The 72,089-nt window shown below is 40.1% G+C and overlaps 2 protein-coding genes across 2 annotated transcripts; both read left to right on the forward strand.

The window, feature by feature from the left end:
• The first annotated feature begins 2,177 nt into the window (after positions 1–2,177).
• Positions 2,178–42,432, forward strand: FBXW10B (F-box and WD repeat domain containing 10B). Its single transcript, XM_033089135.1, has 14 exons — positions 2,178–2,868; positions 4,670–4,843; positions 5,804–6,004; positions 6,093–6,220; positions 7,008–7,130; positions 10,165–10,274; positions 12,439–12,639; positions 23,865–23,986; positions 27,761–27,909; positions 28,861–29,003; positions 36,229–36,387; positions 38,038–38,306; positions 39,212–39,307; positions 41,599–42,432. The coding sequence occupies exons 1-14, from the start codon at positions 2,367–2,369 to the stop codon at positions 42,423–42,425; spliced, it is 3,204 nt and encodes a 1,067-aa protein (XP_032945026.1). The 5' UTR covers positions 2,178–2,366; the 3' UTR covers positions 42,426–42,432.
• Positions 42,433–45,088: 2,656 nt separating this feature from the next.
• Positions 45,089–66,527, forward strand: TVP23C (trans-golgi network vesicle protein 23 homolog C). Its single transcript, XM_033090941.1, has 7 exons — positions 45,089–45,362; positions 50,479–50,561; positions 52,670–52,814; positions 57,970–58,059; positions 59,192–59,323; positions 64,684–64,812; positions 66,117–66,527. The coding sequence occupies exons 1-7, from the start codon at positions 45,351–45,353 to the stop codon at positions 66,141–66,143; spliced, it is 618 nt and encodes a 205-aa protein (XP_032946832.1). The 5' UTR covers positions 45,089–45,350; the 3' UTR covers positions 66,144–66,527.
• The last annotated feature ends 5,562 nt before the right edge of the window (positions 66,528–72,089 follow it).

Consider the following 72,089-nt stretch of genomic DNA (forward strand, 5'->3'; position numbering starts at 1 on the left):
CCAACCCTGACCCTTGTACGAGACTGCCATTACAAACCACCCCTGGCAATGATTTCCAATGCCTTTCTGTAGTGACGCCAGGTCTCCAGATGTGGGCACTGGAAATGCTCGTAGTATTGCAAATCTTTCGGTTTAATTTGGGGTAATAACAACAATAACGACAACAATAGCAGTAACACCGGTCTCACACATTTGGTCTAATCCTAGACGGTAGCTATAATTTTTATTACCTGCCTTCAACTCTGCCACCCTCATCAATAAGGTGAAGAAACTGAGGCTTGGAGAGGCCTAGCTTACTCAGATCATATAGTTGCTAAGTACCAGAATCAGTGTTTAAACCTAGTCTTGTCTGAAGTGCAATGGTGTCCGTGTGCCTTTGAAACTCTCTTCTGGGCCGCCCAGCATTTTCAAAGGCTGCAGCGATGAGCTGGGCGGCTACTGTTAGGCTGGGAGTCTGTTACAGTAACTTTTTCCGACTTAGCAGAGTATCTTTATTAGTTATTCGGAAAAATGTCAAACCTGTAAAAAGCTGAAAGGCTAGAACAATGAGCTCATATACTCCTCACCCACATTCACCAATTATTAGCATTTTGTAGCACTTACTCTTTCTCTCTGTGTGTGTATATACATACACACATAAACACACCAGTATATGTGTGGTTTTTTTTGTGTGTGTTTATATGTTTTTAGTGGAACCTTTTGAGAATTATTTGCAGACACTCATCCTGGCTATGTCAGCCTTTATAGTGATTTTCAAACTGTTCTGTAGACTCTAGGTTCCCTGGAGAAGCTGCTAATCTAAATGTTGTGGATTTGGAAGCTGATCTAAGACAGTATTTGTCATCTTTAACTTCAGGTTGAAAGGTTTTGTCTTCATCAGAATAGCCCCATTGTTCTCAATAATTGCCTTGCTAGCAAGTGACCTTTTGAACTTAATGACAAATTTGTACTAACATAATATCACTTTTTTTAATGTTACATATTAAAGTTTTACAGAAGATATACTTTACAAACAGGACTTCACTATTAAAAATGTTTGAAAAGTCCGGAGCCCTTGGTCTGTTTCTGGGTCCTCACTGACAGCAGAAGCTTTCTATGGGGGAGCCCCTAGTGGCCACATGACCCATAGGTTGGCTCTAATGGCCTAAATCATTACTCCTGAATGGATCATACGCCAGGACTAACAGGTAAAAATCTCAGGAAGTAGGTAAGTCATTTTCATGTCACTTTTTTAAAAAAACTACACACATACACACTGATTATTTCTTTACGTGCATCTCAATGTGTGGACATTGACTGTTTTGCTGCCCAGAACAGTGATCTCAATGACAGATGACAATGGGACAACAGCATTTGTCCCATTGAGACAGAGGGGTCTCAATGTGATGACAATGGGACAACAGCATTTATTGAGGGCTAAACCCATACCAGGCAATCTTTTTAGTGCTTTGCATATAGTAGCTCATTTAATCCTCACAAAGACTCTACTAAGTAGGAACTATTGTTGTCTCAATTTTACAGATGAGGAAACTGAAGCAGAGCGGATTAAGTAATCTACCTGTGTGCACAGAGCTACCGTAGTAAGCAGCTGGGCTGGGGTTCAAACCCAGGGGTCTGGCACAGACCCCACACTCTTCACTGCTAAGCTGTACTGGCTCCCAGACCCATGGGTGTGTGTGTGTGATTGAGGTTGAAAATCCCCAAATACATTTTTAAGCCCAGTGAAAATTCTTCCCCTAAGGAGTGCTTCCTTGAAGAGTGCTTCCTTGGCATTCTGAAGCAGTTAAATAACTTATATTTGTATTAAACATTTTTGTTTTTACTTTGATGATGAGTTAAGAAAATGAATGTAAACATATTCAGGATCATTGGCATAACCACCTTATAACCAAACCAAACAGTTATAAACATGAGAAGTTACATCTAATTTTATATTCACAAATATTTCAAAGTCATTAATAATAACAACAATTGAAGCTCAACACCAGGCTTTACAATGCTTTTTTTCCTTTAGAAGTGGTCTATATATTACTTAAATTTATCTAATACTATTTTTATTGTTCTAGAAATGAGATGACCAGCTCTTTCAGAATATACACCAACTGCCTCCACACAGGCAGTGCCAGGTTTAGGAGATTTACGGTAAAGCCATGTTTCCTAGGAGGTCAGTACAAAAAGCCAGACTTCTACCGGCAGTTTCTGGGAGAGATAAGGTTTCCATCCGTCCCAGTGGTATCTTTTTTTTTCTGGGAGATGTTTGTAATAGAAAAGGCTCAATTAGGATATTTATCAGCTTCTCCTGCTCTTCTGGTGTTTGGTGGAGTTGACCACGGGCAAGGATAAAATGAACTGGTCGTCTCAGGATCATGGAAAACCTGGAATCAAGGCTGAAGAATGCCCCCTATTTTTGTTGTGAGAAGGGAAACGATTCTGCCTCTGTGTGCCAGAGGTGTGAAACATGTATCTTGGCTTGGAATATCTTTTCTACCAAAGAGTGGTTCCGAAGGATCAACGAAATATCGCAGAGGAGGTTTCTAGTTAGCATCCTAGAGCAGTTAGATAGCTTATATTTGTTACACTATTTTCAGAATATCCTTCAGACCACACAGGGGAAGGATTTCGTCTATGAAAGGTCCCGGATCAACCTCAGCAAGGAGGAGAAAATTGTGAAGTCTTCCTTTAATCAGATGTGGGATAAAACAGTGGAACAGAAGATGAGGGAGATGTTGTACTGGTTTGGGAATAGCACCCACCGAACTAAGGTAAATTACACGCTCCTGCTGCTGCAGATGTGCAACCCCAAGTTACTGCTCACTGCTGCCGATGTCATCAGAGCCCTGTTTCAGAGAGAGTGGAACAAAATTTCAGGTAAACAAGGCCACAGGTAGAGATCAGAGGGCCCCAAAGACCAGGAAGCTAGGCTTCAGGAGCCTGTAAAGGAACCAGAGCTATGGAGAAGCTTAGGTAGATGGGGATTTTCCAGAAGGCAAGATAGAGTTCTTTGTCCTAACGCCTGATCCTGTTTACTGAAGGAGAAATTGCGGAATGTGACTTCCTTCTAGCAAACTGTCAAATGACAAATGCAGAAGTGTGTACAGAACTTTGAACTGTCAAGCATTTAAAGTGGATTTTTGTACCCCTTTGGCCTAGAAATGGCTGGTCTGTGTCTCTGTTACTTAAGGCTGATGTGGTTCCTGCATCAGTGGCCTAGGAGATGGACTGGGCTTGACAGGATGGAAGGTGGAAACTAGTGAACTGTTTTGTGCTTCACCTTGCACTGCACAGAAACCAGAGCAACAGGTCAAAACTTAAGGCTTTTTTTTTTTTTTCTCATTCACTCTACTATATTTCTTGCTTGTGTATAAAATCCAGCCTTGAAGTGGAGTTTATCCAAAGCTGGAGATAAGACCAGTGTAGTAGTTTTCAAATTTTAGCTTGTATCAGAATTCCCAGTAGGGCTTATACACACACACACACACACACACACACACACACACACACACACACACGGCTGGGCTCCCTCAGAGCTCCTGACTCAGCAGGTCTGACAAGTTGCATTTCTAACAAGTTCCCCCCATGCTGCTGGTCTGTGGACCTCACTTTGAGAGCCATTGATCTAGGGGGTTGGTGAGAAGATCTTGGAAATGTTTGGCTAGCTCAATCAGGGAAGCAAAAACAAAACAATACAAAACAAAACCAGGAATGAGGCAAGAGATAGAAGATTCCAGAGGGGTCTGGAAGTGGAAGGTCCAGCATGGGAAAGTACAGGTTTAGTTGGGGTGGAAGAAGGCTGAGAGGGAACGGTCAGATGGAGGAGTTTCAGAGTTTGAGCTCTTTAAGACTAGGAATGTCCAATGTTTATGAAGACCTGATTGGTACTTATAGTTGTTGACTAATGGAATCCAATTAAAGCTAGATGACCTAGAGGGCAATTAGATTTCGACATACGCCACTTGACTTCTTTGGTGTATCAGGGAAGTAAGAGTGATAATCTGGAATGAAGAGTGGTGAAAAAAATCCAGTCTAGCTCCTTAATCTTATAGGTAAGGAAGCCAAAGTTCAGGGAATCTCAGTGACTTGGCCTCTGTCACCCAGCAAGGGGGTTGAAAACCGAGACCCCCTTCTGAGCATCACCCACTGTGTAATGCTACCCCCACCACAAGGGAGGGCAGACTACAGCAAGTCTGGCATGTACATGCATTATTTTGTGGTTCTTTCTCAAAGGCTTTCATCACTCTCTATAGGAATCAGCTATTTATATTGGAGTCAAATCCAGTTACATGTTGTGCAACTTTCCCCTTTTTCCAGGGGAGTTTATCTCTTAAAAACATAAATTTTCTATTTTGACTCAAGGGCTGTTATTCATATCATTGAAGAATTAAGCCAGAGCTTCAGAAAAGCAGTCCCTCTTCCAGCTCCTGCCCACAGCTCTCTCGCGCTCTCTCCTGGTATACAGAACTCTGATCAATTTTGCATTGTAGGTGAGCTGGCAAAATCTAATAAAGGCCTCTCCATGATTTTTGCATAGACACTCAGGGGCCCCAAATAAAAACAGACATAACTGGCCTGTCTATTTTGTGTAGATTTAAAAGGAGCAAGTAGAAACGATACCATTTCTTTCCACACACCTGCTTAAAGAGCAACCTTATCCTTCTTGTTTGTCTATCAGGTCCCGATGAAGACTCCAATCATGTGTTCTTCTTCCCTGAGAAAGACTATGGCCCCCAATCTGAGACCTCACATCTCTACTGGGCAGCCAGAACCAAAGTTACATCCTTCCCTTTGTCCAAAGATTCCGGAGAAGAAAGCTTGCTTGAAAATGTGGAGACAGCATCTAATATTGGTGAGTCAGGTCGTAATGAGGAAGCCAATAGATACGAGATTGGGAAGTCCCAGTGGAGTTGGAGGGGCAGAGAGGGCAATAGCATCTCGGGGATGACAGACTTGGGGAATTAACATTCATCCTTTGCCTATGGTTTGTTGGGCCCTCTGGTATTTATTCCCTCATTTAATCCCACATCCGGGATGGGGAGAAGCAAGGATTAAAATCAATCAGGATGATTCTAAAGTCCATGTTTTCATCCCTTCAGCATGGTGCCCCTGAGAGAAATCTGAAACTAGAGATCAGAAGGAAACTCTCAGAGCTTCTTTGGAAGTCTCTCTCCGACAAAGGCCACAGCCCCTCGTTGAGCCCCTGACCTTGGGCATGGTGGGCACCTCTAGAATTCAACCCACTCTTTTTGAAAAATTCAGTGGCTAATTTTGCATCATGGGATTTAGTTTTGAGGAGGAAATAAAAGCAGTGGGGAATTTGGGCCCTGACCTCAAGGCCCGCCTAAGTGGTTTTTCAAAGCAGATACATGAAACAATTATAGGACATACAACATAGATTTTAAAACTTTTTGTATGGAAAATTTCAAATTTTCAAAGTAGATAAAATAGTATAAAAACCACTCACATAACCATCACCCAGCTTCAATAATGATCAATATCTTACCAATCTTATTTCATCCATTGCCTTTCTAAAAAAATAGTTTATAATGCTTTCTAGTGTGATTGAAAGAAAATTCCAGAAACCATGCCATTTCACCCAAGCAGGGCAAGCTTTGAGACTATAGACAGCTCCTTGAGCAGGGAAGGCTGAAAAGGACTTGTATGTTTGATTGGGCAGAGAAGCGGGTTCTACTTTCAGTTTTGCAGAAGAAAAGACACAAATCCAGTAGCCTGTGGGCGGACCCTGATGAGTTCTACTGGGGTTGCCTGAGACAACCCAATCATGAACCTTTCTTTGGCTTCGTTCTAGAGGGACAATGGAAGCCTCCACTCCAGTGTGTTCCTGAGATGAATAGGCCGTTTTCTGGAAAAGCAGACGGGCCCAAAGCAGGCAGCGCCTCCTCCGATCTGTTGGTTGACCTGGATACTGTCAGAGACCTGTCTTCTGGGCACAGCAAATACCGGGACTTCATCCGTCACTTGCCCATCCACCTCTCCAAGTATATTCTAAGTATGCTGGGTGTCTGGGGGGATTTCTCAAGAGACCACTCATTGCAATCCCATTTGAAGGTTCCCAGGTCTATCTTTTATGTCTTCAGGTATGCTGGATAAAAACACCCTGAACAGATGTGTCTCTGTGAGCCAGCACTGGGCCACATTGGCACAGCAAGTCAAGATAGACCTGTCAAGGCACACATTTATTCAGAGCCATGTTGCCTTATTGCAGGTACTTCCTGTCTGGGAGGGAACGATCTAGAGACTGGCCTCATTTCCCTGTGGAGGCTGGCTGACTGTGAGCCTTTCAGTCTACTTGGTAGAACCTTAGCTGGCCTCCTGCTCCACAGCTGTGGCTTCATAGGCTGCAGCAGTCACTTCCTTTTTGTGTGTGGACTCCCTGTTAATCACCATTTACTGTCCCATTGTCAGTGCATCTAGCAGGGGCGATATGTATAGAAACCTCTCAGGAAGAGAGAGGCAGAGCCTTTCTGAAACCTCACAAAGCAGGAAGTTTTTCCCCCTGAAAGCTGTATTATGGTTTATGCAGTGAGAAAGCCATGAGTTTGTTTCTGGGTCAGCCTCATAAGGTTCACGGATGTTTATAAGGCCACAAGTTTATTCTTAAGTTAGAAGGCAATTTCCCCCTATTGTAACCATCTCTGGCATTTTTACTTCTGTTTCTTGCCTGAAGTCCCACCCTAAATCATGGATTCTTGGTAGCTTGAGTTTTTCCCAGCAGAAATAGATGAGAGAAGATGAGAAGCAGCAACCTTGGGAGGCAGGGCATACTCTGGGGATTTGGGAACTGCTGACCATCTCTTGCTGGTCTCCTACTGACCTTTGGTATCAGTATCCTCCTTCAGCCAGTCTGCACACACTCCGGGACTAACTGGCCAGGCCTGAAACTTCCTTAGCCAGGGCTTACCCATCTTTCAGATATTGCCAAGCACTCATTTTCCCCCTCCTCTTGGAGAGTAGGAACGAAGAGTAGCCCTTTTCTGTTTTTTTCCCCCCAGGGGTCCTACACATGGGGAATAGATCCTAATTATGCCAGAAAGCTTTTTATTCCAGTTCCTAAAATGACAGATGATGGAAAGCACGTGCATGTGAAAAATCAGAAATGGAAACTGAGAATGAAGGTGGGTTCTGATGGCATTGGGGGGTCAGTAACAGCATGTTACGTTCTTATTGGCCATTAAAGCCTGAAGTGCAGACTCAGGCCTCACATAAGGATATAGGAAATGGGAGGATATAGGATATAGCATATGGATATATGATATGGGCGCCAATATTCCCTAAGGGAGACCAGAGTTCTGTGCTATGTGTCCTTAAGCAAGTCATTTCCTTTCTTTAAGCCTTAAATTCCTCATCTGTTAAATGAGTGGATTGATTTGCTTATCCTGTCAGGGTTCTTCTTTACTTCAAATCTCATGGCACCAAGTCATCTGGTGGAAAGCTCAGAACCAAGGGCAATGTCAGTGATAGCTGGGATTTTCCTCAATACCTATCAGTCCATTCACCTGGAGGTTGCAAGAGTTTGTGGCTCTGGAATGAGAAGGAAATGAAGGAGGGCCCGGGCCAGTCCAGAATGTCCAGGGTCCAAAATGAATTAAGCTTTCTCACCTTTCACTTCCAGGTTCATTCTGATTCTGGGATGGAAGGAGAGAGTTACTTAACAATGGACCTCCTTACCAAATCTTGGGCAATAATGAAGAAGAGTAGATGGAAGATTCTGGGCTCTATCTTCTGCCTATCCAGGCATGGTTCATTCCTAAAACCATTAGATTCCTACTCTCTCCTCTGCTCAAGGGCCCTCTATTTTGAAACATATTCCACGGGCCCCAAAAGAATACTTAATGAGAGGTGGTCGGAATGTAGCTTTCCATAAGGAAACTGTGTAGTATAAATTATAATTTGAGAAATAGAAGCATCTGGAGAGATCATCTAGTTCATGTTTCTGTAGAGGCCAGACAAGTCCCACAAATGAGGGAGGTGGGTGGTGTGAACAGCAAAGGACGGCGGGACCGTGATGAACTAGACCATGATGAACTTCCCACCTGAAGGGGCCAGTTGTTCTTCAGCTGCAGCTAGTTGTTGCCATGGCAGACTGTGGACCTCAACCTCCCAGGCCATCTCTGCTCTCAAGAGAAGTTAGAAATCTGAATCATTATGTGACATCTCTTTGCTTTTCATAAATGCTGGCAGACAATTAAATGTATTAAAAAAATATATGGGCCTAGGAAAAGGCATTTATTTACCTCACTTGACCTGCAATTTTTTTAAATCTTCGAGTTGGCCCATTCACTCATTTTATAGGTGAAGAAACTGAGGCACAGAGAGTTTCAGGTCTCTTAGCCAGCCGAGTGACAGAGATGCAAGTTAAATGCTGACCTGTTCTTTCCAAGTCTGTTGCTCTGTTGAGTATGACAAAACTAACACCCTTCTTCTTTAGGAGATATAACTAGTAATTGCCTGACAAAAAAGGACTACCTAGACAGTGTTTAATATTTTAGAAATGTATAATTTAAGAGAGAGAAACAGATAAAATAATATGGAGACCAGAAGAGAACACGTGAAGTAGCAAGACTAAGCAATTAAGGGGTCTGCTAGGAAAAGGAGGAGGTAAGTTTTTCTGAAGGGTGCTGATTGCAATGGGTACTGAGCTCAGTGCTCCAAGTACAGTGCCAAGGCTTTGTATACATCATGTACTTGGTCTTCACCATAGGTCGGGTAGATAGTATTGCTCTCCATTTATGGATGTGGAAATGAAGGCCGTGATGCTAGAAAACTTGCCCAAGTTCTCATAGCTGGTCAGTGGCAAAACTGGGATTTGAATCCAAGTCTTTTTCCTTCCAGACTCTACCATGTAGCTCCTCAGGCTCTCAAAACTTAATAGATGAGCAAGAGCCAAGGAATTCCAGCCTGGGCTGAGAAACCCTGGAAGCCTCCTTTAATTCCAGGCAGGATATTAGACCTGCTTGGACACTGGAGGGGAGGCAGTTTGACAGATTCTTCTGGGGAGAGACTTCAAGGTAGATATCATTACTGGTTAGAGATTAAGAAGGAGAGTGAGCTGAGGAAAGTGGGCACCTTGGAGAAGAGTCTACAGGCATGGAGAAGGCTAAGGTTTAGAGGGAGACTTTGGAAGTTCCCAGGAGGACTCCCAGATGCAAACATGATGGTGTGGTCTTCTTTGCTTTCATGATAAACTCACCCTGTTTTTTCATTTTCTGGTAGTGTGATTATTATTTTCTGCTGTTTGAGGGTGAAAAGTATGGCTGGGAAGAAGAGTGGAACTGGGAGTCCAGTTGAGTCATCTATGCCAGAAGCTAGCATGCCTGGCATGCCATAGCTGCTCAGAAAGTGTGTGATGAAGGAAGGAAGGAAGGAAGGAAGGAAGGAAGGAAGGAAGGAAGGAAGGAAGGAAGGAAGGAAGGAAGGAAAGAAAGAAAGAAGGAAGGAAAGAAGATAGGAAGGAAGGTAATAAAGAAGGAAGGACAGAAGATAGGAAGGAAGGAAGGAAGGAAGGAAGGAAGGAAGGAAGGAAGGAAGGAAGGAAGGAAGGAAGGATTGACAAGGGAAGGCAAGCACCACTGCTAAGCCTTGATAAAACTTATTTCTCTTGTCTGAGGCTCAGATACTCTGTCTGTAAAATGATGAGACTACTTTGTGGGGCAGCTTTAAGGAGAAATTAAGGTTGCAGATGTATGACAACTTTGAAGCACAAATGCACAGAGTGTGTGGCAGTAATTTCACGTATGGCTTGAGTTCCCACGAGTATGCTTTGTAACTGTCAGGTATATACAATACAAATGTGAAATCCTCACTTCCATGAAATGGTCGGTCAAAGGGCACCTGTGACTCTATTTGCGAGCATACCCTTTGTGAGCTCGTTTTTTAGAAAAGTTGTGCTATCAGCAACATTGAAAGTTCATGGAATCAGAATACATAGAAAAAACAAAGAGGTGGAAGAATAATTAGGGCCCTGGACTCAACATTTTCTAACTCACGGATTACTTTAATACCTGCTGATTGGCCCCACCCGGTCACCACATGGCGGCAGCCACAGCCTGAAGGAGAATCCATGGGCCCTTGCGCCCTGGCCAGGGAGACTCTCGGGCTTGCATGGGTCAAGTTGCTGATGTACTTTGACTCCAGGTGTTCTCTTGTTAGAATGACTACAACCTGTGGACTGCATACTCGAACCAGGAAACCCAGCAGGTCCTGATGGAGGAGAGAAATGTCTTCTGTGGGTCTTACAACATCCGCATTCTCTCTGACACGTAGGTACTGGGGTCCAAGTCCAGGTCTTCAGGGACCCTTGAATTGCCCACTCTGGCATCTTAGGATTCCCATGACCCTTGTTCACTTGGAAAGGCAATCTTTCCTCACCTCACACTCTAACTCCACACTAACATGAGATCCCATTTGGAGAATAGGTGCTTGATTTTTGCACCATTCTCAGCAGTGTGGGGAGGAGACTTTCCCCTCATAAATTTTGGGTATAGTGACCAACAGCTTTTTGCACAATTTATATGCATGAAATCTTTCTTTTTTGAAATACCTTTATTGTTTTATTCTAATTTTAGAAGTAATATATGCTTAGTGGAAAAAAATGCACCAAATGCCAGAAAATGAACAGAGAAAAGCAAAGATCTCCTATAATCTTGTCACCTAGAGATAACCAGTGTTAATGTAGATGTCAGTCCTAGAATTTTTTTCTTTGCATGCATAAATAGATATTTCAAATAGAAATAGGGTTATGACATATGTATTTCTGTAACCCCTTTCAGCAAGATACTGTGGATATCTTTCCATGTTAAATATAAAAATGGTATTTATGATAACTGCATAGTGTGATGACATCATTTGGATATACTATAAGAAGACCCTTTAATAATCAACTTTCTGCCATAGTTTAGGCCTAGGACTTCTGTGGGGACAGAGCCAGGAGTACAGTTACCAGGCTTTCGCCCTCACATGGAAAGGTGCTCATTTGGGTAGTAAATGGCCATCAACTGTGATCAGCTGTGGCTAGTTGGCCGTCAGCAGTAACCAGTGAGCCATTGGCCATTAATATAACTGCCATGGCTACGCTAGCAGAAAATGGGGGCTAGCAAGAGGATGGTGGCTGAGCTAGCAAGCAGCAGAGTGTGGATTGCGGATTGCAGAGAGGCAGATTGCAGTAAGCACGTGAGGTTGGTTGGCAGAGAAGTGGACGGCAGGTTGCAAACAGTGTGGCTACTGCCTCCTGTGTCTCCAACCCAGCCGCCAGTGAGACTATAGTGGTATGACTCCCCTATCTATGGCTCCATGGGTGTTCCTTTTTGGCCTCACTGTTTCCTGTGTTCTTATGTGGGGAGCGGGACCAGAGACCCCGCATAGCACCCTGCATGACAACTTCACTCTTCATTTGTAAGGTTTTGTGAAAGCCATTGCTATTTTATTTTTGGCTGTGAGTAGTACTGACAAATTTCATCTTGACCAATCAGTAAGGAGAAGAGAGAACACATAGGGGAAAGGCAGAGTTGAGGTTTTTTTAATTGCAAATAATTTTTTTTAATTAGTTTCAGGTGAGTAAAGTTGAGTTTTTATGAATAGTATGGTGATAAGTGCTCTTGAGAAGAGACGATGACTGGTTGAACTCAACATATAACAAATAGAATGAGGACAAAATTGCTCCTTGTGTTTAGAGTGACTGTACATCCCTGTTTACTGAAACAATCCCACTTCACTCTGTGGTCTTGGAGTAATCAATAATAGTGTCCTCTTTCACAATTAAAAACTGTTTAGACAATAAATAATTTGGCCATCCTGCTCATATTTTATCTGTTTGCTAATAATTTTATGACTGGAAAATTAATTCAACTCATCCTGTTTTGTTTTATTTGACTACAAGCCCATCGAGGGCAAGGTCCATATCTTACTTATCTTTGTAGTTCTTATGGTTCTTATTAGCACAGGACTTTGAACCTCTATGTGCTCATTGGATATTGGTTAAGGAAACCAACAACAACAACAACAAAACGGTGGGACATGCAGTGGATATAGGGCTTCCTAACTGTGTTCCTCGAGGTTTTCCATGAAAAAAGTTTTCTGTGGTCAAATAATTTGGGAAGTGTTGCATACTCTGTTCTCTGTCTTGGGGATTTATCATACATTAGCATATATATAAATACACACACACACACACACACACACACACACACACACACACACACACACATTAGTTTTGACTTTTGTCTTTAGGTTTGAAATTTACCTGAAATGTATGAGGTAGGGAACCATGAGGGCCCTTTAATACTAGGCTTTGCCTTCTGCTATTTCCCCTGTGGGAAGGCTCTGAATTTTCCATTATACCTGCAGGTGAAAGCCACCATGCTAAGTGAGTTCCAGGCAAGGCACTAACTCTTCTTTAATGGATCATCCTTTTTCCCTACAACTCAGGTGGGACGGAAATAGAGTCATACACTATTCTGGGGGAGATTTGGTAGCTGTGTCATCCAATCAGAAGATCCAGCTTTTGGACATTGTACAAGTACGTGAGGTACCTATCAAGTTCCAAGGCCTTGCTGGGAGTGTCCGCGCCCTTTTCCTGTGTGAGGACAAAAACTTTCTCCTGAGCGGGAGTTATGACCTGAGTATCAGGTGAGTGGTCCAAGGAAGTTGTGGTCCCCACTGCACTCAGGGCCTAAAGTCAGCTTGTGGAAGAAGTACACGTGCTTTTTCCTTTTTATATTTATTGAAAAGTTATTCTAAATGATATTGACTTCTAGAATAAGCTACAACATTTTTCTTTTTTGGCAAGGTAAAAACCAAGAATTTGTATGTTTAAACTTTGAATGAAAGAGACTTATAACAATTACTAGATCTATTTTCACGGTCGAAGACCGTGAATCAGAAAGTATCTTTTTTTTTTTTTTTTTTAGCAATATTAGCTGAAGGCAAAATTTATATTTCTTTTTATAGATTCCTTCAGGGGAAAATAGTTTTTGTGGCTATGACATATGGTATAGAAGCAAAATAGTGTTTAAACTGTATATGTACATATATTTTTTAACAATATAATAAAAACCCACGTACTCATTACTCAGGCCAAGAAATAGAACACTATCATTCTCTAAATCCCTCCATGTTCCTTTCCCTTATTGCTTCTTTCTTCCTCCCAACCAGAGGTAACGTTATCCTAATTTTTAGTAATTATTCCTTTGTATTTTTAAATAGATTTCTTTATAGTTTTGCTACCTATGTATCTCCAAATATATTTATTACTTTCCTCCATTTTTGAACTTAACATAAATGGAATTGTGTTTTAAAAATTAATTTGTACCTGATTCTTGCATCGAAATATGATTTTGAGATTCATCCATATGATACAGATAGCAGTAATGACTTTATTTTCACAGAGATATAGTATTTTAGTGAACAAATATATCATAATTCATTTATTTATTCTTCTGTTAATGGATATAAAGATTGTTTCCAGTTGTTTTTTTTTATTATTATTATTATTTCAGTGAGTGCTCCTATAGATGCTCTTGAATTTGTCTCTTGGTGCCTATGTACATGAGATAAAAAAAACTTTTTTTTCTTTATTTTTTACTGAGACACAATTGACATTTAAGGTTTTAGTTTTACTAGGTGTACAAAATAATGATTTGATGTATATATTGCAAAATGATTACCACAATAAGTTTAGTTATATCCATCATGACACCTAGTTACATTTTTTTTGTGTGTGATGAGAACTTTAAATCTACTTTCTTAGCAACTTTCAAATATATGACACAGTATGTTAACTGTAGCACATGGGTTTTTTTTTGTTTGTTTGTTTTTGTTTTAAAGTATATTCTTAGTAGTGGAATTTCTAGGTAGGAGTACTAAATTGTTTTCCAAAGTGGTTGTATTTACTTACACTCCCATTGGCAGGGTATGTGAAGATCCCTTTTTATGAATCCTCACCAACACTTAGTATTGCCAGTGTTGAACATTTTGTCAACCTGATGGGTATTAAATAAATCCTCATTGTAGTTTCAGTTTTAACATCCTTGATTACTAATGAGATTAAGCATCTTTTTTTATGTGTAATGGGTTCTTCAGAGAAATAGAACCAGTAGGATATATATTGGGGGTACCAAAAAAATGCATGCACATTTTAAGAGATATTATCTATATATTAGTTTTTGAAGTTGAATTGAATTATGATGGCAATGTGTAGTATGATGTTCGCTCAAAAGATGGCATTAATCAAATGAATGCTAGCGTCACCATGCAACAGGCAGGACAGTGAAAGAAAATGGCAGAAGCACAGTTGTCATTTGAGGAGCGCAAGACCATTTTGAAGTGTTTTTTGAAATTTGAGAATGTGAAAGTACAATGATGGAGGCATGAGTATGCAACAGAATCTCCAACATGCCTAACAATGGCACGCATTCATGATAAGTTTGAGGTGCATGGCATTGTGTGTGATGCGTGTAAGGGAAGATCCAGGAGGCCCAGCACAGCAACAAGTCCTGCTTCTTCTGCTGTGGTGTTGGAACAGTTTACACGCTCGCCACAGAAGTCTACCAAACAATGTTCGCTATAATCAGAAGTGTCTGGACGCTGATGATAACCATTCTGAGCACCTCTTGTAATTGCAGAAGTCAAAAGTGACTTGTGTTCATCTTTCATTACCAGTATATATTGAGTATAACAATTTTAATACAGTTTTGTCCTTTGTTAAAATGTGTATACATTTTTTGGCACTCTCTGTATACATATAGTATTATATATAATACTATCATATATTATATTATATATAATACTATATGTATAATATTATATATATAGTATATATTATGTAATATTATATATGCGAGGTGTGATCACAAAATACAGTGAATGTTTAAATTAAAAAAATGTATTACAGTAAAAGACACATTGCCATTAATCCCTCTCAAAATACTCCCCCTCGCTTTTAACACACTTAGTTCTTGTCAGTTTCTGACATTTCTGGAAGTCCTCTTTCAGGAGTGTCTTTACTTCATCCTCCATCATGACAACACTCCATGTCACACATCGTTTCTAGTACAGCAATTTCTGTCAAGTAAAAACATTACAGTGTGTCCTCATCAACCTTATTCACTGGATCTGGCACCGTGTGACTTCAGGCTCTTCCCCAAAGTCAAAATGACCATGAAAGGAAAATGTTTTGAATCGATTCAGGACATCAAGGCAGCCATGACAGCACAACTAAAGACACTAATGAAAAAGGACTTCCAGAATTGCTTCAGAAAGTGGCAAGAATGATGGGATAAGTGTGTTCGAAGCGAGGGGTGTTGTCACACAGCAGCCTAACCGACAGTCCCCCCCGTGTCTTTCCTTGAGGAAAGAAAAGTCTGAGACTGTGCCTTTTTGGGACTTTGCTTATCTCAATGTTTTACACCTTATGTCTCTCTGTTTGGTCCCCAAAAGATGGTTTTCAGCCAAAGACGGGTAAGATATTCACGTGAGATACAACCTAAGCCAGGCAGAACCAAGTGGGGACCCCCAATGAGCTGCCTTAGAAAAATCCGGGAAGGAGCCTTGCCTCCGCTTCCCCCTGCCTGGGAAAAGCCATTGCTGACTCTGGCTTTCCTCTCTCACCTGATTGTGAGAGAAGTCTTGAGGACAATCAAGATCAGCTCTCTCCACTTATCTCAACGGAACTGTTACAACATGAGAGACTTGCCCCCCAGGGAGATGATGACTCACCTAAGTCATCACAAGACTTTCTGCTCCAGCTGCTTGGGGACAAAGATAATTGGTTTGATTCACTTTTGTGACATGATGTATGAGAGTCACAGACCGTGGAAAAGATAATGCTGCTTCCTTGTATGATTATCAATAAAAGCCACCAGTCGGCCCGATTCGGGGCTCCAGTCTCTGGTGACTGCGAAACCCCCTGGCCTTCTAAGATTTAACTGCATTAAGTCTCTGTTTCTTTCTTTCTTAAAACCTAACCCAACGCCACCCCTTCTCGCACCCTCACTGCTCCTGTTGCGCTGGACGCGACAGAGGGGGAGTATTTTGAGGGGGAAGAATGGCAGTGTGTCTTTTACTGTAACAATATTTTTTATGTAATTAAACATTCACCATATCTTTTGATCACACCTCATTAATAAATAAGGAAGTTAAAATTGAAACTACGATGAGGATTTATTTAATACCCAATAAACAGCCTCATGTAATTATGGAGCCTGGAAAGTATAAAAATATGCAGTCTGGGCTGGCAAGCTGGAGACCCAGGAAAGTTGAGGGTGCAGATGAAGTCTACATACAGGCCATCTGCTGGAGAATTCCCTCTTGCTAGGGGATGCCAGTCTTTTTGTTCAGGCCTTTAACTAATTAGATGAGACCATCCACATTGTGGAGCAAAATCTGCCTTACTCCCATTTCACCAATTTAAATGTTAAGCTCATCCAAAAACACCCTCGAACTTGACACGTAAAACTAACCATCATAATACATTTTTGAGCCATTTGTGCTTCCTCTTCTACGAAATTCCTGTTCAGATTTTGTTGTTGTTGTTTTTTGGCCCATTTTCCTGTTGATTCATTCATTCTTTAATTATTAATTTATAGAAGTTATTCATATTTTCTGGATACCAATTCTTTGTTTATTTTTGTGTTATAAATGTGTTCTTCCAATTTAAGATTCATCTTTTCACTGTGGTGTCTTTTGATGAACAGAAACCCTTAACTTTAATGTAGTAGACTTTGTCAATTTGATATGTTTAAGAAATCATTCCCTACCTTGAAGTCATTAGGGCATTCTCTGTAGTGTCATTTAAAAAGTTTTTTTGAAAATAATTTGCCTTTCATCTTTAGGTCTTAAATCTACCTAAAACTAGTTTTGTTATATGAAGTAAGGGTCCAATTCCTTTATTTATTTATTTTTCCTTTCTTCATTTGGATATCCAGTTACCTAAGTACCATTTATGGAAAAGACTGTCCTTTCCCCAGCTGGTCTGTGCTATTTGCCTTGTGATAAGTGTTCACATGTTTCAATTTCTGTGTTCTCTATTTTATTTCATTTGTCTGACAATTGTTGGTCAATACCATGTTATCTCAATTACTTTAATTTTTAAAGTCTTTATATCCGGTAGGACAAATTTTCCCATCTCATTCTTCTTTTCAGATGTTTTGGTTGTTCTTGGGCTATTGTACTTGCATTTAAATCTTTTTTTGTGTGTGGAGGAAAAAAGGGAGAGTTTTGTTTTCATTCTTTTTTGGACCTCAGGTATAGAAGATTGAGTAGATTACACTTCTCTGTTCATGCCTTGTTATTATCATTATTGGTTTGTACAAGGCTCCATTCCTGTTTTATTTATCTATTTATTAATTATATTTTATCTCTAGTCTTCACTCCTATTCTCTTCCCCCATGGGTTACCATCTAATCTTTTTCTAATGTGCTTTTTATTTGTGTGTGTCCTTCTAAAATGTGTATTGATATATTTTGTACAATTATAAAAATTCTCATCCATGGTGTTATTTTAAATTTCTCTTGGTTTCTAACTTTTGTGCCTCATCTTATGTTTCAAAAATTCATCCCTGTTACCCTCTAGTCAGTTGATTTTAACTATTGTAGATCTGCACATATACATTTTGTTTGCTTGCTTGACTCCAAATAATGCTGCATTGAGTGGTATCGTTGTCCCTTCATGGACATTGTCAGATTTCTTAGGGATATGTACCCAGGAGTGGGCTTGCTGAGATATAAGGTGGGCAGTACATAATTTGACTAGATAGTACCTAATAAGTCTGCTTATTAACTTTTGGGGCTTCTTCTTTTTAAAATTGCCTGATTAATTTGCCCATTTTTCTATTAGGGCTACTCAGATTTTCTTATTTATTTGCAGTTCCATATTTTCTTCTCTGTATTAGTCCCTTGTCAATTTTAAAATTATAAATATCATCTCCTATTCTTTTATCAATCTATTAACTTTGGTCATAGTGTCCTTTGTTGAATAAAAATTCTTAATATTGATATAATAAAATTGATCACTTTATCAATATTTTTGGCCTTGTGTTTGTGATTCTTCCCAACTATAGGTCACAAGATATTTTAAAATATTTTCTTCTATTAACTTCATAGTTTTACCTTTGCATTAAGTTATTTATTCTATTTGAAGTTCAACTTTGTATGTGATATTAAGTAGAATTTCCATTTAATTAATTTATTTTTAAATAAAATGAGCAGTTTTGCCCACAGCAACTACTAAATAACCTGTCATTCCCCCGCATTGATTTATGGTGCCATCTTTATCATATGGCAATTTCCCATATATACATGAGAATGTCTCTGTGAGCTCTCTATTCTAGATCATTGGTTTATTTATTTTTTTCCATCAAAACCACTTTTTAAAAATTTTAAAGACAATTTATATAGAGACGTTTTAGGTTCACAGCAAAATCGAGAAGAATGTCCCCCCAGCCCCTATGCATACATAGCTTCTTCCATTATCAACATCCCCCAGCAGAATGGGACAATGTTACAATTCATGAACCTGCACTGACACATCATAATCACCCAAAGTTCATAGTTTGTCTTAGGGTTCACTCTTGGTGTTGTATATTTTATGAATTTGGACAAATATATAATGACGTGTATCCATCATTATAGTATCATACAGAGTATTTGTTTTTAAACCGTCAAAGTGTGCGTGTGTGTGTGCGTGTGTGTGTTTTAGACATTTATTTATTTATTTAATTGGGGAAGGGGGACAGGACTTTATTGGGGCACAGTGTGTACTTCCAGGACTTTATTCCAAGTCAAGTTGTTGTCCTTTCAGTCTTAGTTGTGGAGGGCGCAGCTCAGCTCCAGGTCCAGTTGCCTGTTGCTAGTTGCAGGGGGCACAGCCCACCATCCCTTGTGGGAGTCGAACCGGCAACCTTGTGGTTGACAGGACACACTCCAACCAACTGAGCCATGAGGGAGGCAACTCAGCTCAAGATGCCGTGTCGAGGAGTTGTGGTTGAGAGCCCACTTGCCCATGTGGGAATCGAACCGGCAGCCTTTGGAGTTAGGAGGATGGAGCTCTAACTGACTGAGCCACCGGGCCGGCCCCCATACAGAGTATTTCAACTGCCCTAAAAATCCTCTGTGTTCTGCTTATTCATCCTTCCTTCTTACCCCAACACCTACAAACCACTGATCTTTTTCGTCTCTATAGCTTTGCCTTTTCCAGAATGTCAAATAGTTGGAATCATAAAGTACGTAATGAATCATAATAGTTGGAATCATAATGTACGTAATTTTCAGATTGGCTTCTTTCACTTAGTAATAGGCCTTTAAATTTCCTCTATGTCTTTTCATGGCTTGATAGATTATTTCTCTTTCACACTGAATAATATTCCATTGTCTGGATGTACCACGTTTATTTATTCATTCATCTACTGAGGACCATCTTGGTTGCTTCTGAGTTGTGACAATTATGAATATAAAACTGCTATAAACATCTGTGCGCAGGTGTTTGTGTAGACATGTTTTCACCTCCTTTGGGTAAATAATAAGGAGCATGACCGATGGATCGTATGGTAAAGGTATGTTTAGTTTTGTAAGAAACCACCACTTGTCTTCCAATGTGGCTGTACCATTCTGCATCCTCATCAACAATGAATGATAGTTCCTGCTGCTTCACATCCTCACCAGCATTTGGTGTTGTTAGTGTTCTGGATTTTGGCCATTCTAATAGGTGTGTATCTCATTGTTTTAATTTGCATTTCTCTGATGACCCATGATGTGAAGCATCTTTTCATATGCTTATTTGCCATCTGTATATCTTCTTTGGTGAGGTGTCTGTTAACATATTTTGCTCATTTTTCAATTGAGTTGTTTGTTTTCTTGTTGTTGAGTGTTAAGAGATTTTTGTATATTTTGGATAACAGTCCTTTATCAGATATGTCTTTTGCAAATATTTTGCTTCCAGTCTGTGTCTTGTCTTCTCATTTCCTTGACATTGTTTTTTGCAGAGCAGATAGTTTTAATTTTAATGAAGTCCAGGCTATCAAATATCTCTTTCACAGATCAGCCTTTGGTGGTGTATCTAAAAAGTCATTGCCATACCCAAGGTCATCTAGTTTTCTCCTACGCTATCTTTTAGGAATTTTAAAGTTTGGTTTTACATTTATGTTGATGATCCATTTTGAGTTAATTTTTGTGAAGCGTGTAAGGTTTGTGTCTAAATTAATTTTTTCGCATGTGGATGTCCAGTTGTTCCAGCATCATTTGTTTGTTTGTTTTTTTTTTTTTAGCAATAAATACTTTTATTTATAATGAGGAACAGTTGAAATATGGAAGGAAATGATAGAATGACAGGATTTCCTGTAAAGTATGTGAACAAAGCAATAACACACAAGGTGTCTTCATAAACAGCCCTGGTCGTTTTTACATAAATGCCTGACATGACCTTTTGTGCTTTTGAGCTACTTCAGTTACAGTAACAACAGAGAAAGTAGCCAAAAGCATTTCCTATCAATTCAAATGTTTTCCTCTGAATGTGAATCAATGCGTGAAAACCAATTCATATCCCATGTTCAGACACACTCAGAAATGCTATGTACAGGCACACAGACAGGGTAAAAAATATACATATATGCCCTTATTTCATTTTCTTTAAAAATATTACATTAAGAGAGCAGCAGCAAGCACATATAGGCTGGGGAAAGAAAGAGCAGGCTAAACTGTTATGAAGCAGGCTTATCTTCATAACTAAGCTGTTATGAAATGGGAGTCACCAAATTAGCATTCCTAAGTCACGGGAGTCTGAATGACTTCACTGAGATTTGTCCTAAATAATTAACAAGTCAAACACTTTTTCCTGAAGAACTGAGAACTTTGCAATATTAAAGAACCATTTCATTACTTAGCCATTAAAATTCATGGACCCCTTCAATTGTAAATACTTGAAACTTTAAGTTTAAATTACTTAACTCTTTCCTGTACTTATCTAGAATATATATCATGATGTTGCCTCAACACCAATATGGAAATGACTGGCAGGCAAGACACTGGTGAAGGAGATTAGACAAGAGTAAGAAGGAGGAAGCATTCATGAACTTGAGTGGTGGTGAGAACGCACAACAGAATAACATAAAGAGGGCCGGCCTGGTGGCTCAGGTGGTTGGAGCTCTGTGCTCCTGGCGCTGCAGGCTGCTGGTTCAATTCCCACATGGGCCAGTGGGCTTTTAACAACAAGGTTGCCGGTTCAACTCCTCGAGTCCCACAAGGGATGGTGGGCTCCGCCTCCTCCAACTAAGACTGAACACAGCACCTTGAGCTGAGCTGCCACTGAACTCCGAGATGGCTCAGTTGGTTGGAGTGTGTCCTCTCAACCACAAGGTTGCTGGTTAGACTCTTACAAGGGATGGTGGGCTGCACCCGCCCCCCTCCTGCAACTAACAACGGCAACTGGACCTGGAGCTGAGCTGCGCCCTCCACAATTAAGATCGAAAGGACATCAACTTGACTTGGAAAAACTTCTGGAAGTACACACTATTCCCCCAATAAATTCCTGTTCCCCTTCCCTAATTAAAACAAAAATCTTTAAAAAACAAAAAAGAATAACATAAAGACCAGCATCATTTGTTGAAAAGAGTATCTTTGCTTCACTGTATCACCTTTGCAATCAGTTGACTATATGTGAGTTTATTCCTGGGCTCTTGATTTTGTTCTATTGATCTATTTGTTTATTCTTTCACCAATACCACACTCTATGAGTCCTCCAACTTTGTTCCTCTCCTTTGATATTGTGTTGGCAATTTTGGGTCTTATGTCTCTCCATACAAACTTTTGAATAAGTCTGTCCATATCCACAAAATAACTCACTGGGATTTTGATTGGGACCACCCTGTTTTATAAATTTTTATTTGTTTTGTTTTTAGTTATGCATTTGGAGACTTTTAATTAATATATGATTGAGGGGCAAGTTCTACTCTTCACTTTCCTTTTTTTATGTAACTTAGCTACAGTATTCATTTTTTGAGTTTTTAGAGTAAGTTTATCAACTTAAAAAACCTAACTAGACTTGATTGGGGTTGCAGTGAATTTATAGACTAATTTGTGCAACATATTTATTTCTTTGTTCTTGCTTAGAGCTTTAAAATTTTCTTTATACAAATCTTGTGTACTCTTATTTAATACCTACAGGCTTTATAATTTTAATTTTATTGAATATAATATAAATTTATAGAATATAATTTTATTGCTATTGTGAATAGTATCTTATTTTTGCTTATATTTTCAAATTGGTTAATGTTGGTATGGAGAAATGATGTCGAGTTCTGTAGGTTGGTTTTGTATTCTGCAACTTGGCTAACTTCTATTATTAATTCTAAAAGTATGTGTGTTGATTTGGTTTTGACAATATACTATCCTTTTTTCTAATACTTACACTATTTTTAAAATTTTCTTTCATTCTAACTTTGCCTAGGCCTTCCAGTTAAGCAATAGCAGTGAGAGCAACCATCTGTATCTTGTTCCCCCTTTTTGAAGGGAGTATATCTATAGTTTCTTCATTAAGCATAATGCTTGCTGTTATGACTTCAGTTTATAAGTTTACTAAGTCAAGGAATTTCCTTCTATTTCTATTTTTCTAAAAGTGTTTATAAAATACCTTTTCTGCATGAATTAAGAAAAACAACCCGGACATGTGATCGGCCGTGTTGATAGAAACAGAAATTCAAAACATGCTTTTTGTCAGACCATTGAAACATCGTTAAACACACAATGGGTGCATGGTAGGCTCTAACAAACAGGTAAGGCCATAGGACATTTGGGAATAATTGAAGAAAAAGCTTAACAAATTTAAAGAAAAACAAAACACACATTTATTAATCATTTATTATGTGCCAAATCTAACAACTCTATGAAGTAAGTCCCATTATCACTCCCAGTTTACAGATGAGGAAACTGAGGTACAGAGTGGTTCACACAGCTAATAAGTGAAGGACTGAGATTAGACCTTAGGCATCCTGGCTCCAGAGCCCACTATCTTAACATTATACTTTGCCCTTTCACAAAAGCAATCTGGCTGAAGTGGAAATCTATATTAATGATAATTGAGAGACCTCAGGCAAGTTTGCTTATTAAAAAAACAGTGTGACTCATACATGTTTCCATATATCTCTTAGATATGCTTTAGAAATATACATAAAAATATTTTGGATATACGTGGTTGTGGTAAATTGTTTTGTTGTTCTTGTTTAAAGATCACCTCTACCATTGAATCAGAGCCATGAATTCTAGGCCTGGTGGTCATTCCAGGGATCCTTGCACCTGATACCAACGAATATTAATCAAGCATTTTCTATATGCTGGTCACATTCTCATGTTACATTCGTTAATGCAGGGTTTCTCAACATCGGCACTGTTGATATTTGGGGCTGAAAAATTCTTGGTGTGGGGGGCTGTACTCTGCACTGTAAGATGTTTAGCAGCATCCTTGGATTCTGCACACTAGATACCGTAACACCTCTGTCCCCGCTTGTGACAACCAAAAATGTCTGCAGACATTGTCAAATGTCCTCTGGGGGTGGAAATCACCCTGGGTTCACAATCACTGTATTCATGTATTTAATTCTTCACAAAAATCCTACGTGGTAACTACTATGATTATCATTTCCATTTTATCAACGAGGAAATGTAGCTTACACAGAAATTAATGAACTTTCCCAAAGTGACACCTAATACATAGGTGCTGCAACTGGGATTCAAGTCCAGCTTCTGAGCTTAACTGTGAAACTTTGCCACCTTCTAACCACTTGTTGATCTAAAGGAACTCTGAACAGTATGATCCTTTGTGCCCTCAGAAAAACCTCAAAAACAATGTTTTTGGCCTGATTTCTGCAGATACTGGGATCTGAAAAGCGGGGCGTGCATACGCATCTTCAGTGGCCATAAGGGGACAATCACTTGCATGGATTTATGTAAGAACAGGCTCGTCTCTGGAGCAAGAGATTGCCAGGTGAAAGGTGAGAAGGAAATGCCTGAACTTTCTAAGAGTTTCCCCAAATCGATCGGATGCCAAAATACATGTTTTGCTCATTTATATACCATGTGTCCCCGAAAATAAGACCTACCCTGAAAATAAGCCCCAGTTAAGATCGTCAGCCAGACGGACGCATTTAGTACGTTATGACGATGTTCCAGAAGAAGATGACATGACTGTATATGAATAAATGTAGATTATTGTACATGAAAAAATAAAACATCCCCTGAAAATATGCTCTAATGCGTCTTTTGGAGCAAAAATTAATATAAGACCCGGTCTTATTTTCAGGGAAATACGGTAGGCAGTCATTTATTCTTTTATTCATCCATCCACTCATCCACATATCTATTGATCCATTCTTCGACAACTGTTTGTTGAATACTTACACCATATAGACACTGTGCTAGGAGTTAAGGGAAAGAAATGAATATGATATGATCCTTTTGATAAGGTTTTTTATTTTGTCAAGAGGCTCGTAGTCTCCTAATGTAGATAAATATCTAAATACATAATGGGGGATATAATAAATATGTGAATAATAACAGCTGCCATTTATTGAGTACTAACTTTGTGACTGTGACAGGTGCTTTATGTATATTATCTTATTTAACCCTCAAAGGAACCCTGTGAAATGGATGTAGATGAGGAATCTGAAACTCAGAGAGAAAAACAACTTGCCTCCAAATCAAGCTGCTAAGTGGTAGAGTGGGGATTTGAACCCAAGAGCTGTTTGACTCTAAATCAGGGGCTCCTAACCAACATGCAGAGTTGTAAGGGACCCTAGATGTAAAAGGGAGAGCACCACTAACAGGGTGCTATTTGAGTGTGATCTTGACGATGAGGAGCTCTACAGGTGGACGGAGAGTGGAGGACATTCCAAGGAGAAGGAATGGCAGAGGCAAATTCACAGAAGGTTGAAGAAAATGGGGAATTCAGGAAATTGGCCCTTGCTTGGTATGACTGGACAGCAGCATGTGTTGTTGGAGATAAGGAAGTTTGTGGCCAGATTATCAAGGGGCTTCTGCACCATTGTAGGAAATTAAGTTTATCCTGTAGGACGTGGGAAGCTATAAATGCATTGACATGATCATATGTGTTTGAGAAAGGTAACTCTAGGGATACCTAGTGTAGAAGGATTTTGAGGGAGTGACTAAGTGGAGACAGGGGACAAGTTAAGACACTACTCAGTCTAGAGAATTGTAGTGTTTTCATACTATCGGAGAACAGGCAGGTGTGAAAAAACTGAGATGGATGTGAATTTACATCAGATGGCACAGACTCACAGAAGGGAGATTTCTAGAGGGAGAGTTGACAGGACTTCACTACCAATTGGATATCAAAAGTGAGAAAGACAGAGGGCAAATGATGAGGCCAGACTTTTAACCTCAGGCCACTAGGTATATGGATGTGCCATTAATGGAATATAGGAGCTACAGGGGATCAGTAGGGTAGAGGGAGGAATGGAAGAGGAGGTGTGGCTTCAATTTGGAACATGTTGAGGGTGGTAGGCAGAATAATGGCCAAAAAAAGATATTCACATCTTAATCCCTAGAACCTGTGACTATATTACCTTGCATGGCAAAAGGGACTTTGCAGATGTGATTAAGTTAAGGACATTAAAATGGGGACATTATCCTGGGTTATCAATGTGAGCCCATGAGTAATCAATCACATGGATCCCTAAAAACAGAAACTTTCTTGTCTGTGATCAAAGGGAGACGTGATTGCGGAAGAATGGTCAGGGAGACGCAGTGTTGCTGGCTTGAAGATGGAGGAAGGGGGACATGAGCCAAGGAGCATGGGTGATCCCTAAAAGGTGGAAAAGGCAAGGAAATGGGCCCCCTCCCCCAGAGTATCCATAAAGGAACACAGTCTTGCTGACACCTTGATTTTAGCTTTGTGAGGTTATGTTGGACTTCGGTAAGATAGTAAACTTGTGTTGTTTCCAGCCACTAAGCTTGTGGGAATTTGTCACAGAAGTAATAGAAAGCTAATGCATTGAAGTATGGGATTCTCAAGGATATCCAGGTGAGGATTGAAAGAGGAAGATACAGGCAGTGGCTATACCGGTCTGGAGCTCCAGGTATGTCGATTTGGTGGTTATCAATTATAATGAAAGGTGGAAGCCTTTCGTTATGTGGATGAAATTTCCCTTGCAAATCTGGAGGAAAGAGTGAAAAGAGAAGAGAAGTAAGGGACCCAGGAAGCCATAGCATGTTAGGGGTAGGTGGAGGAAAAATGTGTGGAAAATGGAGAAGAGGGTGGTGTTACATACGGAAACACTCAGACCTGCTTAAAATACTCCTTACCTCTTTACCCTCCTCGACCTGAATGAAAGTCTCGCTGCCGTGATTGCTTTGAGGAGTAGAGCACAAAGGATGAAAGGATGAGGGTCTGAAGATAGAAGGGCAGACAAGGCCTCCAACCTTGACAGTCTTCTGGGGCCACAGGCAGGGCTGGAACTAGGGCAAGGGGAGTCAAAAGTGATGCACGAAATACATGATGAAAAATATATCAAAAGACCTCTCTTATCCTAATCCTGGCCCTGGCCACCAGCCTGCCTGCTTCCCCTGGGCTCTTCCCACCTACCCGGGTGACCAAAATAGAGGGAAAAAGCGATAATTGGAGACCTGAAAGGTTAACTTCCCACTTTAAATTCTTTAAACCAGGGTACCTTGCCAATGAATCTTTTAATTCATCTTTCAATTTTCACATTGCTAATTTGATGAGACGGCCAATATATATGTACAGATAAGTGGGGAGGGGGACGCATACTTAGATAGTTAGGGTTAATCTAGCGTGCATGGTTAAGAGAATGGCCTCTGGATCCTGAGTCCCTGGGTTAAATTCCAACTGAATCTTCTTACCACCTGTGCAATCTTGAGCAGGTTACTGACCTCTCTATGTCTCAGTTTCCTCATCTGTATAGTGTGGAATATTAATAGTACTTGTGTTGTGAAGATGAATTAACACATGTCAAGCACTTTGAATATTGCCTGGCTTATTGTTAGTACGATATAAGTATGAGCTGCGGTTATTCTGTCTTAGGTTACACGTTCTGTTGCCTGGGAGGTAATTTGGGGGCTGAAGAAGCTGACTTTAATGTTCTCATCCTTGAATTTGTGGTGCCCATTTTCAGTTTTTGCCTTTAAGCTGTTCTCCCAACTACCCATTTACTCTATCCACCCAACTTACAGTACACCAGGCAGTTGCTCTGGCACCATCTATGTAGAAGCAGCCCTAAACCTGCCCCCAGCTGTGAGAAGCTCTCAATTGGTAAAATCCAAGTCAGATTCAGAAATATTTAAAAATGTATATGAAGGTAGACAGTTTTCTTTTGGGGATAGAAGGTGTAAGTCAGGAGAATAGCATCTGGGAAGAACGACGCCATGAAACTTGCCGTGATTTTCCTGAAATCTACTCCATAGCAAACATTTTTCATGCTTGAAGAGGAATGTGTTTGGAGATGAGCTGTCCAGCACTTGGACCCCCAGGCTAAGTTCTGGGGTCAGAGCCCAGGTCTAGGCATTGCTGCCTCTCCCAAAGGCCATGGTCAGGGAGCTCTGTGTGGCAGGTCCCTGGAGCTGCCGGTGAGCCTGCAGGGCTGCTGGGCCAGGCGAAGGCCTGCTGGGGTCTGACGTGATGAGCTCTGCTAGTCGTAGCTTCTGTGACGCGGTGTGGAACTCCACTGTAACCTGACTTCATCCCCCTCCTCCTCCTCATCCCAACCTCTCTCTCTACCTCTGCCTTCCAGCATGGGATGTAGAGACAGGGAAGTGCCTGAAGACCTTTAAACACAAAGACCCCATCTTGGCCACCAGGATCAATGACACCTACATCGTGAGCAGCTGTGAGCGAGGGATAGTCAAAGTGTGGCACATTGTCACGGCTCAGCTTGTAAAGGTGAGGGAGGTGGGCAGTGGAGGGAACGGGCACTGGTGGGGATGGATTGGAGGAGACTGATGTTTTCCCCCCATGTAGCCCCCCAGACCACCCCAGAGCAGAAGGGGAAGCCCCCTTGCTCCCCCACAAGGTGGTCATTCTGAGTTGGTGGAGGGTCAGGGCCCATGTGACTCACGTTGTCATGGAAGTGGTAGTGGCAGACTGCACTCTGATGCGGCATGATATATATGGGCTCAGGATGTTTCAACAGTGTAGAGATAAAGCACCTTTTTCTTTTCTAGAATATTCTACCCCAATTCTGGCATGGGGTAAGGGGACGAACAAAGTCACAATGATTTTTCTCCTTACTCTCTGATGAGAACATTGACTGTCTTGAAAGTGATCGAATGTTCCCACACACAAAATGTTCTTGTTCGATTTGAAACCACCTGGCCCTAGTGGGTAATGGTGAGATATCATTTATGCCAGGAGCACAAGATCATAGTGAGAAGCTGTTGGCCTTGCTGGTGGATTTTTTTCCTACCAATCCTGTCACTTAATCTAACCAGTTTTGTAGGCACGGGGATGCCCCAGGTGCCCACTGGAGCCTGGTAAGGAGCTGGGAACGGTACACTTGACCCTTTACTTTCTGGCAGCAGAGAATGCTGAATTCTGCCCCTGTCTGGTACTCCAGGAAGATGGGGCTTGCCTCAGCCACAGAACCATCGGGAGCAAGTCCTCTCCCTGATCGCGTTCTCCCTTCATTGGGAAGAGAGCTCTGGAAAGAGGGAGGCCTGGACTCCACAGGCCTTCTTAGTGAAGTCACCTTAGTTAAGTACCAAGTGAGTAGTAATCATGGACTGGTGGAGTGTGGTGCTGGAATTCATCTAAAGAAGCCTCCAGCTTTGGCCCTTGAAGGAGTCACAGTTTGAGCTGAAGATGGGCTGAAATCAGAGGCATCTTTCCTTGCAGACTCTCAATGGCCACGAGGGAGCTGTGAAGTGTCTGTGCTTTGACCGGTGGCATCTCCTCTCGGGAAGTACTGACGGCCTGGTCATGGCCTGGAGCATGGTGGGAAAGTATGAGCGATGCCTCATGGCCTTCAAGCATCCAAAGTACGTGCCAGGAAAGCCCTATCTGATGAATGGAGTGCTCTGTTCTTTTTGCGTCACAGCCTAGACTTCGATTTGGGGCAGATCAGTTCCTTCTGCTGTCTGCTGACATTTTGTTCCCATTGCTCCTCACCCATTTCTGTTTCCCTCCTCCTCTACCTGTTACCCATATCACCCCAGCACCCTCTGTTTGGCTAGTCCCTCTCCCACCCTGACTTGTTTTTATTAAGAAATAACAATAATAGATGTGGATTTTGAGAAGTGTTTGAAATGTTATACTTATGATACATGTGATATATCTGTTACCTACCAAACCTATGAATGTTCGCGGAACCATCCCAAGTAATGCCAAATCCACTAAAATTAGAATTCTTGGAATTGATCTTTACCCCAGCAATCCTGTGTTCACAGAAGCTTAAAATGATCCAAGAGACAAAGGTTTAAAAATAACTAAGGGCTTAAAGAAGGAGCTTACTTAAAGCCTGTGGGCTAGATTCTATTCCAGGATATCTGTTGAAGGATTTCATTTTACAATTCCAATCCCAGTTTAGTGGTGGTGGCTGCTTGGAGCCATTTGAGAAGCAGTCTGAGGTCACTTCTGGGCTGTTTGGAAAGGCTATTGTGGTCAGTTAATGGTTTTATTATGGCCATAGGTTTTACAGGCTGCTCTCTGCCACTCTGTACTACATGAATAATTCTTCTTCCTCTGAGTGCAGTATAAACAGTTTCAGGGAGAGACACTGATTAAAAGAGTTAATGGATCTTCCAGGGGATCTATCAGGGGATAGTTATTTAGTAAAACGTGGCCCTAGATTTCCTTATACCCTCATAAGAACCTCTTGAATAGGCACACTGGCTTTGTGGGAGGTGAAAGGGGATTTGGAGAGTATGTGTATATATATTTTATATATATTATATAAATATGCATAATATATACAATATATATAAAATATATGTACATATACATATACATATATATTATATATGTATAATCTCCAAATCGGGGTACCAAAAAATGTATGCACATGACTTGTATTCATCTTTTGTTATTGGTATATATTGAGTATTACAATTTTAGTACAGTTTTTTTCCTTGCTTAAGTGTGTATACACGTTTTTGGCATCCTCTCTACGTGGTCTGTCTGTGGCCTACGACTGCATTATGGATGAGTGGGTGCTGGGTAGGGCCTGTGTTCAGTGATTTATCCAACCCTTAAGTGCCTCTCAGTAAGTCTCATAGCGTGTCATATGGATTATCCAACCTTTTCTTCACATTCCCTTTCTGCCCCCTTTTCTCCTCTCACTCTTGGATGCCTATTATGCATATGTTGATGTGTGATGATGTCACACAGGTTTCTGAAGTTCCATCCATTTTTCTTCATTCTTTTTCCTTTCTGTTCTTTAGACTGGATAATCTCAATTGATCTCTCTTCAAGGACTTTGCTCATCTGCCTCCTTGAATTTGCTGTTGAGCCCCTCTAGTAAATTTTCATTGTTCAACTCCAGAATTTCAATTTGGATCCTTTTATAACTTCTAACTTTATTGATATTCTCTATTTGGTGAGACACTGTTTTATACTTTCCATTAGCCGTTTGTACATATCGAAATAGATGATTTCAAGTCTTTATCTAGAAAGCTCAACCATTGGGCTTCCTTGGGGACAGTTTCTATTGATTACTTTTCCCTGCATATGGGCCATACTCTCTAGTATCTTTTTATGCTTTATAATGTTTTGTTGAAAACTGGAATTTGAATATTTCATTTTTTATTATTAAATTTATTGGGGTAACATTGGTTTAATAACATTATATAAAAATCACATATACAAATTTATAATACGACATATATTATGTGCTCACCAACCAAAGGTGATGGTCTCCTTCCATCACCATATATTTGATCCCCTTTACCCTCTTCATCCTCCCCCCACCCCTTTCCCCTCTGGTAACCACCATTCTCTTGTCTGTATCTATGAGTTTTTTTTTTGTTTGTTTATTCACTTGTTGCTTTTTTTTTTTTTTAATTTTTATTATTGGGGAAGGGAAACAGGACTTTATTGGGGAACAGTGTGTACTTCCAGGACTTTTTCCAAGTCAAGTTGTTGTCCTTTCAATCTTAGTTGTGAAGGGTGCAGTTCAGCTCCAGGTTTTGGTTATATATCCCACATATGAGTGAAATTATGTGGTTCTTGTCCTTTTCTGCCTGACTTATTTCACTTAGCACAATACTCTTAAGATCCAACCATTTGTTGTTGCAAATCACAGTATTTCATCATTTTTATGGCTGAGTAGTATTTCATTTCATATATATACCACATCTTCTTTATGCAATCATCTGTTGAAGGACAATTGGGTTGCTTCCATGTCTTGGCTATTGTAAATAATGCTGCAGTGAACATATCGGTACATGTATCTTTATGAAATAGTGTTTTCAGATTTTGGGGGTAGATACCCAGAAGAGGGATTGCTGGGTCATATGGTAGCTCCATTTCTAAGTTTTTGAGAAACCTTCATACTGTTTTCCATGGTGGCTGCACCAATTTACATTCCTCCCAGCAGTGCACAAGGGATCCCTTTGCTCCACATCCTCTCCAATACTTGTTATTTCTTGTCTTATTGGTAGTAGCCATTCTAATGAGTATGAGGTGATATCTCATTGTGATTTTGATATGCATTTCCCTTATAACTAGTGATGTTGAGCATTTTTTCATGTATCTTTTGGCCATCTATATGTCTTCTGTGGAACAGTGTCTATTCAGGTTCTCTGCCCATTTTTTAAATTGGATTGTTTATTTTTTCTTGTTGAGTTGTACCAGTTCTTTATAAATTTTTGATATTAGCTCCTTATTGGAGGTATCATTTACAAATATCTTCTTCCATTTGGTTGGTTGTCTGTCTTGTTGATGGTTTCTTCAGCTGTGTAGAAGCTTTTATTTTTGCCTTTACTGCCCTTGCCTTTGGGGTCAAGTTTTCAAAGTCCCCTCTGAGACCAAGGTTCATAAGTTTAGTGCCTATGTTTTCTTCTATGATTCTTATTGTTTCAGGTCTTATATTTAAGTCTGCAATCAATTTTGAGTTAATTTTTGTGTATGGTGCCAGATAGCAGGCTAGTTTCATTCTTTCGCATGTGGTTTTCCCAACACCATTTATTGAAGAGGCTTCCCATTCTTCATTGTATGTTTTTGGCTTCTTTGTTGAAAATTAGTTGCTCGTATATGTATAGGTTTATCTCTGGACTCTCAGTTCTTTTCCAGAGGTCTATGTGTCTGTTTTTCTGACAATACCATACTGTTTTGATTATTATAGCTCTGTAGTATAGTTTGAAGTGAGGGATTGTGATACTTCTGGCTTTGTTCTTTTTTTTTTTTCCCTAAGGATTGCTTTTGCTATTTGGGGGTCTTTTGTGGTTCCACACACATTTGAGAATTTTTTTATTCTATTTCTGTGAGAAATGCTGGAATTTTGATAGAGCTTGCATTAAGTCTATATACTGCTTTAAGTAATGTGATCATTTTAACAATGTTAATTCTTCTAATTTACAAACATGGAATATCTTTCTATTTCTTTATGTCTTCTTCAGTTCTTTCAACAATGTCACATAGTTTTCAGTGTACGTGTCCTTCACCTCTTTTGTTATGTTTATTCCTAGGTATTTTATTCTTTTTGCTGGGATGTAAATGGGATTGTTTTCTACATTTCTCTTTCTGATATTTCATTATTATTATATAGGAATGCAACAGATTCTTGTATATTGATTTTGTATCCTGAAACTTTACTATGTTTACTTATTGTTTCTAAAAGTTTTTTTGTGTGTGGAGTCTTTATGGTTTTCTATATATAGAACCATGTCATTTGCAAAGAGTGATAGTTTTACTTCTTTATTTCCAATTTGAATGCCTTTTATTTCTTTTGCTTGCCTGATTGCTCTGGCTAGAACTTCCCATACTATGTTGAATAACAGTGGTGAGAGTGGGCATCTTTGTCTTGTTCCTGATATTAGAAGAAAAGGTTTCAGCTTTTTATCACTAAGCATGATATTAGGTGTGGGTTTGTTATACAGAGCCTTCATTATGTTGAGATGTGTTCCTTCTATACCTACTTTGTTGAGAGTTTTATTATAAATGGGTGTTGCATCTTATCAAATGCTTTTTTTCTCTATTGATTTGATGATATGATTTTTATCTTTTATTTTGTTAATGTGGTGTATCACCTTGATTGCTTTACAGATATTAAACCATCCTTGCATTCCCACTTGACTATGATGTATTATTCTTTTAATGTATTGTTGTATTCAATTTGCTAGTGTTTTGTTTAGGATTTTTGCATGTATGTTCATCAGAGATATTGTCCTGTAATTTCCTTTTTCGTGTGTTTTCCTTGCCTGGTTTTGGTATCAGGGTAATGTTGGCCTTGTAAAACAAGTTAGGAAGTATTCCCTCTTTTTCCAATTTGAATATTTTAATATGACAACTGTGGAAATCAAATCTCTCTCATCCCCAGAGTTTGTTTTTGTTGTTGCTTATTGTAGTTTTTAGTGTTTGTTTGTTTGGTGTGTCTGTATTTTTTGTGTTGTTTGGCTACTGAAGTCCCTGTTTTATTACCTTGGTGGTACACTAGTGACTGGAAAAAGATTTACTTGAATACCTGGGAATATCTCCCATTCTTTGTCAAGGGATTATGTATGCCTATCAAGGGAAGCCTTCAACACTCAGCCAGGCAGGTTACAACTCTGCCTTAGCTATTACTTCCTGTTTGTGCAGAACATCAAGGTTAGCCAAGAGTGAGCGCTTAGGGGTATTTCAGTTTTTCCCAAGCAGATGCACAACCATGTATGTGGCCATATAGAGTTCCAGAAATATGTATGAGCTTTTAAAAGTCCTGTGGACATTTTATTCCCCAGATTTTTCTTCAAAGATTTTTGGTTAGTGTATTGTTTGCTTCAACAGGTATCTATTGCCTTAGGCAGCAGTGCTGAAAATATTTGCCTATAAATGTTTTCAACAAATCCTACCTAGGTAACAGCTTTAGCTCTTGGTGAGTTTCTAGTAAGGTGAAATAAATACAAGTTTTTTTGAGTCACTCTCCCAGGGAACTACCAGAGAGGTCAAATAATTCATTGTGAATGAGGTCTGTTCTGTTTTCTCCAGTACCAGGAATTCAGGCTGTCATTTTCATGGCTAGCACTGGGCTGGGAGTTAAGAAAGGGACTAGGCTTCTTGGTGAGACTAAGCCATTTTTCTTGTCTAAGCTTCCTGGGTTGCTGCAAGCCTTTGATTATTTTCCAGAGTTCCTAAAAAGTTGACAGTTTTTTGCCATTTTTTTCATTGCTTTTATGGAATTTTGGAGTTCCTGTTTCTACCATTTTCAGTGGCATCACTCTCTGCAGTGTCTTTTAATAAAGAAGGAACAAAGATGGAGACAAATGACATTTCTAGGGCAGAGATAAATCTGAAAGGAAACTAGTCTCTGCTAGGATCGTAATAACCACTACTAAGTCAGGTACTGGGCTGTTTTTGAAATATCTTCATTAATTTAATCACGGCAGCAATTCTCTGAGGCAGAAATCACTATCCCTTTTTCATAGAAAAGAAAACTGAAGATTGAGAGGTTAAGTTACTTTCTCAAGGTTGCATAGCCAGTAAGTGGTAGAATCAAGTTTTTATCCCAGGTTCTGATCTCACAGCCTATGCTTTTTGCCACTGGGCTGATATAGGCTGAACTACAAAATGTCAGAGGAATGAACCTAAAAAAAGTGCAGACCCAGCTCAGCAAGATCAAAAGAGATAAAGATAGAGGCAAACCCTTTCATCACAAGGCATCTTTCCTAGTGTTGGATTCCCCTATAGATGGACTATGATGCACTTAGGATACCAATAAAATTGTTGTATTTACATCTTAGAAAAAAACTAGAACTTTGTTGGACTTTCTTATACTTAATGTATACTTTATATCTATCTGTCTATCTATCTATCAATTATCAATCAATCAATCAATCAATCATCTATCTATCATCTATCACATGAAAAGGGATTCAAGCCACATTGGCCTCTTTGCTGTTCTTTGAATATGCTAAGTATGCTCCTCCCTTTCAAGGACTTTGTTATTTCTTTTTTTGGTAGTGGTTGGGTCCTTGAAAAATCTTAATCTGGCCCTTGGATCTGACCAAGGCTAAGGCCAAATGGTATGGGATGGGGGTGGGTGTCATCCTTTTAACACACTGTAGCAATGATCATATTTTGAAACACAAGCCAACACTCACTTTTTCAACAAATATTTATTGAGGGCCTGCTATGGGCTAGGCCCTGTGCTGGGCAAGCCCAGATGAATAAGACAGGGGTTGTGCCCAAGAGGCTGTCAGTATGTGTGTGTGTGTTTGTGGGGGAGATCGAGACAAGAGATGGTTTTATGGAGAAAGTAGCACATGAGCTAGTCCATGGATGAAATTAGATGGGTAGAGATGGCAGGGATGGGTGGACTTGCTTTGTGTATAAGATCAAACGAATTGGTGACATCAAATTCAACTTTTCAGTATCATTAACAGGAATGGGATAATTACACTTCTCAGAATTGAATACTCCACATACCTGGAGTCCCACTTGGACCCGGCTATTGTAGGGAGGATTTTGTTAAAGGCATTTGTCTATCTCCTCGGTCCTTTCTATTTTCTTGCTAGTCATCACAAAAGGGAAACAACAAATCTTATACCTGGGAACAATTTTGTCCTGAAAGAATGAAAGCCACCAATTTAAGACCCAAAATAAACTGTTCAAATGTCACGTTTTTGCTTCATGTAAACATAGTCATTTTCCCTTTTGTTATGTTTTTTTTCTTCAATAATACTATTTGAAAAGGAATCAAAATGTTAAATAATTCCCAGCATGACTTTTGTAGAAGTCAATAGCTGGGAATCAAATTGTAAAAGAAAAGCATGATTAATCAATAGATCCCCCTGCCCACCCAACCCCCAAATTGTGGCATAAGCCTTTGTATTTTGCCATCTTGTGGCACTGTGACCACATTGCAGGAAAAGTACCTGCAGAATGGGAAGAGAGTGCAACCATGTCTTGAGGGTTAGTGGTTTACATCCAGAATTATAAAATGATGGCAAACATCTTTTCATGGAGAGTTATAACCACTGCCTCCCAACTATGCATGAAATACCCGGAACTACAGAAAACCTCGGCAGTTTACCAGAGATGGTTACCACCTGTTCCCCTGTTCCCTTCCAGGGAGGTGCTGCATGTGGCTCTTCTCTTCCTCCGAGTCATCAGTGCCTGTGCAGATGGCAAGATCCGCATTTACAATTTCCTAAATGGGAACTGTCTGAAGGTGATGAAAATCAATGGCAGAGGTGATCCTGTGCTGTCCTTCTTTATTCAGGGCAACAGGTGGGTGGTAGGTGTGAAGGGGGGAGCTGTGAGCACTTCTGTTTGGATGAATTTTTTCTCTGGCATACCAGCCCTGGATTTGCTGGCAGTAGGAGAGAGTGGGTAAAACTGGCTCCATTCCAGTTTTGGCTGGAGGAGAGTAATAGTCTTACGAGGGACTAATCGGACTTTGCACCCAACTTAGCAATTAGAGTTCACATTACTCTTCATTTGTTCTGAATGCCTGGGCAAATCATGCAGTGAGTGCCTATGGCTTTGCTGCAGGGCCCCCAGTTCAGCAAACCTGGCCCTGCTTGCTCCCTGAGCATGCATTCTGCTGTCTAAGAGCTCCACCAGCTGTTTCTAATGCTTCACTTCTGATGCAGAGACCTCCAGGAGGGTGGGAGATGGCAGTATCAGGGGGTCCAGTGTCCAGTGGGGGCCGTACTGAGCAGGTGAGTTTCTAGAAACCAGAACCAAGATTAAGCTAATTGTGTATTATACTATGTTTGTTATATGCTATGTTCAGGGTGATAGTATGTGGAAATATCCAAATAGAATTATCTTTTAAATTCTACCACAGGTTCACTTGAGACATCAGTTAATCTCTTGAACCATATTGCCTTCCTTTTAATAAAACTTTGCTAATACTATTTCCCATCTTAAAGAGGTTGGGCTGGTAATAAGCCTCATTAAATAAACACTTTTCAGTTACAAGGTAATAATGTTAAAAAAAGAATCACCTCTGACTTTTTCTCATTCATGACATCTGAAGGGAGAAAATTTCCTTTTGGATTGAGTACAAATAAATCTAATTGCAGTGATTCCCTAAATTTTAACCAAGACAAGTCACTCTTTTAGAGAGTTTACATGAACAGTTAAGATCTTAAAATTGTAGCTCTTTGGAGCAGAAATGAACCTACACGTAGTCTTTCTATTTTTTGTTTATGGTTATAGGAGACCTAGGCAGAGTGGGAAAAGCAGCTTACTCTGTGAATACTGTGAACAACAGAAACCAGTGGGTGGGTGGGGACAGTTCTTGGGGGGCCCATGTTTGAAACTCCTTTCCTACCAGGGCATAAAAGGGGGAATTAGGGAAGATGGAAATCATCCTGCTTTATAAAGTACAAATGTTCTGTCGAAATGTAGAGCACGCACAAAGACCTTGGAGTGATGGAGTGAAGGAGAGTGGACTGGAGGGTCAGTGAGGGAGGGAAGCCCTCCCCATCAAAGAGTTTTCCACATCCCTATCACAGCAATAGAAACATGATGTTTGGATGCTGTGCTTTAAAAAAGTGAATTTCAAGACCTCTGTGTGCCGAGTACCTAAGCCTTCTGCTTTGGGCATCCATAGGTACTTGGCACTCACTCCAAAAACAGCAATTCATTTAAAAATATTTCAACTCGAGAAACAACGTAGTCAGAACACATGTGCCCTGTTCACATGTAGTTTTTAAAGAAAACAGCCACAGAGTTGATAAGCCCAGCTGCATGGCATGCTGTCATCACTCAAGACCCTCCAAGGACCCACACCACGCCTACAGGAATCTCCTGGAGAAATTCCCTTGACCTCAGGATTGGACAGGACGGTAGTTGCAGTGCATATTTGGAGGCTCAGCAGTGGCAGCCTCCGTGCTCCTTTAGTGAGCAATCTTGTCGTTTTGGTTCCAGGATGTTGATCAACACGGAGAGCAATATTCTCATATTCCAGTTTGAGAATATAAACTGGCAGTACTCCCTGGAACAGCCCAAGCAAAAGAATAAGGATAAAGAGGAGGACAGAGAAGAAAACAGCTTCACAGAAGTCCTCTCCAAGTGTAGCACTCAGGTTTACAGCCCGGGGGATTCCATATCCAGTAAACAAACGGTGGCCCCGGAGGCCCTGTTAACTAAACCTCACAGGACCCGTGTTCTCCTGAAGTCAGTCAGGTTACTGACAGGTAAGAGAGCTGACTCCCAGCCCATCTCAGCAGTACCCGGTGGAGCAGGTGACGGGCGGCCGGGACTAGTAGGTTTTGTGTGGGATATTTTCGTCAGTGGTTTCATGATGATATAAATGCCTACCTTTAAGGGAGATACGAGCCATTCTCTTCGATTAGCCAATTTGTTAGACAGCTAAAGGGAGCCTCCGATTTTCAAGGCCTAAGTTTTCAGACTTACTAGAATCTTTGTATAGCAGCTAACATTATCCCTTAATAATTGTCATTAAAACAAAAAAGAAGTAACCAACACCCTCCGGCCATTCCCCTGAATCAAACATATAATACATAATTATTTTCTTAGGACAGAGAGGAGATTTTATTATACTGCAGAAAAATGTTCTATGAAGAATGTATTATCTTTAGACCCCCAATTGATAACATGCGTACCTGGAAAATATTAGTTATAAAGCAGATACGTCTGTGTGTGTATGTGTGTATGTATGTATGTATGTATGTAGGTGTGTGGGGGAGTGGCATGGCTCATGCCATTTTTAAGACATACAAATAATAAATTATGTGGAGGCTAGAGTAGCCAGACTCCTCTCTTTTACCTGACCTATGTTTGGCATGTGAAATTGGACCCAGAGATCAATGGATCGCCTCCCAGCATATTACACTATGAACGGTCAGCTAAGAGGGCCAAGAGTTTTAGATAATGCTTAGAGCTTAACAATCAGTAGGAAAAGTGGGTAGGAGGAGAGTAAGGAGGGGATCTAATCTTCTAGGTGGCTACCTGATTTCATACGGTAAACAATAATGTGATGGTTTGGGTGAAAACCAATCCAATGATCAGCAGTGACCCCATTATTCAGACCTAACTGAATTATATAATTACGATGGTTTCCTCCTCGATCTTAATTTAGCAGTGTCAACAGAGGCACCGCAAAGTGAAGGAAAGTCAAGATCACCTGGAAGAGATGGCAAGAAGAGAGCGAGTCCTGTTTCTAAAGAGGCAAATGGTATGGATGGTGGGCAGAAGAGTTTGGAGGCAAAATCCCTCGTAGGAGATAAGATGAATGGTGATACTTTATTCTGAATCAGTCTCAAGATCCAACATGTGTCTTCTCTCTCTCTCTCTCTCTCTCTCTCTCTCTCTCTCTCTCTCTCTCTCTCTCTCTCTCTCTCTCTCTCATTTTGTTCAGTCTAGTTTTTCAGCAGGTCAATAACTTTATCTTTTGAGAATTCAGAATGGATAAAATACCTGGCTTTTCCTAAGAGTGATTGGTTTTCCTTAATTGTCTTCTTACTTACTTGAGGCTACAGAATGAGAACCTTTGTAAGAACTAAATTTCCAATTTGGGGCTCATAGCCTGCCTCCCTTCCCTGCTATTTAGCCTCCTCACTTCTTGGACTGTTGTGTCATCAATCTGAGTAATGGGCACAGCAGAAGAGAGAAGAGGCAGTTAGGATTGATTTCAGAGGGCATTTTAGGGGATTTCATGAGGGAGGAGATAGATTTTGGGGTGGGTGCTATGTATGTGAGATAAGGAGATAAAGGAGAGAGATGGTCATCACAAATGGTATGTCCTTTGTTGTTTTTGAGAGACTTTGGTAAAGATTTAAAATGTCTTTCAAATAGTGTTGGCTAATATGTGTTTCTTTGAATCAAACTTCCTGCAGAGACTATCTTCAAGGTGAGGGTAAATTAAGTTTTAGTGGGAATCCTTGTATGTACCTACGAGTATATCTGTGTACCTGTGTTGGTATATGTGTAGGGTAAAGTCCTATGGGTGGCATTGTTGAGCCAAGGGATAATTGCATTTAAAAAGTAGAAAGATATTGCCATGGTCGTCCTTTAAAAATGATGTATCAATTTATCATCCCACCAAGAATGCATGAGAGCTCCCACTGCACTCATGCCAACACTGGGTGTTATCCATCATTTTTTACTTGCTTATATGATAAGTAAAAATGATATTTGCATTTCTTTAAGGATAACTAACAAACTAAATGTCTATCAGTGGGCAGTGACTAAGTAGATAATGAAAAATCCATACTATGCAATGTTATATAACAGCTAAAAGTTATGAGGATCTACATATATTGACTTGGAAAGAGGTCCGGAATATATTATGATACGAAAAAAGACAAGTTAATGAACAATGAGCCATCACAATTCTTTTTTATAAAAGGAAAAACACTGTGTTTTGTCACACATGTACACACACACGTGCAGGATGGTTTATTCAGGGATTGAGAGTGGGGAAGATTTTCACATCTTCATTTCATTTAGTTTTATATGTTTTAATAAAATATTATTTAATTAACAAAGTAAAAGTTGGAGAGAAATTTGAAGTTTCATTCCATCCTACTATGTCCATACACAAACATCTTGGGATAAAACTATTTGGTCAAAGAAAATTGTATGATTAACACATGGTTGCATTTTATAGACTGGTATAGTTTGGGGTACAGATCTTTACTTGCTAGGTCAGATTAGGCAAATGATTTCTACTTTTCATGACTCAGTTATTCCTTTTGTAAAATGAGAATAATGCTTTCAGTGTATCTGTGAGGCATTGTAAAAATGGAAAGGCCCAAATGAAAGCGATGTTTACGTAATACATTTGCTCATCTATGAAGACATCCTTGTTAACTCGAGGTCTTAGGCACCTTGGAGGTCTTGACCATAACGTAATATGACAGAATGAATCTCTGGTCCTTGTCAGCAACTTTTGGACCCGCTGCTGTTGTTCAGAACATTTTGGGAACTGCTGTTCAGGTACTACCTTTTGCTCATGCTGTGATATTTTGCATTTCCCAGGGGTGACATATTTTCTTTTTGAAGAGAGTTTTGATTTTGGAAAATGTCCAAAGATCATCTCGAGTCAAATTTGATTAATTTTGGGATACAATTTTTGTTTAAAAATAGAGGTATGTTACTATAAATTTATAAGGCCTATCGTGTGTGAATCATAAATGAGGTATGATCATAAATGAATCATAAATAAGGTAAATCAAAAATGTGTGGAACACTGGGATTACATATGTTCCCTCCAAAATATGCATATTTATAGGTTAATACACATTGCACACAAGTACTAGCATATTTGTTAAAAACTTGTGTTGAATATATCATAATTTCTGATATCACAGATGCTTTTTGCCCACATGATGGCACATCCATTGGGCAACAAAGACCTCAGTTTGCATAGCAGATAGAATGGATTTAATTTTCATGCGTAAGTACTTAATGTTTTTCATGGAACACTGATTTGTTGATTTTGTTCTTTCTTTTTTGAAAAACCAGATGATATGGCAAAAGTTCAAAAACAAGGACAACTGGAAACTCTTGGAGACTTGACCAGTTACTACTCAAAGAAAAAGTCCTGGCAAATCCCTATGTCGCCAGACCAGTTTCTCCTTACCGTTAATGCTTTGCAGCAAGCCCATAATTCAGGGGAGTTTGCCTATCCCCGTAGGCCCCAGACCCAAGTCACTGATGTCTGGGCACCTTCAATTTCACACTCAAGGAAGGTCCTGAGCTTCAAAGGAAAAGCAGCAGTCCAACGTGCAGTTGATCGGTTGAGAGTTAGCAACCCTCCCATAGATGTGAAACAAATCAATATTCCCCTTGAAATCCAGAAACTGCAGCCCAACTTGAAGAACTCTTTGCAAAGTTCTCGGGTCCAGTCCACCATACCCCAGCCTATGATTATCCGCTCCAGGTTCTCTGGCAGCTTCATGGGTAAAGACCCACCAACCAGTTCAATTGATGGGACAGTACGTAATTTCAGCCCCTTAACCAGCATGCACGTCATTAAACCGAACCGCATGCTGGCTCCGCCAGTGAGTGTGACAACCCAGTCTGTCAAGAAGGAACAGCCTCGCCTCTACAAGGCTCTCAATCCTTTTAGATTGAACACTGAGTTCATGTTGTTGACTGTGAAGGAAGAGAAAGAGTATGTCCAATCCAAGATGAAAGAATATCAGGCCAGAATGTCCCTGGGAGTGGTCAACCCAGAAAAAGCCAGCAAAGCTGCATGGATCAGGAAGATCAAAGGCCTGTCTATAGATAATTTCATGAAACAAGGGAAAATAGCAGCCCCTGAACTTGGTCCAAACATATTTGTGTGAAACAGCCTTGGGAAATTACAATGTCTTACAATAAATAAAAAACCAAGTGGATATTGGTGTTTGGCCTTTTATTTTTATTTATTTATTTTTACTGTTCCCTGGCAATTAATGTAGGGATTCTTAATTATCTTCCTATAAGCCAAAGAACTGATATTATCAAAGTAAGAAAACAGAGGGAGGCTGGGAGAGATTGGCATTTGTATTCCCACTGAAAACCATTCAATGAGACTTATGGAAGCCCAACTTCATTGATGGGTGATGGGAGATGGAGCGATTATTGGAAATTAAATACCACTCATCACTACCAATTTAGTGAGTATCATTTTTACAGCAAATGAACGGATGGCTTTGTATCAGAATAATGCGTTGGTATTTTTGCTTGGAAGCCTGATGAAGCTCAGTGAGTTCAGTTAAGAAACTAAAAGGAGAAGCCCTCAATGGGGTTGACCTATTGCATTTGAGAACACTAGGAGTTCATTTCCTTATCAGGGCTAACTCCTGTGGAAGAGAATGAAACATTTTTACCCTTTCTACAAAGGGGACCACTTACACTGAGTGTGCTGAGGTTTCTGCTTAAACCTTCTGTAGATGGTGTTAGGGTCCAGGCAGGTCATTTAGAAGAGTGCAGCTCACCATGAGGGATATGGCCCATTGGAAAGCTCAAGGCCTGTGCAAAGGGGAAAGTGGCTGGGCCTGGCCTTGGATGCTGTGAGAGAGAATAGGAAATATATATTGGCCTCTGCCCCTGGTTCCTGGCACACAGCTCCTGAAACCCTTGTAAATTACTGAGTGATAACAGCACTAGGAGCATCCCTTGTTCTAATGAGGTGACTCTGGGTGGCTCCTGGGTGGGGGCTGGTCACTAGAAGGCCATGAGTAGAAGCTTGGAATTTTCAGTCCAACTCCCCACTTCGTTAGAGAAGAAAGCGACTGGAAAAGGAGTTAATGATCGATCATGCCTACATGAGGAAGCTCCATAAAAATCCCCATAAAAGGGGGTTCCAAGAGCTTCCAGGTTGAACACATCCACTTACTGTGAGGGTGATACACCCCAACTCTGGGGACAGAAACCCCTGTGCTCAGGACCCTCCGTCACCCAATGTATCTCTTTATCTGCCTGTTTATTTGTATGCTTTATCATAGCCTTCAATAAACTGGTAAATGTGTTTCCCTCAGTTCTGTAAGCTGCTCTAGCAAATTAATTGAACCCGAGGAGGGGGTAGCTGGGACCTCCAATATATAGCTGGTTGATCAGAAGCACAGGTGATAGATAACCTGATCTTGTGACTCGCACCTGAGTGTGTGTGTGTGTGTGTCTTGTAGAACTGAGCCCTTAACCTGTGTGATCTGATGCTATCTCCAGGTGGATAGTGTCAGAATTAAATTATAGGACACTAAGCTGGTGTTGCTGTTGCAGAGAATTGCTTGGTATGGAGAAAAACCTGCACACATTTGGTGACCAGAAGTTAAGTGTTTTATGTGAGTAGTAAAGACACATAAGAAACACAGTAAGGAAAAACTGACTTTTTTTTTCCTACACAGGAAGTAAACTAAATTGAGAGTTTCCTATATAGATGGTAGTGCATTCAAATAGAATGTAAAACAAAACTAACAAAAACCCAACCCCACAAAACCCCACAACCCACACACTGGGTGGGCTACCAAAACATGTAGTCTAGATGCAAAGGCCACCTCTTCACAGCCTCCGCTTTTCACTTCCAAGTGCAGGAATATAATTGTTTGCCAAGCTTTCTCTTCTTTGAGATTTTTAAAAATTATTAGATTAGGTTAAAAGTAGCACTGGCAAATAGCATGTAAAAATAGTGATTTAAATAGAATCCCCTCAATTAAGGAAATGTGCCAATACACATTATTCTGTGAGCCCTCCATAGCAGTTTGACTAGGCCATGCAAATAGGATGCTGTTATAACCAGTTTCTAAGATGACCCTGAATTTCAGGTCCTTCATATGGGCAAGATCACACCACTGGCGTAGTAATAATAAGTAATAAATAGTAATAAGAATACCACCTCCTATTTACTAGGTACTTACCATGTATGATACTAATTTCATCCCCATTTTACAACTGAGGAAAGACTTACACAAAGGTTAGTTAGATACAGGTAAGTGGAGGAGCCAGGGCTCAAGCCCAGAAGCTCAAACTCCAGGGCCCACGTTCTTCTCACCTTCTCTGTTCCATACTGTTTCGTGGTGTCTGTTTTCCTCCCATAATTAAACCCTCTTTTGTTTACTCGAGTGCTCCTGGTTTGCTCTTCTTAATCACTTTTCACCTCTTCGCAGGAGCACGTTAATTTTTTTCAATTGCTTCTAAAATTTAAGGTACAAATATAACACTATACAGGAAAACATATTGTAAGACAAACAAAATGCACCATAGAATAATAAAGCCCCTCCCCCAACCCCGCCTTCAGGACACGGATGCTGGTGGGAATGACACCTCTTAGGTAGCAACAATATCTCCACGTGACAAACCACAAAGCTTGCATCCTAAAGCCAACTGCAGAACCGGGCTCCTTTCCCAGGGGGTATTTCGCTCCAGCTTGGACCAGTCCCCGCCCCAGTCCTTCCATCCAGCTCCGCCCCTGGCCGCCCCGCCCACTTTCTCGCTCCGCCCGTCCGCCCTCCGTACCCCAGACCACGCACTCGCCGGGCCCCCCGGCCGTCCCGCCCCGCCCCGCCGTCGCCCCGCCCACTCTCTCGCCGTGTCCGGGATCTCGCCCCTGTGGCACACTCGCCGGCACTTGCTCCTCCTGCGAGGCGCCTGGAGGTGGAGGTGGGGCCGAGCTGGGGCTCGTACTTTGGCTCCTTCTGGCTTTTGGTGGCCAGGCCGCGTCAGTTCCAGTCCCCGCCCGGCGGCTGCCGCGCTGACGTGGTTCCCGGAAGTGGGGCTGGCGCGGGGCCGCCATGTTGCAGCAGGTAAGGGGCTGTGGCGCGGGGTGAGGGTGGGGGGTTCGGCTTGGAGGATGGGTGGGTGGGGAGAGAGTCGAGCGTCCCGGGGCTGTTGTGTGTGCGCCCCGGCTCGCTGCCCGAGTCCGAGGAGGAGAAGGGAGAGGGAAGGGATAGGGGACGGATGGCCCTGGACCGTCGTCCGGGGGCGCCGCTGGGCTCTCTGAATCCTCGGGTGGAGGGTGACCCCCACTGCGTTGAGGGGGGAACAGCTTCCGGGTGTGGAGAAGCGCGTTGTCAACACACGCGGGACGCTGTGTGGCTCCGGTGCCGGGCTGCAGAAACGCTCTCGTGTGAAGTTGCAGTGGTCTTTTAAACTGTTCGTGGACAGGCGAGTGGGAGGGGGAGAAGCCGACTCCTCGGGGTGCGCTGCGATCCTGTCGTAATAGGGGGCACCACCAGGGCTTTGTGTTCAAGTTTCCGTCGCCAAACCTGACCTTGAATTGGTGGTGGTTAATGGTTGGTTCGTGTCGATGGCCGCATCGGTGCCCAGAGAGTTAATTACAGCCCACAAAGTTACAACTAGAGATTAGTAAGAAGAATTGAATCTCTTTCTATTAAAATTGCTGTGTATAGTGCACTTTAACTGAAATTATCGTAGGTACTTTTTTCTTACTGAGGGATTACTATGGCCCTGGGATGGGGCTGTGAACAGTACGTATGTCTTGCCCTGAATTGCCCGGTGAATTGGAGGGTGCGGGGGGATGGGAGCTTGTCGAGGGGTTGAGGTGGTGAGACGTAAGAAGTTACATAACCAAAGATTTTCAGAGAATGATAACAAAGATAAGATGACGTAATAGTACGTAGCTGTTAATAGGACAACTTTAGGATTTATGGTCAGAAAAGACCACCCTGTGGAGGTGACTTGAGTGAACAAAATCCAGCGATGGTTAAATTAGGCTTTCTGAACTTGCTCCCAGCCTGAAGGAGGCTGGGAAAGAGCACACAACCCTACTGACTGTTCCCACTTTAAGTTTGGGGCCCTGAACCTCAAGTAAGCCCTTCATACTGGCAGGCGGTCATCACTACGTTTCCATTGTTCTCTCATTCTCCCATCCTCCTAGGCCACTACTAAAACTTCTCTATCTTCAAACTGCCAACATTTCTTCCTTAACTTCTCTCAGCTTGTTTCACTGAGAAAATGGAAGCCATCAGAAGAGAATTATCACACCCCTTGCCATCTGCATCTTTGCCCTAATTCCCATATAGCCTCCTTTTTGTTATAATTGAGCTGTGTGTGCTCCATTCTCAGGCTGTGCCCTTTTCTTGTGCACTGGCTTCCATCCCTTCTTGCCTGCTGGAAGGAATTATTGGTCCAGCAATTCTCCCTTCTCTCTTGGATCATTTTTTTTTTCCTTTTTGTAAGTGTGGTTACCACAGCATGCAAACATGCTTTACTTGCTCCTATCTTACATAAAAACTCAACTCCATATGCCCTTTCAGCTATCACTCCATTCTTTGCTTCATAAGAGATTTATCTACACTTGTGTCTTAATTTTGTTATTCTGTCTTCTATCCATTCTAGTCAGGCTTTCTCCCTCCTTCCCCTGACATACTGAAACTGCTCTTATTGAGATAACTGATGATGACCTGTTAAAAATAGTGGTCACTTTTCGGTTTTCCTCTTACTTGTGAGCAGCATTTGACACAGTTAATTGGATCTTCCTCCTGGAAACACTTTCCTCACTTGGCTTCCAGGTGCCACCCTTTCCTGGGTCTGCTCATACTCCTTAGCACCCCCCATTGCTTATTCCTTCTCAACTTTCTGACCTGCAAATATTGGGGTGCCCAGCACCTGCCTTTGGCGTCTTCATCCTTTTAGCTGCTAAGGACAAGAACTTTGGAATCTTCTTTGACTCCTTTTCTCTTACACCCACATTTAATCTATCAGGAATTCCTGTCCGTTGTACCTTAATATGTATTTGGAATCTGGCTATTTTTCACTCCCTCCATTGCATCCACCTTAGACCAAACCGTTACTACTTGGCTTCATTACTGGAGTAGTCTCCTCCTGATCAGCTTTGTGCCTTTATCTTTCTCCCTTCCCCCCTTACCTGTTCTTTACAAATTAATGCAGTAGCCAGAATTTTCCTTTTAACATGAGTCAGAACGTGTTAGTCCTATGCTCAGAACACTCTAATGTTCCCCACCTTACTCAAATTTTTTTTTTTTTAAGTTTTTAATACTAGCAGTTTGAACTTTGTGTCCAAAACCAAATTCCTGATTTCACCCTGAAATCTGTTTTGCCCGTAGTCTTCCCCATCTCAGTAAGTGCAACTCCAGAGTGCAAAGCTATTTGTCCTTTTTCCTGTTTCTGGCTGTATCACTTAAGACAGTGCCTGGCACATAGTGGACACTTAGTATTTATTAAATAAGTGAGAAGAAGCCAGTTTTTCAAAGAGCAGGGCAAGAGAAAACTGTTCTAGATAGAATGAACCACAAGTGGGCACAAATTTGGCATGTTTAAGGAACTGAAAAGGAGGCCAGTCTGGCAGGGGCTTAGTTACTGTATAGGTTTCCTATTGCTGCTGTAGCAAGTTATCATAAACTTAGTTGCTTAATACAAATTTATTATCTGAAAGTTCTGGTGATCAGAAGTCCAAAATGAGTCTTCAGGGGCTAAAATCAAGGTGTTGGCTAGGCTATGTTTCTTCTGGAGGCTCAAGGGGGAGAGCCAGTGTTCTTGCCTTTTCCAGCTTCTAGGGGCTGTCTGCATTCCTTGGCTCATAGTTCCGAACTCCATCTTCAAAGCCAGCAGCATAACGTCTTCATATTTCTCTCTCTCTGATCTCTACTTTCATTGTCTCATCACCTTCTCTGACCTCCCATGTTCTTACTAGGACCATTGTGATTACATCATTGGGGCCACCTGGATAATCCAGGATAACTTCTCCATCTCAAGATCCTTAATTTAATCACTTCTGCAGAATTCTTTTTTGCCAGGTAAATTTACATATTCACAAGATCCAGGGATGAGAACCTGTTCTTTGGTGGAGTGAGAGGAGCCATCATTGGGCCTAACACAGTTAATGGAGGGGGATGGCCTGAGACAAGGTGGGCAGGGGCCAGACTGGTATGTCATGATAAGGAGTCTATTTTTCAGCCAAAGTGCTGTGGGTTTTAAGTAGGGGAATGATATGATCTAATGTGAAAAGGTCACCTTGGCTGCTGGATGGAGATTGGAGTATTGGGACGAAGAGCCGAAGGCCTCAGCATTTCATTCCATAGCATCATACAATAGATCTCAGTTCTTCGCTGCACATTATTGTCATCTAGAGAGCTTTAAAAAATCCAGATGCCCAGATCTCACCCCAGACAAATTACATCTGAACCTCAGGGTGGGACCCAGGTATCAGGTTTTTTTTTAAATAGCACTGTAGGTAATTTCAGCCTGCAGTCATGGTTGAGAAGCACTGGTCTCGGATCTGAATCCATTTTACGTTTTAGCTTTAGTTTCTACTCCACTTTTATGCTTCACTTACTCAGTGGGCTCCTTGGCTGTTTATACATTGTGTGTTCTCACTTCTGTTCCTCTAGTTAACGGACTAGAGTGAGCAGGAGGTCTGCTTGCTCTGTCAAGGCCCAGCTGATAAACTCTCCTTCAGGAAGCTTCTCCACAGCCTCTTCCTTACCTGTTTGCACTTACATTTTTCCTGGCACTGATCACAGTCTGACACGTATTACAGGTGACTGCCTCCTTTGTGTTCACTCATGCCTTCGACAAATGCTTTATCGCCTGGCCTGGCACTCTGCTTGACACTAGGATTTATTACAGTGTAATGGTGGACCTTGCTCTCCAGTAGCTCAGAGTCTGGATGGAGTAGGGTAGACTTGCAGTAAGAATATCCTGAGATAATTGTTCAAATGGAGATTTGTTCAAGTGCTGTGGGAACAGGAAATGGTATGCCTGGGGATTTCCAGGAAAGTTTCTCAGCTATGTCAGTATTTGAGCTGAAATTTGAAAGATGATTTGGTGTTTGCCTGATGGTGAACTATGTCGGGGACAGGGAAGGGAAGAACTTTCTGGTGAGAGACAACATGAAAGGCAGGTGGAGGGGAGAGAGCATAGTGTTTTCAGAACCTGCAGTGACAGTATTGCTGTAATATGCAGTGGGAGGAAGTGTCAGAAGGTAAATAGGGGGCATCACATCATGAGATCTCCCACGCTGTGTGTGAAGGAGTTAGGTTTCACCCTGCACACGTAGGGGCACCAAAGGAAAACCTGGGCGGGGGAGTGACATGGCAGGATATCCATGTTAGGAGGATTACTCAGTGGATACGAGAGGCTGGAGTAGAGTTAGGGTGAGACTAGAGATGAAAGCAGGGAGGCTGGTGAGTGGCTGGCACTAGTGAGGGTATGAAGAGCAGATTCACTGTGGTTGAGCTGAAGGTGAATTGCAGTGAGTTGAGGTGTGATCCATTCTTAGAAGCCTAAAGTTATGGAAGGAAGGAAGGCTATGGGAAGAAAAGTAGAGGATAGAAGGGGAGATTCAAGATCAGGGCTTTTAAAAAATCTTTTCCGTGCTATGAAGGACACCTGAAGAAGTTTATATGCTGATTAGAAAGATCCAATAGAAAGCTTTGAGGATACAAGAAAGTGTAAATAAAGGGAAAATTGATGGAAGAAGTCCCCAAAGAGGCAGGAAAAGAAGTGATTCCGAGCACAAATGGTTTGCTTTGCTTTGGATAAAAAGAGAATTGTGAGAAGGGATCAGGGAAACAAGAATGCAGTCAGGTGATTCTGTGAAGGAGCCAAAAACGTTTGGGTAACCCCTGGGAGCCTCAGCGTTCTCTGTGACTTAACGTCATTTGCACCCTGGTGCTTTTCTCCCACGGTGGTTTTTCTCTGCGGCTTGGGAAGGGATGGAGACAGCAGGGACTTGGATTACCACGTGGGGGTTTTGCCAGGTGATTGGGGTGTGGTGACGGAACTGCGCATGCATGCCCTTTTCATAGGTTATGAATTCCAGATGGCTGTGACCATGACTTCATCTTGTCTTCCATTTTGGTAGCGTGCTGCCCTGCATGTAGTGGGCATGCACACTGAATGCCAGTTTGCTTCATGCATATTTAATTTTCCTATTAGGACAGTAATGATGACACTGAAGATGTTGCACTGTTTGATACGGAAGAGGAAACAGCTAACAGACCAAAAAAATCCAAAATCAGGTATGAGGATAAATTTTAACACTTGTGTTAGTCCAGTGCTGTTCTGTCCATAGATTGGTGCCAGCTGATGGGATTCAAGGCAGAGTGGTCATGATGTACTTGTGAATGTTGTGTATCACTAGTGTGACATTTAGTCTGAGACAGGTGACATTTCATGTTTTCTTTGGAAATAACTGGCATAGGGAATTTTTTACTCGACGCTTGACTTTTCAGATCTGCAAATCCAATTATGTGAACACTGGTGTGTTAATTCTAGCTACTGTTTATAAGAATTTACCATTTCTTTGTAGATAGTTTCTGTAGATACATTATACTTTGATTCATTATGCACATTTCAGAATTGCATCTTTTTTGTATAAACTAACATGAAAATATCAAGCCAAACATATTTCTATTCCAAATTTAAGTTCTCTCTAAAGAAATTCACTTAATGAAATCAAATTCTACCTAAACCTTGAAAACATACTGAGAGATGCCAGTCACAAAAAGACCACACACTGTACAATTTCATTTATGCAAAATGTTCAGAATAGGCAAATTTATAGAGACAAAAATACATTAATGGTTGCCTAGGGCTGGAGAGGGGTGGGGTTGAGGTAAATGCGGAGTGACTGTCAAAGGGTACAGGGTTTCCTTTGGGGGTAATGAAAAAGTTCTAAAATTGATTGTGGTGATGGTTGCACAATTCTGTGAATATACCCAAAACCATTGAATTATATGCTTTAAATAGGTGAATTGTACGGTATATGGATTACATCTCAATAAAAGTCTTAAATAACAACATTGATGAGTACTTTGTCATAATGCCTAAAGTGACTTCTGAGGACCTAGAAATTATTTTTTAATGATTTTTAGATGTATGGAAAATAGGATTCAGTCCTAAGACTGTGGTTTCCTTGTTTCTCCAAGCTTGGTAAAGTTTCCTGTTATGTATGAGGTATGATCAAAAAATATGGTGAATGTTTAAATAAAATTTATTATAGTAAAAGACACATTGACATTAATCTCTCTCAAAATACACCCCCTAGCTTCTAACACACTTATCCCATCGTTCTTGCCACTTTCTGAAGCAGTTCTGGAAGTCCTCTTACGTGAGTGTCTTTAGTTGCGCTATCGTGGCTGCCTCGATGTTCTGAATCGATTCAAAACGTTTTCCTTTCCTGATCATTTTGACTTTGGGGAAGAGCCAGAAGTCTCACGGTGCCAGATCCAGTGAATAAGGTGGATGAGGACACACCATAATGTTTTTATTTGACAGAAATTGCTGTACCAGAAGTGATGTGTGACACGGAGCCTTTTGTTGTGATCACAAAATATGGTGAATGCTGCTGCCGAGTGCCATCCAATGGAAAGGCAGGGATCTTCAATACAGGAAGCGGCACATTAAACCTTAGTAACAGTGTGACAAGTTTCAACTTGTTTGGTGCAGTCAGTCGGGTGTGAGCTATGGTTGAAAGTGTGTTTTAAAGTGCCATAAATCATCCTCCATTATGACAATGCTCTGTGTCACACATCGCTCTGGTACGGCAATTTGTGTCAAATAAAAACATTACAGTGTGTCCTCATCCACCTTATTCACTGGATCTGGCACTGTGAGACTTCTGACTTTTCCTCAAAGTCAAAATGACTATGAAAGGTAAATGTTTTGAATCGATTCAAGACTTCAAGGCAGCCATGATGGCGCAACTAAAGACACTCGTGAAAGAGGACTTCCAGAACTGCTTTAGAAAGTGGCAAGAATGATGGGATAAGTGTATGCGAAGCGATGAATATTTTGAGGGGGATTGATGGCAAATGTGTCTTTTATTGTAATAATTTTTTTTATTTAAATATTCCTCATATTGTTTGATCACACCTCATATTTTGTGAAAGTATATTCAATGAGGTGTTAAAGTCATGTTTACATAGTGTATTTGCTGTGACAATAGGGCCCAGTCAAATAATGATACTTACGAAAAAAGAGAGGTAGGCGGTTTGCTTCTTACTCAAATCATGTCTTTTGGTTTGACCAAACTGCATGATTATACTATGGCTGAAGCATTTTTCATCTGCATCCATAGTATCTGTGTAAAGTATAATTGCATTTCTTGTTATGTTTTGGTTTTCAGACACCCAGTGGCATCATTTTTCCATTTATTCTTTCGAGTCAGTGCAATTATAGTCTACCTTCTCTGTGAATTTTTCAGCAGCAGCTTTATTGCCTGTATGGTGACAATTATCTTGTTGTTGTCATGTGACTTTTGGGCTGTCAAGGTAGGTTTGATTGTTTATATTTTGAAATCATATTTAATATGATGAGATTGAATAATGTATTAAACAATAAACAAAATGACACTTAGCATTTTGGATTGGCACTGATATATCTTTTTGTTACCTTAGGGTTAAAGTGCCAGGTATATCAGATCACATATTGGTTATTATACTACTCACTTGTGTGTGCCTTATGTCAGCCTACTTCAGCTTTAAAATTAAGCAAATGTGACTAGCAGCTACAGACCCTACATACTGCTTCTAATCCATACCACTGGTTTTGCTTCAGCGTCACCTCCAGCTGTGTTTTGTGTTTCTAGATAAGACCCCAGGATAGTTTGTTCACAAATAGTTAAGGAGTACCCACCATTTGCGAAGGCTCCTGTGTGAGTTCTAGGGCAGTATTTCTCAACCAGGGCCAAGTTTTGCCCCCTAGGAAACGTCAATGTCTGAAGACATTTTTGGTTATCATAACTGGGGTGGGGAAGGTATGCTATTGGCATGTAGTGGGTAGAGGCCAGGGATGTTGCTAAACATCTTAAGATGCACAGATAGGACAGCCCCCACAACAAAGAATAATCTAACCCAAAATGTCAAAGTGCTGAAGTTGAGAAACCCTTTTATAGGGGATAGAAAGGAGTGTAAGAAATGTTTTCAAACTCAAAGACAATGATGAGTAGAGAGATGAATAGATAGGTAGAGATAGAGATAGATAGGTACATAGATAGGTGGACATGTGATGAAGTAACTGTCAAAATGTTAACTGTAGTCTCTAGGTGGTAGGTATATGGATGTTCACTTTAGAACTTGACTCTTCTGAGTGTTTTAAATTTTCATAGTATAATACAATGATGGGAAAAAGTGAAAGGCCCCTCGCCCCCCAAAAAAGCAAAAGCTAATTTTGGAATTTCAGAGGCACATATATTGATTAAAAGAACAGTTAAGATGTTACAAGTCTGTTCACACCCACCAGACCAGCCATTTTTAGATCTTTGATTCTTACAGATAACAGAAGTGGGTGGCTTGGTGGTAGCCAGTTTCCATAGGTCAGGAAAGGCTGATAACAACCTAAAGGTCTGTTATTTTTAGGCTTTTATTTTGTAGTCTTTGGCTTGTTTTTCTTTGAATTTCTTCTGTTGCTTTATGCTCTAAAGTGTTTACCATATCCTGATCACAGTTTTGTTTTGAGGAATGTTTTCTTTTTGTTGTTAATATAATTTCTGTTTAGCCAGATAGAACACGGCCTTTGGTCAGTTCTTCTTGGTAGTTTCCAAACTCTTATAATTAAATAATGAAATCCTTCTGGGTGTAGGGTTTTAAAAAATGTGGCCGAAAAATACATCTTCTGATAAACTGTTTTTCTTTTTTTTCTTTTTTTTTTTAACAACAGCTTAAAAAATGTCACCCTTAAAGTCAAGATGGGGATATTATTAAATGAAACTTGGGAAAGTGGGTAGGCAGTGGTCCGAACCAGTTAGAACAGAGATGTGACATAATTATTATAGATCTCAATGCTGCTCTTCCATCAGTGTTTCCTTTCCAGGGCCTATTTTTTTTACTTGCACAAACCAAAAATACATGAGTTGCTTTCTTCCTACCCCATATCCAGTTAATCACCAAGTCCCATAAATCCATAGATTTTACTTTTTCCCTTAGGGCTTCCACACTTACTTTTTTCTACCTGGAATGTTTTCATTTGCATATAACCTTAACACAGGGATTCCTTTTTGTGCCGTGAACTTCTTTCACAGTCTCATGAAACTGAGTTATCAAGAGAAGAGATACAATTATTTAAAAAAATAGATAAATAAAAAGAGAAAATTATTTTTAAAAATTGAAAAGTGGGGCTTTTGGTTTAGTCTTACTCTGACAAGTAGAGTAAAAAAAGGTTAAATACTGGTTTTAAAACTTTAATGGTAATTATTAGTAAAATTTAAAATAAGTTGTGTGTGTTCCACCACATTGGAGAAGATAGGAGGAACTAAAACATAGTTCATATAGTAAGAGAAGGAAACAAAGCACATGTCAAGGAAGCTTAAATATCACAGGGCATAGTACAAGGTGATAGAAGTAGTAGCAAATTGGTTATAGCAGTAAATGTAATTTGATTAAAGTCTCTTTAAAGATAAGAATTGTAAGATTGGGTCAAAAATCAAAAGTCCAGCCAAAAAGTTCTAACTAAAATTATGACATTTAAAAAAGTACAAAAAGGCAAAGATAGCATAAGACCAATTCACACAAAAAGAAACTTGGCATTATAATATCATTATTAAACAAAATAGAAATGAGAGTAACACAGCACTCAATGAAACAAAAAAGGTCATCTTATGAATCACACAGTAAGGCTCATTCACAGAATGACATTACATCAAACTATGTGTGGTGAAAAAGTGTTACACGCTAGGAGAAGATAGAGGGAACATTACTGTGATAGGAGTTAACAAGCCACTGTCTTTGACAGATCAAAGCAACAAAAAATAAATTAAGGTCTAAAGGATCTGAATGGAATAACAGGGTCACTTTTAGTAGCTATATTTGAAACTTTGTTGTCTAGGGATAATTTAATACTTTCTTGTTAAGTTCCTGTGCAACATTTAACAAAAATTGATTAAATATCACTACAAAGAAAATTGAAATAAATTGCTCAAAGCAGCTACAGTTTCTAGTCCAGTGCAACAAAATTAGAAATTAATATAAAATGGTTGTCAAAATTGGAATTAAAAAAAAAAAAGCCGACCTGCTAAATATCTTGGCTTAAAAAGAAAACAAAAACTGTAAATACGGGATTATTTATACCTAATGCCACTGATTATGTACACACAAACTTTTGGAAAGTGTCTAAAGCTGAATTCAGAGGACAAATAGTAGACTAAAGGCTTTTATTATTAGAGGTCTGGAAGTTTCAAAAACAAACAGTAAGCTTGAGAGAAATTATGAAAATAAATTAATATTGATAAAAGCAGAAAGTAAAGAATTGGGAAATGGAGGTGTTTGAAATATTCTAAGAGCTGTTATTTAAAAATGCCAGTAAAATAGACCTCTGGCTCGTCTCTGTCTTTGCCAGCTCTTTTTTTTTTTTTTTTTTTTACTTAGCCTTTAAAGTGTTAGCATTTCTACAAAATGAATTTTGGTCTTTAAAGTTCTTCCTTTTCTTCTGTATTCCTTTTCTAAGCAGTGCGATCTGTGCTTCTGGTTTCAGATGCTTATCTTTAGGCCAGGCTGATTCCCAGATCTTTATCTCCAGTCCAGGTTTGTCCTCACAGCTCCAGACCTATCCATCTGTCTTCTTGACATTTTCACTTGGCTGTCTTGAAGACTTCTCAAATTCAACATGTGTAAAATATCCTTATCATCTTCCGGCCCCAGAATGCTGCTTTTCCATCAGTGTTTCCTTTCCAGGGCCTACTTTTTCACTTGAGCAAACCAAAAATACATGAGTTGCTTTCTTCCTACCCCATATCCAGTTAATCACCAAGTCCCATAAATCTATAGATTTCACTTGCTTCCTTAGGACTTCCCGTGCCTGCTTTTCTACCTGGAATGTTTTCATTTGCACATAACCTTAACACAAAGGATTCCTTTTTTTGCCATGGACTCCTTTTACAGTCTCATGAAGCGGAGAATAATGTTTTTAAGTACATAAAAAAAAATATGTAAGATCACAAAGGAAGTCACTTATATTAAAATATGATGAAGACATGAAAAAGACAAATTTCTGATTTAGTGATATGTACTTTGTTAGTGCATTAAGTAGCAAGATCTAGCAGCAGGTCTAATTACTTTGAAAGCATTAATGAGCATAAACAATATTTTGTGATTATCTGCAACAAATAGTTATGAAAAATACCTGTGGTTTTTATTGTGACAGTATCACAGGTACTGTTATTTCTACTGTGGTTGTCTACATTCATAATTTAAAGATATTTAGCCAGAAGTTAGTGAAAATATAGAAATGATTCTTTCTCCGCACCCAAGTTCACAGAACCACTGTATTTATTAGTGGACACCACTAATTAAAAATACCAGCATTATCAATTCCTGCTTACCCTTTAAATTTCATTCCTTATGTTGATTCCTCAGGGAGACATTTTCTGATTCCTGACTAGATCATATTTCCATATTAGACCCTTAAGATGTCCCACACTTCCCCCTCAGTACTTACCACGGTTGGTAACGGTACACATACACATTGGTTGGCTGCCTCTCTTCCCCACAACACTTGAAGCTCCATGAGAACAGGGAATGTATCTGCTATCACCATTTTATCACCAGCACATAGTAGGTGCTCAATAAATACTTGTTGAGTAAATAAACATTAGGAAAGCTATCAAAGTAATTTGTTATGTTAATAAGAAAAAAGAGCTTGGTACAGTTGAGGTACTAAGTCCAGTACCTGTAACCATTGTCTTAGACATTTGGGCTGCTATAACAATACCGTAGGCTGGTGGCTTATAAACTACAGGAATTTATTTCCCAAGTTCTGGAGGCTGGAAATGTAAGATCAGTGTTCCATCATGGTTGGCTTCTGGTGAGGACCCTCTTCCAGGTTCCAGACTGCCGAACCCCCCTTGTATCCTCATGTGGTGGAAGCAGAGAGAGGTTGAAAGCTCTCTCTTGCCTCTTATAAGGGCACTGATCCTGTTTGTGAGTGCTTCAGTCTCATGACCTTGTCTAATCCTAATTACCTCCCAAAGGTCCCCTCTCCTAATAGCACGTGGTGGGGGGTAGAATTTCAACATATAAATTTTGGGGGAGATACAAACATTCAGTCCATAACAACCATCTTTAGAGATACACAGTTGTAAAATATATGTAGCTATAGTCAGGATATAGATAGGAAACATAGGTCACAGTAGCTAAATAGCAAGGGGTTTAGGAACACATTAGGGAACTGGAGAAAGGACGAGTGCATGAGGGAAAAGAGAAGGGTAATGTTTATGGATATGCTTACCCTGTCACCTCCACCTCTGCTGGTCCTGCCATTGCCATTTGGTTTGATCTTTTGTCCAAACCTAGTACGTAATAGGTCTTTAACTGAATATTATGGACATTAAGCTGATGCTGTTGTGTTTGGGAAATGTTACACTAAGATGTGACCTTATGGTAGCTTTAAATAATGTTTTTAAAATGTGTGTGTGTGTGTATTAATCTTTACCAGAATGTCACAGGTAGACTAATGGTTGGCCTACGTTGGTGGAATCATATCGATGAAGATGGAAACAGCCATTGGGTGTTTGAATCCCGGAAGGTAAACTGCCTCTAACCTCCAGTCCCCCCCCCTTTTTTTTTTAGTGTCTTCAATAAAATTATGTGTAGGTTACATTTGACTATTTAAGGATGAAGTATTCAAGCTTAAAAGTACTACCCCAAGTCACTGGGTGTGTCAGCACTAAACCAGATGGCGTTCTAAAACTTACTACATTTTTCTGGCTACTTCAGACTAGAAACAGGTATGGACAGGAAAGAAGCCCCAGAGAGTGGACTTTGGGTTCGACTTTATACAGTGTGCTAAGTTGCCTCTGAGGGGCTGCTGATGAAGGATCTCTTTCTGATGACCTTCAGCATTACGTTACCTGGCCTCATATGACAAGCTTCCGGCTTGTTCTGTCCTTCCTCCCATGGTCCTCTTCTATTCAGGGGCAGGAAAAAGAAAGAGAAGGATTACAACTGGATAGAACATCTGAATTATTTAGAGCAGTCTATTTTTAAATTATGCCTTCAGGAGCCCAGGGGGCCATGGTCTAGGGTTAGCTGCTTATCTTAGTGAACATTCAGTTTCCCTGTGGAAATCCACTTGGGAGGCAGAGCACGAAATTTTTGGAGACATTAATGATGAAATTGCTTGTCTTCTGCTTGGAAGGGCCTTGACGAGTACTTCTTAGAAAGCAGCATTGTACTCAATGAGCCCATATTCCTTTATTTTATAAAATCTACCTTGGAAACCTTTTCAGTTCCTGGGTTTTGCTAAGTCATTGTCCAGAATCCCTTAATTCCATTCCTTTCTCTGGTCCCTGACTTGACCTTTTAGGATGACTATAGCTTTGATTTCCTTGATCCCTACCTCGGAGGAATCATTCAGAGCTTCCTTATGAATAAGCAGTGTAAGTGCAAGAAGAATTGAATAGAAGCCTGTCAGAAATCACCCTTACACTGTCCACTCTGCCCTGAAAGTGCAAAATTCTTGATTTAAAACAAAGTATATTAAAACCAGTTCCTAAAATTATAATAGTGGTCGATCTACTAACTTTTTTAGGGAGCAGTGGGTTCTAACTTAGGACTCGGGTTGTCTGTATTAATTTATTTGAATTGAGGGTAAGTTGTTTTTCATTAAAAATGCTAAACTTTTTATTATTGGTTATTAAATTCATATTCTTTTGTAGGCATCCTCTCAAGAGAATAATCCTATTTCAGAGGCCGAATCAAGAATCTTTTGGTTAGGACTTGTCACCTGTCCGGTGCTGTGGGTCATCTTTGCCTTCAGTGCGCTCTTCTCCTTCAGAGTGAAGTGGTTGGTGAGTATAAGTGTGGAGCTGCTGAGCAACCCATTAAGATGTCTAATGGGTAATCATAACAAGCAGCCATCAGGGTCAACGTTAGAGACTTACCTTGAATAGGCAGCTTCATTATGTATTTCCCAAGTTTGGTTTGGTTTCCCAACTCTGCTTTTTAAGTACTGCAAGCAGAGTCCTGTTACAGACCCCGTTTCACCAGTTCCCCAAGCACCTAGCAGAATTTTGACTTAGCCTACCTTGTATAGAGATTACCTTATTTATCACGTTATTGTCTTGTTGGATGGGGATGTTCAATAAACTCCAAACAAGTTTAGCTTAGTTTGTAACTCACAGAGTGGTCTTTTTGAAAGTACTGGTTGGTAACCTGTTCTGTCTGTCCATTGCTTATGTAGTAAGTCTTCCCAAAGCTTAGTGGTCTAAAACATATCCAGTCATTTTATGATCTCACAGTTTCTCTGGTTCAGGAGCTTGGAAGGGGGCTTGTGTGGAGGTTCTGGCTTGGGATCTTACACAGTTGCAGCTAGAGAACTGCCACTGGGGCTGGTAAGGCATCTCCCCTCTCTTTGCGAGGTTCCATGGCGTCCTACGTGGGCTCAACACATGGCTAGTTTGGGCTTCATCCTAACCTGATGGTTTCATGGCAGTTAGACTGTGTACTTGCAGGGTCACAGCTCCAGGTCACAATCTGAATTCCCTTTTACAACTGTATTAGTTTGCTCGGGCTACCATAACAAAGTACCACAGACTGGATGGCATAAACAACAAAAATTTATTTTTTCACAGTTCTGGAGCCTGGAAGTTTCAGATCAAGGTGTGGGCAGAGTTGGTTTCTTCTGAGGCTTCACTCCTTGGCTTGTGGGTGGTCGTTTTCATCCTGTGTCTTCACGTGGTCTTCCGTCTGTACATGTGGGTGTCCTCATTTCCTTTCCTTATGAGGCCATCAATCATTGGAGTAAGGCCCACCCTAGTAACCTCATTTTATTATAATTACCTCCTTAAAAACCCCATCTCTAAATGCAGTCACATTCTGGGATAGTGGGGTTAGGACTTCAGCTGTGTCCTCTTGGGGGACACAGTTCAGCCCATAATAACAACCTAGCCTCAGAAGTCACTGCATCACTTTGCCCACCTCTCCACCGTCAGGAGAATGGGCATTAGGCTCTACACCTTAATTGTGGGGGGAGGGTGAGTAAGAAAGTTCTAGAAGAGCACGTGGAACAGGAGGTACTGTTGCTACCATCTTTGAAAAATATAATCTGTTACTTGACCCAAGCTGTGAGCCTTATTCTTTTAATTATTGAGTTTGTCTTACTTAACTATTGATATCAGATATATTTTGGCCTTAATGCTTTTTATCCCTATTTTTAATACTTCCTTATCTCTGTTTTGCTATATAAGTTCTCTTTTTCTTTGTGCACACACATAAATGCTTTTCCTTTTGCAATTTGAAAGGTATATTGTCTAGTTTTTCTAGTAGTTATCTTTATTGCATGTTGGTACCATACCCTGTTTCATGAATCAGGAAATGTATTTAATAATATCTATTGATTTCCTGCTATGAAAGACGGTAAAGTTAATACTCATGCTTTCTCCCACCTTTCCTCCCTGCTTCCACCTCTGCATTTTTGTTGGATTTTTGTTGGTTATACAGTTGACCTTTGACCATCATGGGGGTTAGGGGTACTGACCCTCATGCAGTTGATCAGTGTAGAACTTTCGACTCCAAAAACTTTACGACGTAGTCTTACTTTAGTTATTTTAAGCAATGTACTTAATTAAACCTGTCTATTGATTTACAGACTCTGTTTAGAAAGGGAATGAAATAAATACTCTTATACTCTCTCCTTTGTTGCTTCCCTGTTTATCACCTGAGTTTTGTTTGTTCCAATATTATTTTTATTGTCAAGGTTTATAACACCTGTTGAAATGCTATTTTTTACTGGTTGTTCAGTCTTTGATATACAGTATTTTAAAGTATATTGATTTAGTCTTTTTATTGAAGCTTTTTCTTTTATTTCCTGGTTGGCTGTATTTCATTGTTAGGTGATTTTTTAAAAATCCTTGTAGGTGTTATTTTCCTTTGGCTCTAAGAAAATGACCCTATTGACTTCATTCTTGTGTGACGACTTGGCTAGGTTAATATTCTTGGGTCACAGCTTTCTCTCAGCATTTAGAAGACATTCCTTCATCATTTTCTTATTGGAATTCTGTAGAGAAATCTGATCCATGTAAGTGAGTGAATCATTTTTCTCCCTGGACAAATAATTTTATTATTCTTGAAGTTTTAAAATATAACCAGAATGTCTTTGTGTTTACCTTTTTCTATATTAATTTTTCTGGAAACTGTGTTCCCCTGTAATATGCAGGCACAGGTTTTGCTTTGGATCAGGAAAATTGTCTTCTGTTAAAGTCTTTAAATTTATTTATGTTCAATTTTTTTTTTTTTTTTTGCCTTCTCTCATTCTGAGGTATCATTTATCTCTGTGTTGGGTCATTTTAATCCATTCTCATCTACCATCTTTAATTGCTTTGATCGCTCATCTTTTCCTTTCTATTTATTTATTCAGAAAATAATTTTAAGAGTCGGCCATATGCAAGAGCTGCTTGACGCACTGGGGATAATGTTAGGGGCCGATAAACAAGGTAACTGCTTTGATAGAGCTTCCATTCTAGTGGATCAGAGTGTAGACAGTCAGTAAATAAGCCGGTGGGCGGGCGGTGGGCGGGGGCAGGCATTCAAATTTGAAAGATAATGGTACAAGATAAGTGGAGAGTGCCAAGGGGAAGAACAGCGAGTTACTTTAGATTGGGTGGTGAGCAGAGGCCTCTCTCTGTATTTTCTTAGCTCTGCCAGCTTCATTTTCATCTCCTGTTGTGTTATCTTACTTTCATTCTCTTTGAATTCTTATCTCTAGGTTCTTCCACAGGGTGAAGTATTCCCAGGAATGCTTTTATTTTGGTGGACTGTATTTCTTTCAGAATAGATTCTTCACCTATCTTTTGCATATTCTGTTCCTTTCTCATTTTCATTTTTTGCTATACTTTTGCATAGATGCCTTTTCCTTTTCCCCTCCATTTTCCTCCTGCTTACAGTGGCAGCTCTGTCCATACCTCTTTACGCTGGTTTGCTGTGGGTGAATTCCCCTTGACTGCCTTCCGGTGTTAACCTTGAGATACCTGGGCTCTGCTGTGAGCTCCAGTTTGAATGCTGTCTTTGGTGGCCTGAAGGCGCAGGTGTGGGGAGGAGGACGTAGCCGAGCCTCTGGCTGCTTTGGCTGGCTTGTTGGGGTTTTGCCTTTTATGTTGTGAAGTTCCTGTTTCCTGGTTGGGTGTGTACTTCTCTGGTTCTGCCCTCCTGCGTTAGGTCATTCGTGAGGACCTGGAGCCTGAGCAGCCATCTGGCAGAGACAGTCCAGTCTTTCTTTAGCAGTGCTTCCTCTTCCCTAAAACAGCAGGGAAGGATATGTGAAAGGTGGTTTGGGCTCCTGTGTTCAGACCACAGGGTGGGAAGGTGACATCACCCAGGCTCTCCATGATTCTCTTCCCACCCTCTGTTCTCCCATAGTCATCAGCTTGATGATTGGGTGTGCTTGCTGTCCTCCTCCTACCCCATCAGGAAGGCATTGCCAGCAAGCTGTTGGGGTTTTCCTGCCTCTATTGGGTCTTTATTGGTGGTGGTGGTGGGCGGGGGCTTCTGCTCTCATGTCTGTTTCTGCATTTCTCCTTAGGGCTCTCTATATCCTCTGGCCTTCTGAGCTGTTAGGGGTGGTGATTATTAGTGAAATTTCTCTTGAGGGCTTCTTTATAGAGTTAGGAGCTGTGCAGAGTGACACCAGCTGGCTCCTTCTCTGATGACCAGCCCTTTTTTAATATTTATTGGTATCAGCTTATTTGCCTTTTTTTTTAAAATCTGTTTGCTATTTATATATTGGGAGGAGGGGTCTTGATGCATAACTTCACTACAGCATTGTAAACCAGAAGGCTGCTTGTTTTAACTTACAGATAAATCCATTTTACGGTTTGTTGCCATTGAATAACATTGATGCTCAGTCTGCACTCAGCTTCTCCTGGCCTGTTTGGTGCGTGCATACCCAGGAGTGCATGGGAAGTTGAAGGAAATTTATTTACGTGAAGACATAGTTCTATGTTTATTTAGCTAACCAGCAATCTTATATAATTCTAATATATTTATTTCTGTGAAACATACGTTTAGAACAGAAAGTACAACTCCACTTCCTTTACTAGGGATTTGAACCTGTTCCTTAATTAAACATTTGAGGTCTCTAACTTAGGATCAGCTGTATAGCATGTTAAGGAGAGTATATCTGGATTGGAAAAAGATAATTCTGCTTAGCTGTCTAGCTTTTCACAGATGTAAATGTTTCTCAGGTAATTCTTTTATTGGTACATGAGCTAATGAGTTGTTTTTTTAAAGAACTGGTTGGCAAACTATTGCCTGTAGGCCAGATCCAGCCCAACACCTGTTTTTATAAATTTTTATTGGAACACAGCCTTGCCTGTTTGTTTATATATTGTCTGTGTCTGCTTTTGGGTTTGAATGGCAGAGCTGAGTATTTGCAACAGAGACCACATGGCCCATGAAGCCTAAAATGTTTATTGTCTGACCCTTTACAGAAAAACTTTGTCAGCCCCTGTTCTAGAATATTTAACCATGGGATCCCCTCATATTGTCCTAATTAACTTTATTTCTGTAGGCTGGAGTTTCTTATTCTCAATCCTTAATGGTCTTAGTGGGGTCACCTATAGGATCCCTGATATGACCACAAGGAACCTCTCTGCCAGGGTGCGTTTCCTCCTAATGCCCCATCCCCCACCAGTACCCTGCCTGTCACAGAAGACAAACACCTGTTGATTGCTGCCTCAAGGCACTGGTTTGCTTTCTCAGAAGCCTGTTGACACATTAGCATAGAGCAGAGATTCACCTCTGCATGCTCTCAGTTTATTGAACTTGATCTACTTCTTGACCATTCTTTTGTAATTCTTAAAGGGATAATTAACATTTGAGCCTCTTTTGAGTCTCTCTTACTTTTTTTCTACCTTGACTCACCCATGGAAAATACTAGAATGATCCTCCCACTGAGTCCCCAGGGGCTAGCATGGTGCCTGGCATATAGCATATGTGTTTAGTAAGTATTTGTCAGGTGGGTGATGTAGTACCTTGTGCAGAACATATGTTGGATAGGTCTGTTCTGGCAAGTGAAGGAGTCTTATTGGCACACCCTACTTTGCAGAGCATCCTTTTCTCTTTCCCGTGGTCGTCGCCCTTGTCTCATTTATGGCATAGAGAAAGCTGAATCGATTTTACCTCAGTGATCACTGATTATTTTTCTCTTTCCCAGGCAGTGGTTACCATGGGTGTGGTGCTACAAGGTGCCAACCTATATGGCTACATCCGGTGCAAAGTGGGCAGCAGAAAGAATTTAACCAGCATGGCTACATCTTATCTTGGAAAGCAGTTTTTAAGACAAGTAAGTGTTTTCTGGATGTGAGAGTAATTTTGATGTGGTCAGCGACTAATGCAATGATTTCTAACTCTTGTAGAATTTCATTTTTATGAAATACTTAAAAAAAGTTTTTTAAGGCACATACTTAGTTATGAGATGATAGCTATTTTAGTTAATTTTTGGAGGCTTTTAGGACATCCTAGAAATGTATTGTCAGCGTCCTGAAATTATTTTAAAAACAGAGAGATAAACTACAATTGATAATTACTTATTTTTAAAAAATTACCTTAAGTTCAGTTGCTTTCCATTAATTCTGGGACTCTCACAGTTTCGAAGAATGAGTATATGGTTTTAGGGTTTATAGTAAGGACAAGTAAAAACAAAAGAAGACTCTAATTAAAGATTATTTAAAAGTACTCAGATTTTTTTTTTTTTTTAAAGAACATACAAGTTTTACTACATTTCCCCAATATGAAGATTTAAATTAGCATTTTCAGTGGGATAAGTAATAGTCATAGGCAAATAGTTATTGGGAAAAATTGATTAGGTCTTTGTTTCCGTGTAGTAGGTTGGGCAAGTTGTACTGGACAGTGAGTGGTTCTCGAACTTGAACATGCATCAGAATCACCTTGAAGGCTAAAACAGATTGCTGGGTCCCACTCCCACAGTTCCTGTTCACTTGATTTAGTGGGGGGGTCTTATGGCTCTCAAGTTCCCAGGTGGTGCTGATGCTACTGGTCCAAGTATTGCATTTAGATAAGTAAAGCGCTGGGAGATTAAGTGACTGCTCAAGGATACCCAGCTAACAAATGGTACAAAATTAGGGTTTAACCCAGCTCTCCTCTTGAAATTCATTGTTCGTTCCATTCTACTGTACAATTTGCCGTGTACAAAAGGTAAAAAGTAGACAAAAGGAGTATTCTTGGGGGCGGGACGTGATTCTGCTCCTGACAGGGTTTTTGCTGTGGTCCACCTTATGATGGTTGTCACGTGTGCACTTAATAGTTTTCTCCTTAGGATTTTCAGTGTTTCTGAAGTGGGGATGGACACTGAATACAGTAGAAGTTGAATGTTGAGCTTGACAACATGGATGGGGTTAGTTAGGCTTATGTGGCCCCCAGTGAAGCTCTGCTAAAATGGGACTGCCTGGCTGGACATTTGGGTGGGTCCATTGATTTACTTCTCCAGCATGTTTGTAATTTTTGACATAACTGAGCCATTGAATGTAAGTTAATGTAGTATCGGTCTGAATGTTTCCCTAATGCTTTGAAATCTGGTATGTTAAGTAAAATAGCTTTTCATATTAAAGCGTTCTTACTCTTTTGCAGAACACTGGGGGTGATCAGACTTCCTGAAGAGAGTGAAAGCCTGTGTGTTCTGTTACATTGGGGAACAACTGACGAGATTCTTGACTCTGAACCTTCTAGAACTCAGTACATGTTGCAGAGAGGAGGGTTGGGTTTGTTTTTCCATTTTAAAATTTACTTAAGGAAAAAAAGGAAGATTTTTTTTTTCCATATTTTTTATTTTCTTTCTAGCATTTGGGGTTTGAAGGTATGACGTTGCTAGAAACATTGTCAGAATTTGGTTCCTGGGTATATAATGTGTATGCACAGTCATGTAGTATCCATATAGCCCAAATTAATGAAAGTGTTCGTGTTCATGTACACACATAATGGAGACCTTTGCATTTTGATCCATAGAACATAGAAGGATGTTATTAAACTATCTCAAAACTGTGTGTGTTTACATATTATTTCTGTAGATTATTTTCAGAAGAAAGTTTTTGCTTCCCTGGTAACAGTGAGCACTTTGGCTTATGTGTAAGTTAGAAATAATTTTTTATTTTACAATTTAATATATACTTCATTATGAAACTTCTTATCCTAGGCATTCACAGGCAGGTAAAAACCAAATTTGGGTCAGTGGGTGAACTAGTTTCTAAAATTTTGTTTATTTTTGTTTGTAACAAGTCATGTATTTAAGGTTCAAATAATATAAATGGATTTTCATAGTTTATGTTTAAGGGATACCTAGAGATTGCTGCTGTTCTATTTATTTTTTTTGGAAAAGGTAGCTGGGCTTGGTTTGGAACTTCCTAGGAGAGCACTAATGGTCGTTGGCCTAATGAAATCTATCTTTTTTCCTGGAAAGAGTAGTATTCTTATGTATTAGTGGGAATAATCATTTTAAATACTTGGCATAAGAAATGCCTAAGACACATTTTATTTTATGAATCTATTTTTTTTCTTGCTTTAATGGGAGTATTGTAAATCATGCCTTTGTATTAATGGTATTTCCTAAAAAGCAATATATGTAATAATTACAAACTATTATAGACATCTGTAAATTCTGTTGTAGGTATACTGTAAACTTTGTTGGAGTCTTAATCAACAGATTATTTTGTGAATGTATTTATACATTGTTAAAAATTTTTTAAAGATGTTTTGTTTAATTAAATAAGTGTCTTTTTGGAGTGATAGCTTTGAAGGTGCATAACTTTATATTTGTATAAAACTCTACTGTTTACAAAGCACTTTGACATGTGTAATCTCATTTGATCCTCACGACAAATCTGTTTTGTGTGATGCCTGTTTATAGGTGGTGAAACGGACCTTCAGGCTATTGAGTAACTTGCCCAAGGAAACATATGTTACAGGAAGACCCGTCAGGATAGTTTACTGTTTTTAGAGGAAATATTTGTCTCTAATGTCTTTTCCTTTCTTAAGAATTACTAATTTATTAAGTCATTAATAAGTGCTTGTTTGCCATTTTACTTATGCTAATCTGGTGAGGAACTTGATGCTGCAAAAAGACATGTTATTATTTTGAAAGCTCTAACCTGGATCTTTAGAGTTGAGAGTCTTAACAAGGTGTCCCTATACACATTGGGATAGGTTTTGATGTAACTATGTTATTTGAACCCACAATCCTAAAAATCAGATATTCATTGAATTTTGGAATTATGCATGTGGCAGGATTTACCACTTAACCTTCCAATATCCATTTTTTTCTTCTTCATGTTTCCCACTTATTAGCTGGGACACGGCAACAAAAACAGCGTTTCTTGCTGCATCTTGGTGTGGCCATGTGACTGAATTCTGGCGAGTGGGTACACTTCTAGGAAGTATTCCTAAAAGGAGGGGCATACCCATCTCCTCCACTTTTTACCTTCCTGCCAGCTGAAATGTAGACACCACAGAGGAGCTTGAGCCCGCCATTCTGGAATGGGGCAGAAGCCTCATTTTGTGAATCACAGAGAAGTAAGGTAGAGATTGCGTTCCCTCTCATGGGGGTAGCAGCCTTGAACGGCTTATCTAAAGTTTTAAGTGAGAAACGAACCTCTTTCTTGTTTTAAGTGTTATTGTTTCGGCTTTTCTGTTGCTATAGCCTAACTGAATTCTTATCAGTACAGTGTATTTTTAGCATCCCCTGTAATTCTTTCCATTATATAGTATTTTAAGATATATAATAATTCAGTAAATACATATTCAGCTGTGCTAACTTTTGCCGTAGTTCAGCGAAATTTCATACTAGTGGAACTTTCTTCTAAGTCTTGGGTCAACACTTAATATCTATAGTAAATAAAGCAGAGGTGCTCTAGTGGAAACAGATTAGAGGGTCTGGAATCACCCTCTCAGCCCTAACTACTGATTTCCCAGGAGCCTCCAGAGCCACTGTTTGCAAACCACTGCTAGGAAAGGTGAAACCAAAGTCTGTTCCTGGTTTTGAAGAACACAGTTTCAAATTGTATGTTAAATATACTTTTCAATTTAAAATAAAATCCAAAGAATATCTCGTTCTTGTAAGAAGCAGGAAACACTCCTTAAAACCTTTATATTGTTCTAAGGAAGAAAGGAAGAAGCGTATGTCATTTCCTAAAGGAGTTTAATTTAGTGCCAAGAAAAAATATAATCTTACATACAGAAGGTACCATTAAAATGTAGACATTTTAAGAATGGAAAACTATTAAAATTGTAATATTCAATATATACCGATCACAAAGATGAATACAAGTCATATTTGACTTCTGCAATTACAAGAGGTGCTCAAAGTGGTTACCATCAGTGTGATTTTAATAGTTTTTTCCTTTCTTAAAATGGGTATACATTTTTTGGCATCCTCTGTATATAGTTTGAGCAGTTTTTTGTCCAGTTCGTTGTAATATTAAAGGCTTAACATAAACCTCCATTTTTTAGTTCATCAGTTATCTGTGTAACTGTTAATTTTCCTCTATTAGTAATTTGTTCAAGTGCAAGTAACAAAACCCTGTAAAAGTGGCTTAAACAACAGCAAAAGGGCTTGTGTATTTTTCTACAAAGAGTCTGAAAGTAGGCAATTACTACTTTCAGTTACTAAACAATTCCTTAGAAAGCTGGTTTTGGTCCCTATGGTCATTACCTCAGGGTTATAGGATGACTGTCCTAGCTGAAGATGACTCATCTATTTTTAAAAATTTATTGGGGTAACATTGTTTAATAAAATTACATAGGTTTCAAGTGTACAATTCTATACCCTGTTTCCCTGAAAATGAGACTTAGCCGGACATTCAGCTCTAATGCGTCTTTTGGAGCAAAAATTAATATAAGACCTGTCTTATTCTACTATAACATAAGACCGGGTTTTATATAAGACATGGTCTTATATTAATTTTTGCTCCAAAAGACGCATTAGAGCTGATGGTCATATTTTTGGGGAAACACGGTAATACATGTATATGTTGCATTGTGTGCTCACCACCCGAAATCAAATCTCTCACCAAATGTCTGACCCCCTTTACCATTTTCTATCTCCCTCCTTCCCCCTTTCCCTCTAGTAACCACTATACCAGTTATGAACCAGTTATGATTCTCATTTATTTTTAATGAAGGTACAAGATTGGAGGCTCTGGTTGCATCTGTTTCCTTGTATCAAAAGCAAAAGCTTTCTCATAAATCACAGGAGACTTTTGCTGTTTTTTGTATCTCATTAGCCAAATGGTGTCACCGAGGAAGAAGTCTGGGAAAGTAGGTTATTAAGGTAGGCACATTGCTGTATTGAATAAAAGGGATTTTGTTAGTAGAGAAAAAAGAAAAAGGGACCTCGTGCCTCTCACATGCTTCTCGTGGGGCTTTCCGTAGAGAACACCAGTTGCTAACACTCTTGGCTTCGTTTTTACAGTAAATAAATAGCCTTTGATCTCAATAGGTTTTTAACGCCAACTTTTGATGCAAAGCACCGCTTGGTAAGATAGTTCTGTGAGGACATAGGCTGATGTACTCTTAAGTATGTATCCGTACTTGAATGTGATTGGAGGGTTGGATTTAGAATATTCAGAGTAGTGGTTCTCATGGTGATGGCGCCACCCCCAAGGAAGGGTGTTTTATAATTTGGAGAGGAGGGATTGGTTAACATAATGACTGATTATTTTAGTAGGTGGAGCCTAGGGATGCCAGGCACTTGAAGAGCATAGGATAGGATCAAAATTTGTCCTGCATTGTTAATAGCTTCCATATGTCCCCTGAATAAATAGTTATGTACATGAAAATCCTGTTTATACTGAGAAAGGAAAAGCAACCCCTGACAGCTGTCAGCTGGAAGCAGACCTGGCCCTAATAGCTAGGCTGTGTTGTTATCCTGTCGGACATAAACAATTTGATACAACACCAACATCTGACAAGGCCACTCTGAGCTTGAGAAAGCAAGACACAAATAAGGATACTCTGTGATCATGATGGTGCATAGAAACAAGAAGACTGCGCAAACCACGAAAAATGACCAAACATCCCCCTCTCCTGGCCTACATGAGGGACTGCTGCTGCTTTACTAAATACAGCTTTAGAGCCCTCTGTTCTCCCTGCCTGCTAGATTAAAATTATTAAGATACCACTCACAGACTTGCTTTACTTTCTGAAAGCACCCAATCCAGACTAAAACTGTGATTCATGGAACCCTTCTTGAAATCACCTAACAGGCCCAAATTCTATAATAAGCCTTCCTAGCATCCTCATACTGAGACACCCTATGGTGTGTGGTCTTCCTGGCACCAAAAGCACTAATAGACTCAACTTCATTCAACCATAGGTCTGTTCCTCATGGTCTCTAGCTGTGAGCATTGATAATTATCTGAGCTTAGACTTTTAGTCCCATTTTACATATAAAAACTCCATTTTACATTTTTTTGTTGTTGCAGATTGGCAATACTTGACATATCCAAAAATGCAACTATCAAGTGAGGGGAGGCTGTACTGTTTGTTCAGCACTTTACCAAAAGTTTTGCACTATTTTGAAAACTGTTGCTAGTGGCAACATTACTCATGGCATTTGAGTTGCAAGTTAGAACTGCTGCAGCTGCATTAGCCACATTCCCAGCAATTATATGTATGTGTGCAAGCATCTGACTAGTTTATTGTGTCTTCAGTAGTTGTGGCCATTTATGTTGATAATAAATTACACATTTCCATAAGTTGCTTTATTTTATTTCTCCTTTATATTATAGGTAGACATACAGATTTTTAAAATGCTTGAAGTAAGTTACATTGTCCATCCATCTGTGAGTTTTTTTTCTGTCTGACTTTGTTTTTTATTTGTATTTATTTTTTATTAGTTTCAGGTGTACAAAACAATGTAATAGACATTTATCATTTATACCCCTCACACAGTGATAACCCCCCTCCCACAATCTACTACCCTCTGACATCGCATACAGCTGCTACATTTCCACTCTCTATTCCTAATGCTGTACTCCACTTCTTGTGACCATATATATATATATATATATATATATATATATATATATATAATTATAATTGACATTCATTATTATTCAGCTACAGCTTCAGGTGTACAGTGCAGTGATCAGGCATCTGCACCATCCCTGAAGTGGTCTCCCTAATAAGACAAGTGTCCATCGGATACCCTACAAAATCTTTACAACATTATTGATTATATTCCCCAAACTGACTTTCGTATCCCTGTGGCATTCTCGTGGTTACTGATTGTGCTCTCTAATCCCCTCACCTTCTCCCTCATCACCACCATCCCTCCCATCTAGCAACTCGCAGTTTTTCCTCTATTTCTCTGAGACTTTCTGATTAGTTTGTTCGTTTATTCTTTTCTTTAGATTCTACGTATAAGTGAAATCATATATTTGTCTTTCTCTGTCTGACTTATTTCACTCAGCATAATGTTCTCTAGGTCCATCCGTATGGTTGCAAATGGTAAAATTTCATTCTTCTTTATGGCTGAGTAATAATCCACTGTATAAATGTACCACAGTTTCTTAATCCAGTCGTCTACGTTGGGCATTTCGGTTGTTTCCA

This window comes from Rhinolophus ferrumequinum, chromosome 21, assembly GCF_004115265.2.
Source record: "Rhinolophus ferrumequinum isolate MPI-CBG mRhiFer1 chromosome 21, mRhiFer1_v1.p, whole genome shotgun sequence".
NCBI classification, from domain to species: Eukaryota; Metazoa; Chordata; class Mammalia; order Chiroptera; family Rhinolophidae; genus Rhinolophus; species Rhinolophus ferrumequinum.

What these genes read in the sequence shown, in the direction of transcription:
- TVP23C (XM_033090941.1), top strand. An exon ending in CCAAAAAAATCCAAAATCAG is followed by an intron (nt 50,562 to 52,669) that starts GTATGAGGATAA and finishes TTTGGTTTTCAG; the next exon opens with ACACCCAGTGGCATCATTTT. An exon ending in CCTTCAGAGTGAAGTGGTTG is followed by an intron (nt 59,324 to 64,683) that starts GTGAGTATAAGT and finishes TCTCTTTCCCAG; the next exon opens with GCAGTGGTTACCATGGGTGT.
- FBXW10B (XM_033089135.1), top strand. Translation starts at nt 2,367, where the DNA reads ATGGAAAACCTGGAATCAAGGCTGAAGAATGCCCCCTATTTTTGTTGT. An exon ending in GTCAGTCAGGTTACTGACAG is followed by an intron (nt 38,307 to 39,211) that starts GTAAGAGAGCTG and finishes ATCTTAATTTAG; the next exon opens with CAGTGTCAACAGAGGCACCG. An exon ending in TGTTTCTAAAGAGGCAAATG is followed by an intron (nt 39,308 to 41,598) that starts GTATGGATGGTG and finishes TTGAAAAACCAG; the next exon opens with ATGATATGGCAAAAGTTCAA.